Consider the following 59122-nt stretch of genomic DNA (forward strand, 5'->3'; position numbering starts at 1 on the left):
TAGGAACTCCCCTTTACTCAGCTAAGCATCTTGTCCCTGTGAGTTTCAAAGACACCCAGCAGGTAAGAGGTAGAGCTGGAACACAAACCATGCTCCAAACGCAGGCTTCTTAATGGACTCCTTTCCCACCAGTGCCAGGAGCGGTGGGTACCAAGGTTTGGAGGTCCAGGTTCTCCAATTCTCTGGAATCTTTCCTGTCTATTGAAGTGGGTGAGACTTTAACACTGGGAAGAAGAGGACAGAAGGCACTGGAAATATTTTGACTCTTTGGTAAGCAGAATCTCAAACTGGAAGATTTAGCAGCATTGCTTTGTTCCACCTTCTGGTTACTCATGGAAACTACTCTTGGCCGTGTGGTTGAGCCCTGCTGGCCAGCTGAAGAAGGTGCCACCAGATGGATGGGTCCCACATTAGCCCAGAAGTGGACTGACTCCCCAGCTCCTCTCCACCCAGGAGACTAGTCTAAACCAGTCTGGATGATGCCATGCCTCCTTGCTGGTATCTTTCAGGAAAGAGCATGTGACCCAAGGCTCTGCCCAATGAGACCTGAGGGGAAATTTGCTCTTCCCAGGAGAATCTCAGGAGGAGCCTGCCTCTCTCCTGCCTCTGGTCCAGGTCGGGACCTAATGCCTGAAGTAGACACTTGCTCCTGCGCTGGGGGTGGAAAGCACCTGAGTCCTTGATGATGCTTCTGCATCACTGGTCCATTCAGCCCAAGCCGCCTGCATATGTCTGTTTTTGAGAGATGATATTTCACATTGTTTGGGTCAGGGTTTCTGTTACTTATTGCCAAGAACACCCAGCCCGTGTCCATACTTGGACACATGCTGGGTTTTGGCTCCTGTTCAGTGCCCACTTTCTCTCGGTATCAACATTCACTTCCTGTTAAGGGAACTGCCTCACTTAGGTCTGGTCTGGTGGAACTGTTCAAGGTGTCCCTCTCTTCTGAGAGATGGGCATGTGACCCAAAAGGAGCCAGTGAGAAAGACAAACAGCTCCCAGCAGGGCAGGATCTGTGGTGGAAGAGCTCTGGGGTTATTGGTGTCTGTCTGTGCCAAGCCTGATCCCCAGCTTTCCCCTCAATCCTATGGGTGCCTCACTGCCTTGAACCAATTCCCTGTTGGCTTCAGTCAGCCTGAGCTGGGAATTCAGGCCGGGAGCTGAGGGAGAGAGAAGTCCCTGCTGGTAAGATGCGTGTCCTTAGTGTGGGGGCAGAGTTGTATACATCCCACTGCAATGTGCGGCAGCATGACGACAGGGAGCTGGGAGAAGATAACAGCCACCTGCACTGAGTGTGTACCTACTGTGCATCAAGCACTGGGGAGGACATTAAACACATCTCCTCATTTAAACTCTATACCCCACAAGGGAAGAACTCTGAGTTAGGAGTAGGTTCTGCTGTCCAAAAGATAGGTAGCTTAAACCGGAGGTTATTTCTCATGCCAAAGCATGGAGGTGCCTCTGTTCATAGAGCACCTGCATGTTCCAGCTCACTGCTCTGCCTTCCTAGGGCAGCTCTGGGGTTATTGGTGCCTGTCTTTGCCTTGGTGCCTCACGAATTTGCATTTCTGATCTGAGGACCGAGGATACATAAGAAAGGGACACTGATGCATGCCAGCCATCTCTTCAGAGCGGCTTCACGATGCTGCTGCTCCCATCCCATAAGGAGCCCTTAGTCCCAGGACACCCAGCTGCAAGGGAACATGGGAAATGCAGTCTACTCAGGGCACCCTGTGCCCAGCAAAAAAGTCAAAGGTTGTTGAAGTGGAGAGAAATCTTTAGAAAACTGCCAGTAATTCAATAAGATGAGAAAAACAAGGCTCAGAGAGGTGAAGACACCTAGCCATGAAGTGGCAAGGCAGGATGTGGACTGTCTCTGGGAGCTGTGGTCATAGTCTCACAGAGGAAAGCAGAGCCACAGGCAGCTGTGGGAGGAGGCTTTTCAAGGGAAATGCTAGTTAAGAGCTGGGTCTTCTTAGTTGCGGAAAGGGGAAAGGAGATGGCAAGAGCCAAGGTCTAGACAAAGAACATCTTTTCTCAAGATATCATCTCACAAAGTGCTCCCTGGCCACAGCTGGACTATCTCCAGCAACTAGGAGCTCACTACCTCTGAGACAGCTCTTTGTATCTGGGGAAGTTCTCTCCTGCAGAGCGTGCTGGCTATCTTTGGTACTTCTCTGCTCAGCATCTGTCCTGCTCCTGGTAACGTCAGCCTTCCCCTCATTTCAATTCGGGTGGTTTTGGAGAGGCTGACCCAACCAGGCCATGGGGCTCTGGCTGGAACTCTTAGATGAGAAGCCCTCTGCTGGGACTGCTATTTGCAGGGATGGGTGAGCCTGGACCTGCGAGGCATCCTGTGCAAAAGGCCTGGCTGGGAGTTACACCAACCCAGAGCAGAGCAGAGGCATCTGATGGAAAAATGGGGACCACATTCTGCCGATCCCCTTTGGAGCCCTGCATCCAGCCATACTCAGCGCTACCCTGGACATGTCAGTTGCCCAAACCAACTTATACTCCCTTTGTGCTACAGCCAGTTTGACTGGTCTTCCTGTCACTGTCACCTGAAAAGTGCCAACTAATAGAGGTAGAGATGTCAGGCCTTTTTCTTACTACGTAGGGGGAGTCGGGGAGTATTTGCATGTTTTATGAATACAGTAGGGCCTAGAGCAGGGTTTCTGTGATGTGGTCCATGGACCAAAAATGCACTTTCTGGGCCTCAACTTCCAAGTCAGAATCACTGGATGTGAGGTCCAGGACTCTGCATTTTTTTCTTTTTCTTAATGGCTGTACCTGCAGCATATGGAAGTTCCTGGGCCATGGACTGAATCTGAGCTGCATCTGCGACCTATGCTGCAGCTGCAGCAATGCCAGATCCTTTAACACACTGCCCTACAGCAAGAACTCTCCGGAACTCTGCATTTTTGTCAGGCACACTGGGGGGTTCTCATGACACCCAATCTGAGAGTCAACAGCTGAACTGGTTATCAGGTGACCTGGGACTGAACCCAGATCCTGCCGCCAAATTGGACATTAGATCAAGCCTCTTTAAGTTTCCAATAACAGCCAAATGGAGCCCTTCCATTGACTCGTTGTTTCACAGGTGCCCAGCACTGTGCTGTGGAAATGCTTGATGTGCACTCCTAAGTGATCCTCACAACCGCTGAAAATCTTTCAGGAAAGGAACAAAAGCTAAGAGGCTAATTGATTTTCTTTTCTTTCTTTCTTTCTTTTTTTTTTTTTTTTTTGGTCTTTTGCCTTTTGTACCTGCAACATATAGAGGTTCCCAGGCTAGGGGTCGAATCACAGCTGTAGCTGTAGGCCTGTGCCACAGCCATAGCAATGCAGGATTGGAGCCGCACAAGTGAACTACACGACAGCTCACGGCAATGCCAGATCTTTAACCCACTAAGCGAGGCCAGGGATTGAATCCCCATCCTTGTGGATACTAGTCAGGTTCGTTAACCACTGAGCCACAACAGAAACTCCCTAATTAATTTACTTTCTTAAGGTCACTCTGCTGGTGCACTTAAATCCAGTTTCTGTCGGTCCCAAAGTCTCCACTAGTAAGCACCTTGGATACAGCCTGCTCTGTCTTTAGAATGAAAATAGAACTTTTTATATGGTGGGCATATGGACTTTTTACTCATTTGAGAAAAGGTACCTTAATTCCTCCTTGCCCCCACCCCTGACCCCAGGCCCGAAATTCTCCCTCCAGTTATTGCTGAGGTTGATCCTTGTTCTCATCTTCCACTACCTGTTGCTTCCAGTGGTCTTTCCACTTCCACTCTTGCTTTCCTCCGACCTCCCCCGACCCAGTTCTGAGAGTGGTCTTCACAGAATCGAATCTCTTAAGATGATGCAGACATTCAAGTGCTATAAAAAGTCATGTCCTCACCACCAGGTTAAGGAATAAAATCTTTTTCTTGAGTCATAAAGCTCAGACGCCTTCACTGGCTTCCCCTTGCTCTTGGGATTAAAATCCTAACTGTGGCCAAGGAGACCTCTGAGCCTGGCTCGGACCCCCTCCTCTGAGCCTTGACCGCACCCCTCTACCCTTTCCTGAAACCATGCCTTGATTTCATCCCCTGCACCAGGCTCCCCACTCAGGGCTGGCATGCCCACTATTCCTACTGTGGAAACGCTATGCCTGCCATCTGGGTGAGGCAGGCACCTTACCTGTTGCAATGGCACTTCCTCAGGAAAGTCCCTCAACCCCCTGAGCAGGCAGTCCCTGGTCGTCTCCCCATGCACACCTATCCACACTGGTTAGTTCTTGGCTTAATGTCTTTCTCTCAAATCAGACTGTGAGTTCCATGAGGGCAGGACTCTTGCCTTCCCAGGGCCTGGTGCAGGTGCTGCAGTCCTGAAAGAAGGTACTAATGAGGTGCCAGCCTCTGGCAACCCCAGTAAAATATATAACATTCATTCACTTGACAAATATTTATTGAGGGCCTATTATGTACCTGGCTGACCTTTATTCTATTCAATAAACACACATCATTTGCCTTAACAGTAGCATTCTGTGCTTCTATTCCCTCATTCATCAGTAAAACGGGGATGCGGGTACCTACCTTGGGCAGGGGAAGACCGAATGAGCTAAAGCAGGGGCAGGGCTCAGTATGGTGCCTGGTACACATGGTGGGGGGCTGTGGGGGCCAACATCAGGACAGGCACTGGATTTTATATGAAACAAAACATGGGCACTGCTCAACACTGGCTGGGGCTTTTCTTGGGCCCTGGCTAGAGGGTCCACTTCCTTGAGCTGTGCCAGCTTGTGCTGGCAACGCCATTTCTTCTCTTGCACTCCCAACTTTAGGCCTGGCTGTTCATCTGGAAGGACTGCAAAAGCAACTGCTCTGAAGGTGCTCACTGTCTTTATATCAATGTGGGGGAATTCATTCCACCACTGGTTGTTAATTCTGGCTACTGAAAAAGGAAGTAGAGGGGAAATAATCACATTAAAACAATCATACAATTCAGCCCAGGCTACCTTTGGAAAGTATGCACTGGGTTGGAGCACAAAAATTTATGAAGGTTTTCTTGGGAAATCCAAATATATAGGTACTTGAATGATATAACTGTTGAGGTAATATCAACAGCTGACATTTGATAGCATTTTTGAACCTTCTGTTGAGAAGTTCCGTTGTTTTCTATCATTACACTAAAAATTGTGATGAAAAATCCAGAAGCCCACTTTGGTTGCAATTAACAGAAAACAGGAAATTTGCCTTAACAGTAACCTTCTGTGCAAGATTTTTGTACTCAGACTAGTTTTCCTCCTTGCCTGTAAAATGTAGCATTTCTAGGCTTCACACTGGCATACTACAATTTCCAGGAGCAAGAGGCCTTCTTGGCCTCCCCCCATCAAAGAATGGTCCTGGGCTTCCTTCTATTCTAATTAGACTAATCTGGGTTGTCTTTCCACTCCTGAGTAACACCCTCTGGCCAGGGAAATACCATATGCTAGGTGGCTTGGGCCAGGCTGATCATGGCTAGACCAATTTCTCTGCCAAGGAGTAGTGGGATTAATTCCAACTTCTGGTTCTATATTGCAGCAGAGGGGGAGGTGCAAGTTGGGAAGCAACTGTGCTGTCCAAAAGTTGGGGGGATTTTTAAGTGTGAGCAACAATTTCCCAAAGTAAACCTGAGAAGAAAAGGGATAACAGCCCAGGGATGTATTAAGCACTACTACTTCAGCCCGACATTCCCAACAGATCACCTGTGGGGAAGGCCCTGTTGTTTTCCCATCAAGTCCAATTTCACCCTCACAGAAATAATCCTGAACCCCAGGAAAGGTGAAGAATCTGCCTGGTACTTCTAATGTATGTTGAGAACACATCAGCCGTTCAATAAATATCTTTCTTTGAAGGAAAGAACTGAGGATGTGTTGACATGTAATCAGAAGGCACTTACAAGTCGTTGAAACCTGATGTCTGACACATCCAGACATGTACCCACTCACAAGCAGATGTGCACTCATAAGAAGGAATGATCTAGAAGAACACAGAGGAAATGCATGGCCATAGGAGATTGGGCATCTAAATGGCCCTGGCTTTCAGTTTTAACTCAGCACAGTCTTGCCACACTTCCTTATCTGCACCTGGTCTATGTGGCTGCAGGTCCATCTCCTGTGACATGGTGACTAATCAAGGGCTCAAGGGGTGAAGCAAGGGCACCTGTAACACACAGGGACACTGAGCTGAGTGTCACTGCTGTGCCAACAAGCATTTCAAACCAGTCTACTCTCAAAGGATGTTGGTGAGAGGAAGGCACTGCTCTCTTGGAAAAGCAAGTTAATTTATCAAATTATTAAAAAATGCATATACATTTACCCTTTGACTTCTTATCAACCTATCCCCAAGACACCAGGCCAGTGATGTAGGTGCAAATTACCACAGCACTACTGTGAGAGCATGCACGGGGTGGGAACCACCCCAGCATCACTGACAGAGAACTGGTTGAATAAACGGTTACATCCCCACCATGGAGGACCACAAAGCTGGACAAGTGCAGGAGGAACTCAAATACTGCCATAAAATGGTCTCCAAGAGAAACTTAGGGAGAGAAGTTATATATAACTTGCTTTGTATGTTAGACTTTGGGACCATGTAAATATTTTATCCTTACATGCAAAAGCAAGATTTAAATAAAAATAAATTTAAAGAAGTTAGGTGAAACAAAGAAACAATTTTGTTTCATTTTGGCATAATCCAACTGGAAGGAATTGTCTGAGGTGACTTTAAAGCACAGTAATCTGTGAATCCAGTAGGATTAAAATGGACTCTAAGAACTCAAGAAATCATTAAAAAAAAAACTAGTTCTCATATTGTTAATAACATTTGTATTATTATTCTGAAACTATTTATACATAATATAGGATGAAGCAAATAAATAATACTAGTGCTGGGACCTAAGATTTTCATAAAAGAGATACAAATGTAAAATCAGAGAAGTAAATTCTTAAATTTGCACTGGAAATATCAAAATGAATTAATGATTTAGTTTCCCTTAAAAAATATGTATTTCCTAGCTTTGTTCACTGAAAAGGCCAAGAAACAAAATCAGTGGCAATGAGTTCCAGCCCCAACAGTCAAGACTAAAAGCCATTTCCTACTGAAGGAATTGTGGTTCTGGAGAAATAGAGAAAAAGTTCAAAATGCACCTAGAACATCGTCAGAGCAGAAGGCAAGGAAACCCATAGTTATGTCAAAAGGACACAGGGGAAAAAAGAACACAGGGGAAACTCAGAGATGCTCTGATTGGCTAAAGTAAACTTAGAGACTGAATTCCAAAGGATTAAAACCCATGAGTTCATAATGATACTAAAACAGAGAAAAACAAAACAAATTCTGGAGTTCTCCTGTGAACTCCTGCAGTGGGTTAAGGATCTGGCATTGTCACTGCAGTGGCTCAGGTCACTGCTGTGATGCAGGTTCAATCCCTGGCCTGGAGAACTTCCACATGCTATGCATGGGTGGGGCCAAAAAAATAAAAAAGACAAACAAATTCTAATTCACTGGTCACCTTTTGAGAGGATGCTTATTTTGAAAATTGGTAAATAAAAGGAAAGAGTTAAGCACTTATCCTGACTTTCCTGTACACATTATAACTCAGGGTAATCAAATAGCAGAGGAAGGAAAGTTTCTCTGTACAGACATATTCTTGGGGACAAATGAAGAAGGAATAACAACATCAGAGTATGCGTGGTTTACAATCCTTAATGTTTTAGTATCATTATGGACTTCAGTGTGTTTGAATGCTAACTGGGTATTAGGTATGATAACAGCACTATAGTTTTGTCTAAAAAATCATCTTCTAGAGTTACAAACCAAAATCTTTATAAATATAACGGTATTTAGAACTTGCTTCAAAATGATGTTGGGGAGTTAAGTAGAAATGACACAGTTTGGCTTCAGGTTGACTGTGGAGGCTGAGTGACAACTAAATATCGGGGGTTGGGAGAGGAGGGGTGTGGCACAGTGAGGTCAGTATTCTAGTTGTTTATGTACTTGAAATTTTTTCAGAATGAAAAGTTAAAAAACCTGACCTCCCCTTTTGATGAACAATTTGACTTCATGGAATCTATTCAACAGACAGCACCTGAGTGGAGCATTTATACATCTCAATATGGGCAAGGATATATATCCAGCATTATTATAGCAGCAAACAAGGGCAAACAACCTAAAAGTCCATCCACTGGGGGCTGGTTAAATCAACTTGGGTAAAAATATACAAATAACTCTCAAAAAGAATAAGGCAGCAATGTGTACACTTAATACATGATGATTTTCAAGATTTATTATTGAGTATAAGTTAATATACTTACATAAATCAAGATGTAGAAATGTATTAAAAATTAGTATGTGAGGAAAAAAGCATCAACTTACAAATACGCAGGATTGGATTTGCTGTTTCAAAAACTGAGGCTGGAGTTCCCGTTGTGGCGCAGTGATTAATGAGCCCGACTAGGAACCATGAGGTTGCGGGTTTGATCCCTGCCCTTGCTCAGTGGGTTAAGGATCCGGCATTGCCATGAGCTGTGGTAGAGGTTGCCGACGAGGCTCAGATCCAGCGTTGCTGTGGCTCTGGTGTAGGCCAGAGGCTGCAGCTCTGATTTAACTCCTAGCCTGGGAACCTCCATATGCCAAGGGAGCGGCCCAAGAAATAGCAAAAAGAAAACAGGCTGCCGCAGGTGCAGCCCTAAAAAGACAAAAAACAAAAACAAAACAAAACAGAAAAACTGAGGCTTAGGAGACTGTTCACTGTCTATCCTTTTTTTAACCTCTAGAAAAAAAGAACTTTTTAAGCACATGCACGGCCAATATCCAATACACAAAATCAAGGAGAAAATCTAAACAAGAAGCTCTAGTGTACATGGACACAGGGGTAGCAACCCACCAACCATTGTTACAAGTGAGCTGCTGCTCCTGGCAGGCTCCCCAGGGCCCCATGTGGTCTTGTGCCCAGCCCTCACCTGGTTTTGTGGATCTGGTCCCTGATGCTTCCTTCTGGCACAACCACAGAGCTGCACGGGGGCCCAATGAGCTCATTTCTGTCTTTTGGCCCTAATTCAGAAGGCAGTGCACAACCTGCGCTTGGGGAACCAGGCTCGTTACAAAGAACAAATGTTTCCAGGTAAATATTGTCAGTTCTGTTGGCATAAAATGGGTCTCTGTGATATGATCATAATAGGGTTTTCCTCCCCATGTTTTTCTATCTTAATCCTGACTCCACACTTCTCCCTTTTCAACAAAAGGAGTATGAGTTTATTAAGTTTTTTAAAAAATTAGAATCGGGGCTGAGTTGAAAGAATGAGGTAGCTGTGTCATATGGAAGTTTACCACAATGTAAACAATGTTCCAATATCATTAGCTTCAGGAAAAAAAGAAAGGATGGAGTCAGAGATATACTCATATGTGCTGGTATATGTAGGTATATCCCTGAAAGGTACACAAAAAACCTATTTGGGGAAAGTGGCTGAGAGACCAGGGAGAATGAAAGATTTTAACATTTTAGAGTGTTTTGGAAAATGACTTTTTTTGGATGTTTTGTTTTCTTTGGCTGTACCTTCGGCACATGGAAGTTCCCAGCCCAGGGATCGATTTGAGCTGCAGCTGAGACCTACACTGCAGCTGCTGCAATGTCAGATCCTTAACCCACTACACCAGGCTGGAGATCAAACCCGCACCACCACAGAGACAACGCCAGGTCCTTCGCTTGCTGGGCCACAGTGGGAACTTCCTGGAAAATGACTTAACATTTATTCAAAGAATGAATTCATTTAAAACGTTAAAACATACTTCAAAAAAAGAGAATTAGTTTGTAATTGATTTGTTGAGGCTGTGTGTGAAACTACTTTTCCTTCAGTTTCCTGGTTGCCTTGGTGTGACTTGTAGAAACCTTGTTGATCTTGGTAGAACAGAATTTCACAACAGTGCATTTTGCAAATTCCATTTTTGGTTATCAACTATGTGATGGTAAGAGGGTAGGTATAAGAATTTTTTGTTTCATTTTACTTTAACTGTTTATATACCTTTCATTTAATGCTACCTGGTTTGGTGGCAGGAAATGGCCAAAGAATAATAGTAGTGTCTCATATTTACCACACAGCTTTTATGGGACTGGGTCTCAGTTCTTTTCATGTATTAATGTTTTAAATCTCTAGAGCAACCACTGATGTAATGCTACCAACCCTGTCTTAACCAAGAGAAACAATGAAGCAGAGAGGTTAGATGACTTTCCCAAGGTCACACAATCAGCAGCGGCAGTGAGGATTCCTGCCTAGGCCTTGGGCTGCAGAGTCCATGCTTTCACCAACTGCCCAGTAAGGCCCACAGAGGTGAACACCTCTGTCTACATAAAAACTATCCTGAGGGGTGTTCCCGTCGTGGCGCAGTGGTTGACGAATCCGACTAGGAACCATGAGGTTGCGGGTTTGATCCCTGCCCTTGCTCAGTGGGTTAACGATCCGGCGTTGCCGTGAGCTGTGGTGTAGGTTGCAGACTCGGCTCGGATCCCGCGTTGCTGTGGCTCTGGCGAAGGCCGGTGGCTACAGCTCCGATTCAACCCCTAGCCTGGGAACCTCCATATGCTGCGGGAGCGGCCCAGGAAATAGCAAAAAGACAAAAAAAAAAAAACAAAACAAAACAAAACAAAACCAAAAACAAACAAAAAAAACTATCCTGAGCAGCAGTTTGCAGAAAACCTTGTAATTTTGAGTGTTTTTCTACTTCTTTGAAACAAATGACTCCTAAAGGAATAGAAAGCTTAAATTGAATCTCATCCATCTGTATTGTTGAGAAACTATTAACAACCTCAGAAAGTTCCCTTATGGCTGGAAGACGCACGATCCTACTGCTTTTTCATCAAAATGAACACAGATGTGCTCAACATAAATGCTTAAGCTATTACCAGTGGGATCTGTTACTCTTGGCAAAGAAATCATGAGTGAGATAATTACTAACAAGAGTGCATAAATACCATTTTAAAAACATGAAATATAAAAACAAAACAAAGAGATTTAAATTCTAGGCCTGAGAATTTATTTCTCTTTGTATTTTAGAAACCCTCCCTAGAATTAAAGCAGTCATTATGAGAATGGCTACTTTCAAACCAAATGAAGTTTGAGAAAGGACCCAGGTCCACTCACTCGTTCAAACCACAAGTTACTCCCTCTAAATTATGCATTTGATGAATTTATAAATTTTTTCCTTAGAAGGATTCATGTATGCACTCACAGGTAATATCCTGCATAGAATTTCAGGGAGCCCAAAGACTTGGATCAAGTACTTCAGAGGCTGAACTGTGCAATCATGGAGTGAGGAACCTCTGTTACCTGGTACGGCTGCTCAGTTTCTTTGGCCTCTCTAAATCCTGATAGTCTTTCCACTACAGCCACTTTACTTCCTAATGTGGAATCCAAGTGTATAATAAATTCTCATAGAAGGAAAAGTGCAATCAATATGGGTCTTTAAAATAGTAGTACTGGAGTTCCCGTTGTGGCGCAGCAGAAATGAATCCAACCAGGAGCCATGAGGCTGCCGGTTCAATTCCTGGCCTTGCTCAGTGGGTTAAGGATCCAGCATTGCCGTGAGCTGTGGTGTACGCTGGTGGCTATGGCTTTGATTAGACCCCTAGCCTGGGACCCTCCATATGCTGCGGGTGCGGCCCTAAAAAAGACAAAAAAGAAAAAAAAATAGTAGTACTGCACCCACCCAGGGAACTATTTTCTACATCAAACTCCGATCTTAAAAGGATCTGCAGGTGGTAACTTCAAACAATTTAAAGTAAAAAATACTTCTCATTTTAAGTGGCATCTAGGATCAAAGGATGGAACTATTAAAGAAAAATCTGAGGGGGGGAAAAAAGCAATCTGACAGGCACCTGAGTTCTGAAGTCTCCAGGCTTAAGTAGTGGTATGTTTAAATTTACGAAAGTGTGAAGGATTTAACTTAATTAGATCACCTACTGGAACAGAAATGAGTTAAGTCTTAGACCATCGGAGGGAGAAAGATAACCAAAATGCTAAATGAAATGTAAAAACTATGTAAAAAAAAATAGGGCTGGCAGGAAAGAGATTAACAGACTGATTCCTATAACAAAGTGGAAACAGGAACTTGGAACTTGGGGAGGCAGGTGGGCACCAAGACGGCTTTGCCTTAAAGGCTTCTACAAAACCCTGGAGACTTTCCACTTCAGTTTTAATGATTCTCTGGGGGTTCTGGGGAAGGGGATAAAGCCCAGAACCTATTCAAGGCAAGGAATCTACTAGAAAGCTGCCATTTTTTAAAGGCCAACAATTGCATGACATCACTGAATTACATAGGCATTACCCATGATTCAACCTAATTATAGTAGACCCCTGATACAGCTGGGTGTATGTCATAAAAACAGAAGAAATAACCCTGCCAAGTTGAAGGAGATGGCAAAGAAGATTGCTTATCCTGGTCCTGGCACTGTGTAGAAGGGGTTTTAAAAAGCTCTTTCTTATGAATTCAGAACTAGGACCTGCGGCTTTGAGGCCTAATTTCATGACACCTGTATCATTTGAAAAATATGAAGTGAGGAATTTAAAGATTCTCTGTCATTACTGCCCTAGTCTACCCAGAGGGGAAACTCTAATCTTCTCTGGGGGAGTTCAGCTTCTATCCAGGCTGCAGAAACTCCCCACAGATAAAGATAAATGGGCAAGTAAAATGGGCAACTCCAAGTCAAGGATCACAGAACACATGGAAACAAGAACTGGTAGGAACAACAAAGAAACTCTTAAAGGTTTCAGATATTGGAATCATCAGATGAACCCTAAAATAACCATGTTTATTGTATTTAGGGAAATAAACATAAAATTAAAAAGATCAGAAGAAAGTAAATGACATCAAAGAATAACCAAGCAGATTCTGAAATCAAAACCCGAACTTGAAATAAAAATACAACAATTAAAATTAAAACTTCGGTGGATGGATTAGATAGATTAGGCATGACTGAGGAGAAAATCAGTAAATGCAGAAGACAGAGCTGAAGCTATTTTTGAGAATGCAGATCATAGGGAGAGAGATGGAAAAAAATGAGAGGATAAAGGGAAATGGAAAAATGAGGCCTAATGTACATCTTGTTATAAATCCCAAAGAAGAATGGGAAGAGCAAAGATACTAACTTCTAACACTAATAATTTAAATTTGCTAATAACCATTAGAAAAACAACAACACTAAGTTATAAAGAATCAAAAACAAACAAATAAAAACAAACAAAAAACAAAAACAAAAAAGGAGTTCCCATTGTGGAGCACCAGAAATGAATCTGACTGGGAACCATAAGGTTGCGGGTTTGATCCCTAGCCTCGATCAGTGGGTTGAGGATCTGGTGTTGCCATGAACTGCGGTATAGGTGCAGACAAGGCTCGGATCTGGCGTTGCTGTGGCTGTGGTGTGGTGTAGGCCAGCAGCTGTAGCTCTGATTAGATCCCTAGCCTGGGAACCTCCATATGCCACAGGTACAGCCCTAAAAAGCAAAATAAAAATAAAAATAAAGAATATAACCTTAAACAAACAGAAAAAAAGTGGAGGGAAAAAAAGGCTAGAAAGGAGGGGAAGTCCCTCACCACAACCCTAAAAACAGTAAAATGGGAATCGAGCATGTCAATATAGATAAATCTCTAAAAAAATAGTTGACTCATTTCCAGAAGAATACACACAGTATAATTTTCATTATATAAAGTTCGAAAATTGGCAAAACAACATATTTTTTAGGGGCACATAATAAAGAAAAAAGCAAGAAAATGATTATAAACATACATTGAAATACATTTAAATACACTCACACACACAAATACACACTCAAGAAACAAAAGTGGCACTGAGACACCCTCAGTGAAAATCTCTGGTCTCCTGCTTTCCTGACCTACTATGTCCCATAATGCAATGCTAAGAAATGAAAGCCAGCTAAGTAACTTTGAAAGTTGTGACTTGTTTGATTTTCTACCAGAAGCCTATTTAGCTAGTTAGATCTTAGACAAGGCATCACAAAATTTGAAAAGGCTCTGGTAGTAATAGGTTGATTAACATCTTACTGATGTCTACAGGCCTATAAATAGAATGAAAAACTTCTGCTTCCAACAGAGCCTTTCCAATTGTATTTATTTTACATACAATGCTTTTGATATGCTTTTATTTTGAAGGGTTCCACCTGGCAGGGAAAAAAAAAAGTTTGAACAGCGATGTTTACGAGGAATCCTTGCTTCCTGGAGTCAGGAAGAGAATGGCCACCTTTCTCAACTCAGTATAAATGCATCAATGAAATGGTGTTAACTTGAGCAAGATTATGGATTTTTAAAAGTAATGTTATAAAAACACATCACAATGAACCAAAATGTGCACCCAATAAGCAATCTGCATTGCAGCAAACCTTAGGATTGCTGGTTTTCTTTCATGTCCTTAGTACATCAGCACTGAAATATCTGATGGCCCTAGAGCGGCAAAAGGAACACAAGGCAGACCTCAAACCAATCTAAGCAAAGCTGCTGAGCAAAACCCAGCCAATCCCTAATCCCCTGCACTGGATCTGTTTATTTATGCTGTACAGCCACCCAACTAGGGGATTAAGTCTATGATCTATTATAGTCAACTCCAGCTACCTACCCATCCCTTAATCAGAAAACTTTAAAAATGACAAGGAAGATATTGGTTTGTCAATTGGTCATCATAACTTGGAAAGAAATGACTTTATTTTGGTAAATAAATGGTATAGGATTTGACTCCATTAAGGGTTCATGGAGTTGGTAAATGAGCACATCTCCAGCAAATAGCATATGAACTTCTGCCAGCCTCGGCAAGAACAACTTTTATCCCACCTGCTCTCCTGCCACACCTACCTAACTTGCCAGGGTTGTGCTGGAAAGGTCAAGTAGCCAGTCTGTCCCAGAACATAATGACTGGTTACTGTTCTCTTGTTCAACAGCCCTGAACAAATGGTGTGTGGGCTGGTCTTCTCTGGGAGACACGGTATTTGATACTGTGTTAATTGGATGGCTAGAAGAAAAAAGACATATGCATTTTTAAAGTGGCTCCTTAGTATTTTTTCTACAATTACATCAAATATACATCTTGGCTTTAAATTCAATATTTGGTTACAGCCAAATATCACTATTAGAGAACTGGTTGGTTGGGATGCAGAATGAATGAGAAATTTATCCAGAAAAAAATCTAAGTCTTGGGAGTTCCTGCTGTGGCAAAGCAGGTGAAAAATCAGACTGTAGTAGCTCAGGTTGCTGAGGGAGGTGCAGGTTCACTCCCTGGCCTGGCACAATGGGTTAAAGGATCTGGTGTTGCTGCAGCTATGGCACAGGTTGCAGCTGGGCCTTGGATTCAATCCCTGGCCCAAAAACCTCCACATGGCTACTGCCATTAAACAAAACAAAAAACCCCCAAAATCTTACAATTTATTTATCATCACAACTCTGAAACAGACGTTGGGCAAAAATGACACTTAACACCATCAGTTGCTTTACTGTTCCTGTGGTCCGTATCTACAGTATTAGCAGTAATACTAAGCAGATGCTCACTTTTTCCTTAAACTGGTGGAAGTTGTCTTGTAGCTGGCCCTACAACCAAATTGAGTACTGCATCCTAACAGTTAAGATAATGGCTTTAAAAGTAATTAAAAAGTGTTGCCACAGATTTATAGTTTGCATGCCTTATAAATTGTTAGCTCAAATATAAAATTCACCCTGAATTTATCTATGTAACAATTCATTTCTGTACTTAATTACTGCTAACTTGCTTAGGTTTTAACTTTCTGGTTACAAAATAGTGTTTGTAATTAACCGAAGTGCTTTATTGAATCCTTTAACGTACACTTCAAATAACTGATGATATACATAATTCTCACAGCTAAAATGCTTACCTGTTTTTGAAATTGCTCAGATACTTGCAATAAACCCATGTCATGCCAGTTTGAGTGACTGAAGCTGATACTATTGTGCTGATAAGATGGATAGTGGCCATCTGTGCTCAATCACATATTAATTTATGGATGCAGTAATTTTAAGTCTTCATTCTATTTCTTGGGCTGAGGCTGAAGGCATTGATAGTGCCTCTTCATTTTCACTCATCTGTGAATTTCACATACATAATCCAGCAAGTATGAACTGGCTTTTGCTTCTACCTGTACCAAGTTTTTCTATACCTTTTAGGTTTGTGTTGCCCCTGATGTAAATCTTTGGCGTCTTATAGCTGTTTAGTGAATGCTTATTGTGTGTAAACCAAGTTGTAGGCACTTTTTATGGGTTTAATTTTTGCATTGCCACCATTTTACAGATGAGGAAACCAAAGCCTGGAGCAGAGGATGTCATATTCCTCTGGTGTAGCCTGATGTGTACATCTGATTTGCAGAAATGAAAAGTGAGGAACCACCCTTGCAGACTCAAACTAGCTGAATTCCAAGTCTGAACGTTTTGGGTCTGTCTTCACAAAAGGTGGGAAATGGCATATAGAACTTGAAAGCTATCATTCCTGAAGGAGCTCTTTAATGTCTATGTATCCAGACGTTGACAAGACATTCCTTCTCTGCTCCCAAGCTGATCACCAGCTTTATCCTCTCTTCTACTGTATTCATGATACTTAGATGAGACTTTTACATTAGAGGGTCTGTTTTAAGTCACATGCTCAGTCTGCAAGCTGCCAAATTAAACCTAACATTTTTTTTTTTTTTGCCTAGGTGTATAGTGGCTTGATGAGGAATCTCAGTTCCCACAGGGATCAGGGATTGAACCTTGGCTGCAGTGGTGAGAGAAGTGAATCCTAAGCACTAGACTGAATCTTAAGCACTAGAGTACCAGAGAACTTCCAAACTTAACATTTTCCATGCAGCACCTCTTTACAATGGCTCATTTGCCTTTCTTGGGTACCATGGTGCCCACCTAGTCCTAGCTGTACGGGTGGATTTCATATCTTCATTTAACTGTTTCAACCTTTCATTGTGGGTTCATACTGGGAAACAGGTTCTCTTCCTTTTCATCAGTGTAACTCCTATGCCTTCATGGATAAGCACTTTTTGGTTCCCTGCTCCCATGTTTCATATTCCACTGATGTTACTTGAAAATTCTCTAGCCTTAAACCAAGGGGCCTGAAGAACAAAGGTGCTATGTCAGCATGTTTACTGCAGGTAGGTGTGGGCAAGCTTAATCCAGTAGATACTAATCAGTAATTTCTACAGATGGGTTTAAATTGTTTTATGTTGATGGCATCACTTGTCTTTGTGGTTTTGTAATGGTGCTGTATCATTCTGAGAGCTGACTTTATAATCACTTATAAGAAAACCAGAACTGAAAAAATTACACTGATAATTGCAACTTCATTTCCTAGTTATTTCTTTTGTATCTGCTGAAAACTTCTATAGGTTTTCTAAGTCAGTGCTCAGAAATGCTTAGCTACTCATGGCTCAGCACCAGGTCATAACAGGGCTATAAACAAAAGGCAGGTGCTACTTAGAACTCTGCCAATTGATGGGAATTCCCATCATGGAGCAGCGGAAATGAATCCGACTAGGAACCATGAGGTTGCCGGTTTGATCCCTGGCCTTGCTCAGTGGGTTAAGGATCTGGCGTTGCCGTGAGCTATGGTGTAGGTTGCAGACACAGCTTGGATCCCGTGTTGCTGTGGCTGTGGTGTAGGCTGGCGGCTCTAGCTTCGATTAGACCCCTAGCCTGGGAACCTCCATTTGCCGAGACAGCAGCCCTAGAAAAGGCAAAAAAAAAAGGGGGGGTGGGGTGGGGGGAGGGCAGGGACAAGGCGTATGTCTCAGGGCCAGGGCTTGTGGTGCAGGTGGGAGGATCCTAGAAGCTGATCCCACGCTCTTTTCCCCACAAACAAATTTGTGCGAAACAATCCTTCATGAGGAGGCCCTCTCCCAACTCCCAAGAGATACCAGTTTTGATAAGAAAGTGCTTTTCAAATGACATGCTCTCCACCCACTTTTAATACATACTTGAGAAACCAATATGCATTGGACCACTTGTGACAACTGTAACAGGAAATAACACTGTGTTCCAAACTAGGGAAAGGAAAAGAGAGCAAAAGTCTGTGTATAAAAACACCGGTGGTTGACAAAGTAATTGTAAAAGTAGCTCTTGAATTTCAGTCAAGTTCAAATGAACCAAGACAAAAAGAAAACTATGGATACAGATAATGTCACAATTCACCACATCCTATATCTCCCTAAATAGTAGGCAAGAATGGTTCAATCTCATCATTCTACTTTAGAAACTTAGTTATACCCAGGCAAGAACTTGGAGAATATGAGCATCCATATTATAATAATCCACCTTTGGAAAGAAACAAGACTGTTTGAAGAAGACAAGTCCAATTGAAACTGTGTGGTTTCCAGAGCAATTTATTAATTAAAACCTATTCGATATGCCATCAACAGTTCTTCTGCATGTACTGTGCTGATAAACTGACACTGAGAGGATTTAACAAGTTCATCATTTAATAAGTCTGAATTCATTTTCACCACATGGTATTGTACACGGTCATCTGTTGAAACAGATTTCTTTTTAACAGATCTTAGTTTAAAAAAGTCATAGACACTGTGAGTTCTGTATAAACTGGTGGATAGTAAGTTAGTTCCTTTGCTTTGACTTATAAGCCTCAACTTCACCGCAGAATAAAGAATGTAGGCCAAAGAAAGCATAATCGGTCACTCGTATAGAACAGTATTGTTTCTATAATTTGAAGCTTTCTGAATGGACGGGTTCAGGCCTGATGTAACTGTAAAAAGATTACTTAATGAATAGACTATATGGAAATTGTATAAAATGTTATTAACTTTAATCATTAATAGCTTAAACAGCACTATGTTACTAATTGCTATTCAAACTCAAAAACCTGTTTTTGAATCCCCAAAGGAGGCATGTGTATACAACCATGCTACCTTGTACTTAGGGGAGTGTCAATATATATTTCAACAGAAACTTTGGCTTTAGGAAAGAGTCACAAACATTTAAAATAATGGCTTTAATCATTATTTTAAGTATACTGTAGGGGAAAGTGTGCTTTAATTAAATATACATACCAGTGATGCTGGCAAGGTTGAAAGTTACTCCTAATGTTTATAGCTATAAAAACTAGTTTGTACAGGACAAGACAATGAGAAAAAAAGCAATCCCTTTGGAAAAAAAAAAAAATTTCACAGTGGTTTGCATCAACAGTATGCATCTTATGACAATAACATGTACAGATTGAGCACCCTAGGGCTCTCTTTAAATCCTAGAGAAAAATGAACATTTACATTATTCATGGGCTGTACTGAATTAAAAAAAGATCAAATGTACACTCACTCCCCAAGATAGGATAAACTCTCCTGGGGTGTACAGCTTTAACACCATCATTAAAAGTTGTTTGTAAAAGAACAGAGAATTAAACAAAACATTTTTCCTTGGGAGGGTCTCTCATTTGCTGTTACAACCAGCAAATACCATTCATTAAGTCAAAATGGAACTGGGGGGCCCCACAAACACTATTTGAGCAAGCTGACCAATACACATTACAGTTTTAAAAATGAAGGTTATACACTATATGTTACAAGTCCCAACTAGGCAATGTCAAAATGACATCTATTTCTTTGCTTGCTTTGTGATCATACCCCTTGGAGGTGTTACAGGTCTCGTGGCATTCGGCTTCTTTTTCTCCGCAGGCTTTAAAATCTGCAAAGATTCAAAAGACAATGCATTTTAGGAAATATATTCAACCCTAAATCTTACATTTCACTCAAATCTTTGGTTCATAAAGATTTTTGTTTAAAACCGCCTCAACAACTTTGAAAGGCCCACTGGCACATTAACACAAACTAAACTGACAAACATTTTTGGTAATAAATGCTCTGATGAACAGCTAATATGTATCATCTGGACAAATTATTTTGTTTCTAGAAAAAATGACAATTTTTAAAAGTCACACTTTTAGGTATTCCTTCTGACACAAGGGGGGAAAGTTTAGAACAGTGTTTCTCAAACCCCAAAGGGATTATGCCACAATCTCTGGGAGCTGCAACTTCTCCCTGATAGCTGATTTAAAACAAAACAACCAACTTGTTTTAATTTAGTTAACTGAAGACTGCCATATGACTTCAGTGGCTATTTTGTTTACAACTAGGCTAGCATTAAGTCATACAAGTTTAATCATAATAAATGAATGAGAAAAAGACTGAAGCAGACTTTGTGTAAATGATTCTTTTGTGCCAAGTAAAGGCCAAATGATGTCATGGTGAATCAACAGAGGTTTTACAGAAATTAGACTAGAGAAAAGTGGTGGGAGAACTGAGTAATCACACAGCACATCTGGCACAAGACAGTTAGTACTCCTTTCACAGGCAAGCAGTGATTTAATTCTGGCTGAACGTTACACTGACATTGTAGTTTTAGACTTAAAGGAGGCAGAAATAAGCATAAGGCACAAATGCATTGTGGTTTCTATTTATCTAAATCATGTAAAAACAGTTAAATTCAAAACTGGGGAAAGGTCCTACAATAATTTATTTCCTTTAAAAGGGATTTACTCATTAATAAACTAGGACAAACACAGGTAAGGGAAAATAAAAATTCATTCCACGCAACATAAATTAGTAGGCAGAAAGAATTTTTTTTTTTCCTTTTTAGGGCCACACCCATGGCATATAGAAGTTCCTCAGCTAGGGTTCAAATGGGAGCTGCAGCTGCCAGCTTACGCCACAGCTGCAGCAACATAGGATCTGAGCCTATGTGTCCTAAACCATAGCTCACCACAATGCCGGATTCCTGACCCACTGAGCAAGGTCAGGGATTGAACCCACATTCTCAAAGATGCTAGCCATACTTGCTACTGCTGAGCTACAACAGGAATTCCAAAAAACAGCATTTAAAAAAAAAAAAAATCAGCAAAATTCAGACAATAAAAGGAAACAGCATGGAAAATATCCTCTACCTGAAAAGAACACATTAGTGTTTCGTCCACACTCATCATGGCACCTGCATTGTCAAACTCTCCACAATAATTGGGCGCAGAAAACAGAGTGACCAACTGCCTCTTTGCAAAAAATTCATATCCATCTTCAACCACCTTGGAGAGAAAACGTTTTCAGTATAAGTAGGTGAGAATTTTAGGTGAGCAAAACCACTCTTCAGTTTCCCGTTGAGCCTGATATTCTGTAGGTCACTTCCAGAGACATTTTGTAAATAAGCAATACCTACCCACCAAAATCAACAAGGAGAATCTGTGCTCACACACATGCTCTTAAGTGTACATGTAAAATTCAAAATCAATACCTGATGGGCTCTACATATAAGATCCAAATCATGCTTATGGAGAAATTTTGCAACCACTTCTGCACCAAATGTGAAGGACACTCCTCTGTCATTTTCACCCCAGCCTAAGACATCTTTATCGGGGTCAGACCACAAAAGATCACAAAGAAGACCTTGATCTGGTACATCAGTTGGTCGCATAATTCGCCGAATCTGCTCCATAGATTGAAGATCTGGTGATAAACCTGTTAAATGAAAAACAAAAAAGTGAAATACACAGAACTTGAAAAAAAAGATGTTAGCACTTTTAACAGTTCCATCTGTCTACAGTGACTCTTAAAACAAAGGCTTACATGGAATCTTTGGCAATGTTTTCTTCCTTAGCTTTAGTTAAAAAAAGAAAGTGCACTAGACATGCATTATTACATGGACTAATTTGTGGGGCACACTGTGTTTAAACAGCACAAGAAAAGCTATCTCAACATACAGAGCCCTAGAAAATTAAAATCCGGTGACTTAAAAACTACTTTTCTGAACACCTTTCCAATTGATAAAATGTACATTCTAGATTTTATTATTGACCATTTGCAGTGACTGCATGCAGACACTAGGTGATGTAGCCTTCTAGGAAATCTGTGCTATTCAAGGACCCTCAAATTTATTAAACCAGCTCAGATGTAGCTATCATCTGAGTTTGAAATCACATGCCCACCTCTGCCAAAATCAGTTTAAGTATGTAAGGAGGGTAGGGATAATGGATTTATTAAAATACACTGTGTTGACTCTTTAATGGTTGTCTAATTTCTGACCACAGATGAAAAGAAATCCTCTTTGCAATTATTATAATTAATCATACATAGGACAACCACTGAGCAAAGTAACTGTTATCTAAGAAAAATTTCTGAAAAGAGGATCAAAAACACACCAAGGGAAAGTCTATCCACATTTTCAGTATTCTAGAGGATCCATGGCATAGCATATTGTTTATTTTATATTCAAAAATGCTTTCAGCGCTGTTTTCTTTTTTTCTTTTTTTTGTCTTTTGTTGTTGTTGCTGCTATTTCTTGGGCCACTCCCGCGGCATATGGAGATTCCCAGGCTAGGGGTTGAATCGGAGCTGTAGCCACCGGCCTACGCCAGAGCCACAGCAACGCGGGATCCGAGCCGCGTCTGCAACCTACACCACAGCTCACGGCAACGCCGGATTGTTAACCCACTGAGCAAGGGCAGGGACCGAACCCGCAACCTCATGGTTCTTAGTCGGATTCGTTAGCCACTGCGCCACGACGGGAACTCCCTCAGCGCTGTTTTCAAATCAAACTATTACAGAGCCTTGAACTCCCTGTAACAAGTCAATTGCTTACTCCAGACTTGTATCCAAATTATCCTGGATGTGCCAGAGTGGACCCATGGTGTAATACATTAATAAAGGAGAGTAACCTGACAGAGGAAATCATTCCAAAGACAACTTGTAAATGTAAAGTGTATGCCCTTCACATGAAAACCTTTGTGGAATTAAAACCAGCCCACATACCTCCATGACAGCAGAATATTTTCTCATCCACGATGGCTGCTATCGGTAAACAGTTAAAGCAGTCTGTGAAAGTTTTCCATAGTTTAATGTTATATCTTCTTTTACCTGTGAAAATTTGGGGATGGTTAAAAAGAGACTGGTGTTCTGTGGGTACATTATCTAAGGAAAATTCCCCCCAGGCAAGGTTCTGACTACCTTAAGTAAACAAAAACTATGCTTTTATTAAAAAAGAGAATTAGGACCTACTATGAAATCTAGTCTGTTTTGTCCAATCTCAACCCACAGGTAGGTTCCTATGTCTAAAGGCAATTAAAAGCAACTCACACACTTGCCATTATAATCCTTCTAAAGAAGCCTCTGAGAGTTAACACCCATCCCAGCTCCCACCACTGTAACTGAGCAGGGCCTTGTGGGGCTCCTGGGCACAAAAGCCTTTCTGTGTCCCCCATTTCTTGTTTTTAGAAAACGGGCCTCATTCAGCCTCCAGAGCCTCTCAAGCTCCTGGGGACAGGTTCAGACAGCTGCTAATTAGGAAAGGAAGGGGATGCAAAGACAACGAGGAACAGTCAAGAAATGACTGTACAGCCTTGGGGCAGGATCCTGGTTCCCTCTCAAGGGATATACATAACAAAGCAGGCATCTTTAGTCACCTAAGAGAAAAACTATATTCCTTGTGCTTCTTTCAAAGATGAATACCTTAAAATTGAACAGCCAAGACTATTTCCTTGTCCTCCTCCCTGGCTTAATTGTACCCTAAACACAATCACCCATAAGCTAAAGATTAAGCACCTTGGGCACAATTGCCTGTGGGTTAAAGATATTAGCACATGTTTTTCAGGAACTTTCCTAGTTTGTTCTAATCTCTGATTAATATACTATTTTGCAAGTACTATTACTCTAGGCAATAACCCAGAAGACTACTGGGTCTTCATGATAGTGCAGAGATCTCCTGATGTCAGGTTTTTTTTTTTTTTTTTTTTTTAAAGGGCCACACCCGTGGCACATGGACGTTCCCAGGCTAGGGGTCAAATCGGAGCTGCAGGCACCACAGCCACAGCAACACCCAATACTTAACCCACCGAGTGACGCCACGGAACCTGCGTCCTCCCCGATACTAGTCCGTTCATTACCTCTGAGCCATGACAGGAACTCCAGACGTCAGCTTTGATGACTACAATTCCCGCAAAGAAAGAAGAATGCATGTCTGCCCCAATCCTGATTTGTAGCTGAAAACCTGTTTTCCTCTTTTTTAACATACCTCCCCCCGCAATTCTTCCCAGTGGAGGGCACAGTCTTTAAGGAATTAGCCTGCTGTGGCCTCCTTTGCCTGGCAAAGCAATAAAAGCTCTTTTTCTCCTTCACCCCAAACTCTTATCTCCATGTTTCTATTGGCCACTGGTAGACAGAGGCGGAGTTTCAGCAACATCACCCTCAGGAAACTCCCAGTACCCCCCAGCCCTGCCCCATATTCTTGTAGGAGGCACAGTGCATACAGGGGAATACAAATTGCTTATCACAGGCACATCAGGATATGTCCCTAACACGCTACACAAACGCTTAGAAAAGATCTTATAGGGTGGTTATATTCCCCTCACTAATCCATGTACCCTGTGCGTTCTTAAGTCACTGAGTGATTCAAATTATGCATGCCGGGAGTTCCCGTCGTGGCGCAGTGGTTAACGAATCCCACTAGAAACCATGAGGTTGCGGGTTCGATCCTTGCCCTTGCTCACTGGGTTAACGATCCGGCGTTGCCGTGAGCTGTGGTGTAGGTTGCAGACGCAGCTCGGATCCCGCGTTGCTGTGGCTCTGGCGTAGGCCGGTGGCTACAGCTCCGATTCGACCCCTAGCCTGGGAACCTCCATATGCCGTGGGAGCGGCTCAAGAAATAACTAAAAAGACAAAAAATAAAATAAAATAAAATTATGCATGCCCTTATGGCACTGTTTCCACAGAATTATGTTCCGCATTAAAAACCTACTCATAAACCCTGGAAGTACATATCTATCTGAATTGGCTGGGGATGTCTCCATTGCTGGGGTGCCTTTGTCTCCTATACCCTCCACAATAAAAGATACCAAAGGTCAAAGCACAATCTTATTCCTAAACTGAGATTTGGCTCTCAGTCTCTTTTTCTCTGTATCTGGGTAAAACCCTACACCCAAGGTTCAAATTGTTCTGTATTTCTTTGCAAGGCACTAATTCTCTCTGTCCCATACTTCCTCCACTGGAGGGTTCTGGAAGCGTTAACAGAATTCCTTTGTACAAAAGCCTGAAGGGGAACCTCTGCACAAATACCACCTCTAATTTCCAATAATGATAATAAAGTAAGAACAGGGCTGGTCTGTCTTAACTCTTATTATAAAAGTGATGTGACCAAAAAAAAAAAAAAGTGATGTGGTTCTTTCTCCATTTTCTACTGAAGCCTATCTCTGAAAAACCATCCAATGGCTCTCCTGGATTTTTCCTTTGCTCAAATGCAGCATTTGCCAGTGCCGACAAATTCTCTTCCTTCTTGAGGTCTGCTTCACTCCTTGATTTCTCTGTTACACACTGCACTCAGCTTCTCCATCAAAAGATTCTTCCTCCTATTGTCTCTGAGCATCTTAACTGAGTCCTGGGCCCCTGCTTTCTCTCCTCTCTACACTTCCTCCCTAAGGTCACTTCAGACCACTAGGAGCATCTGTCTCAAGAAGGATTCCTGGATAATTGCCAAGGTCTCATCAAGCTTCCAAATCGCTGGGTTCTGAGCCAGAACCCCTAATGCAGTTTCCTATTTCTACAGACTAGACAGCTCTGGTTATAAAAAAGGGATAACAACCCACATTTTATCTAACAACAGATACCTCTCTAGGACTGCAGTCAAAAAGCTGATGGAGGGGGAAAAAAAAGGCACAGAGGGTGCTTGTTATACTTAGGAAATGAGTCTATTATGTTAAGCAGTGGTTTTAAAATTGTTCCACTGAGGAGTTCCCATGGCACAGCAGAAACGAATCCAACTAGTATCCATGAGGATACGGATTTGATCCCTGGCCTTGCTCAGTGGTTAAGGATCCAGTGCTGCCATGAGCTGTGGTGTAGATTGCAAACATCGCTCGGATCTGGCATTGCTGTGGCTGTGGCCAGCAGCTGCAGCTCCAATACGACCCCTAGCCTGGGAACCTCCACGTGCTAAGAATGCAACCTTAAAAAAAAAAAAAAAAGTTCCATGGAAATTTACATTTGAATAAAATTTCCAAATACAATAAAATTACCAATGGTTTTTTTAAAAAGTTGGCAAACTATCAACTGAAAGCCACCTATATCAAGGACACTTCTAGGCCCAAACAGACTGAGTGGCAAATTATACTTGCCTGATGGGAGAGGGGAAAGCTGGAGTACAAGGTCATTATATCAGTCTTGAGGACAAGAGCCAAAATTGACACCAATCAATGCTGACCTTCTGCATCATTAAGGCCTCTACATTAAACAGAAACCAAAAATGATGTAGCCAATACCCTCACACTAGGATCTATGTCACAACAAAGAGATCACTGGGTCTGAATAACTTTGATGAAAACATGAAAGTTTTCACTAACAGCTGTGTAAAAGGAACCACTTCTTAACCTGTTCTGAAAAGCAGCACTATACAAGTGTCCAAAACACAATATTATAAAACTTTTCTGCCTCTCATTTCACTACCTAAAGAGTAGTAACTAACTGCCTTAAGAATACTTCTCTGATAGACTCACTGTCAATATCAAATCTCTCTTTCCCAACTTAGTTGCTGAATTCTGTCAGAACCCACAGACTTCTTCTCCTTGGTAAATCCTCCCACTTCATTTTATAAGCTGGGTCTTGGGGCCAGAGATCAAATATACAGCCATGGTTGGGAGCAAGAGGGCTAAGTCTATGAATGTAACCTTTCCAGCAGTGTACTTCTAACAAACAAGCTAGCTGAATACATCTACGTGAAACTGAGATGGAAAAACATCACACCCTGAGCGACTATAGGTTATGATCACATAGTCTAGGGGAGGCCACAGTGACAGTGCTTTACTGGTCTTGTTATAATTATATTGGCAAGTGCTAGTAATTCAAATTCCTTAACTACTCCTCTCCTTGCAGCCTGAACCTTCTTCTGCCGAAAATAATGAATACAAAAAGGTAGAGGTAAGGATTAAAAAAAAAAAAAAAAAATTTAAACATTTTATATAGTTATTTAACCAGCAGCAGCACCAAAAAATCCTCCACCAGAACTGGTATGTTCAGTTTATGCCCAAGTATCTCAATTTAAGTAACTTTTTCTTAGATACAGAAAGTACTTACATTCATCATAAAATCCATAAATTCTATTGATGCTGGCACATTCGTGGTTTCCTCTGAGAAGAAAAAAATTCTCGGGATATTTGATTTTGTAAGCCAATAAAAGGCAGATAGTTTCCAATGACTGTTTTCCCCTGTCCACATAGTCCCCAAGAAACAGGTAATTGCTTTCTGGCGGGAAACCACCGTATTCAAAAAGTCGAAGCAAATCATAGTATTGCCCATGGATATCACCTAGAAGGAAGAATTTTTGTTATAGTGTCTTCATACATATAGTTCAAACCACTAAACTAATTAATTTCCAATCTTCTATAATATTTAGTTCAATTGAGCTTAATTAAAATTTTAAGTGTATGTATATATACCGAATCTCACACAAAACTAATTAAGAATTTATTTTGTGGAAAGAATTATTAATGCCTAGGGAGACCTTCTTGCCAAGTAACATGGTTTTCCTTTCAGGTTGGCTGATTATTATCCGATCTCCAACGGTTCAGTCTCCCAGCATTGTGACAGCAGCACGGCTGCATTTCTTGAGAGCCCTGGTCCTGTGTAAACAAAGTACACACCCACTACACCTATCATTGCATTTGACTTTCAACTTCTCCCTGGAGATAATGGCAAAGAGTATTGTACTTTAAAAAATCTGCATACAAACTTTATTAATATAGTCAAACATGCTAAAAGAATAACTATAGCACTTTTCAGATAGAGCTTAGTTTTTATACAGATTATCCACATCTTTCATGTAGAAACAGAACTACAAAAAAGCATCAAGGAAGGTCTATTTTTAGGCATAACCAGAGTTTCTTTAAGCTTAAATATAATTCCTATACACTCATATAGTTAGGGCCTCTTCTTAACTCTCCATTCTGTTTCATTTCTTTCCTTTCTCCTGAAATGTTTACATCCCTTGAGCGAAATAATTTTCAGAAAATCTGAAACCCATCTAAGATCAGAGGTATTTATTCTAAAGCTACAATTACTTAATTTTAGGTAGTTCCAGATTATTCATATATGCTAAATGATTCTGTTCGCTAATATAAGGTCATCCATATATCACTGACTCAGTTAGTCAATCACGTAATCAAAGGTAACTGTTAGTGTGCCAAAACTTACCACATATTTTGAGTGGTGCTTCAAGTTCGAGTAGGATAGGCTGACTGAGAAAGATCTCTCGGGACTTTAAGCACAGTCCTCTGATTTCATTCTCTTGTAGCTGGACATTCTTACCAGGTTTGGACCCTCTCACTGTAGGGGAGAAATCTCAGTTTAGTCAAGTGAAGTAAAAATAAGATTTAACATAAAAATTAAAAATATCTGCAAAGATACATTTTAAAGACAGAGGCGGGAGTTCCAGTCATGGCACAGAGGAAACATATCCGACTAGGAACCGTGAGGTTGTCAGTTTGATCCCTGGCCTTACTCAGTGGGTTGGGGATCCAGTGTTGCTGTGGCTGTGGTGGAGGCTGGCAGATGCAGCTCCAATTGGACCCCTAGCCTGGGAACCAAAAACAAAAAACAAAGACCAAAAACAAACAAACAAACAAACAAACAAAAAGAGGCAAAAAACATAGTTTAACTAGCTTTCTGGCTGGGCTTTATTTATTTTCAGTATACTTAAAAAGAACATGATTTTAATGTCTAATAGGAACTTAAAATCTTCGGATTTCAAGAGATTATTTAGCTGCATTTTCTATACCAAGATTTCTTTACAGTATCATGATCAAGGGGTCATATTCTCAGTGTATAAATTGTTAGAAAGGTCTTTTTATTGCCTACTAAAATCGGACTCCTTGTGCGCACAGCTTGAGGTCTCAGTTCTGTCTCTAAGCCACACAAATCGGCCATGTTCACCTATAGCCCCTGCCCACCAGGCCAGCTTTTTTTTTTGCCTTCCATCTTGTCTTCTCTTCTCCAGCCTCATAAATGAATTTGCATTCATACAGAAGATTTTAAGTGATCATCAGGTTACTAGGTTAGTTCTAAGAATTCCTTGTTTTAACACCTAAGATAGGAAATGCTCAGAATCTCCCCTCCCCATCAGTGTTTTTCAGAGGGCCACAGGGATCTCAAGGGCCCCAGATTTATCTATGAAAAAATTTAAGTGTTGTTTCCATTTCATTAACACACACTGTACATTTGTGGGTTATTTTCCTGTGCAATTTCTGGGCCTGCACTTGTGAATACAATCATGCAAAGGATATTGTAAATACAACAGAGCAAAGGATGTCAGCCTGTGCTTTAAAAAAGAACATATCCTAGTAATCAGAACAGATAATCAAGAAAAAGGAGAAAGAAATCATGGCACAACACCGGGTGTCTTAAACTCTTATGTGCCCACATCAGAGCACTCTGAGTTCTACTCAATGTCCAAGGGAAACACAAGATATCCTCTGGCTTTATAACAATTCATTTATTAGCACAAAGGTAGTAGTAAGAAATAAAATTGTTTTGACTGCAGTTATAACAGATTAGACAGTCACTAAATACATAATAAATAGCACTGAATTGCTAAACGTACCTTAACTTTACAATTATGAAGTGACCTGCTTATTGGCAAAATCTAGTTAAATACGGGGACTGATTATCATCAACTTGCAATCAAAGCCTTAATACCTGTTTTGTACAAAAAATTTATGAAAGCGGGTATTCTCTGAATTATAACTGAAGCAAAAACACAAAACCAGACTAAATACAGACTGCAAGGTATATATATCTTTCTACCATTAAACCCAATATAAAATGATGAGCAAAATCACAAAATTCAGATTAATTCAAGGTTGCTAATTTAAAGTTCATCAGTTTTGAAGACTTTGTTTTCAGATTACAAAATTACTTGGCCTTAAATGGGAATAAGAGCAACTGGTTCGTATCTAGCTTTACTCTGTAAACATCCAAGTAACATTTCAGAGTAATAAAAATTACAAGTAAAAAACATGATGTCTGTTAATAATTTCTTTCCATTAAAAAGGGCTGTGTCCAAGTTTGAAAAATACAATCTTAGGCAAAGCCATTCTTCAACCTGAAGAGCCAGTGAAATCCTGAATTCTCTGAAGAAACAAGTTTTAAGTAAAAATGGAATGTGGTGTAGAGGGGTGTTATTTTTTTCAATGAAAGATAAATAAGCAAAGGATGATACTTGAGAAGAATCAAACTCTTAAAACGAACAATGAACAGAAAATGTTGAGAACACGCTGGACTGGGAGCCAGAAGCCCCAAATCACCTCTCTGGACTCCAAAATATGTAAGTGAACTAAATGACTGACAGTTTTGTTCTAATCAAAATATTAAGAAACAGGAGTTCCCGTTGTGGCGAAGGGGAAACAAATCCGACAAGGAACCATGATGTTGCAGGTTCGATCCCTGGCCTCGCTCAGTGGGTTAAGGATCTGGCATTGCCGTGAGCTGTGGTGTAGGTCTCAGACACGGCTCGGATCTGGAATTGCTGTGGCTGTGGCATAGGCTGGCAGCAACAGCTCTGATTACATCCCTACATGGGGAACCTCCATACCCCGCAGGTGCGGCCCTAAAAAACAAGAAGCAGTTACAGGGAATAATAGTAAGCATAATCTTCAAGGGAAAATACAAAATGGACACATGTATAATACAATAGCAACTGAGATGTTTGTAGAACAAAAAAATTTTTTTTCCAGAGCCATAGTAATTTTTTCTCTCTAGATACACACCTGAGAGAACTCAAGGAAGACTCCCAGTGGAAAGATGGTGGGATCCCTGCTTCACTGCTCAGAAAACCCAGATCATTAGTGATTTCACCACAAGTCAGTCAGAAGCTTGGGCAGACTGCCCAGCAGGAAACTTTGGCTAGGGGCTAGATACTTCTGGTTTCAAACTGAATCTTTTTCAGCAGAGCCCCACACACTTGTAAGTGAATAGCTCACTCTCAGTCTTTTAGGAGAATATGCAATAACTGACTTACACCTATGTGGAATGCAGACTATTCTTTCAACATGTTTCTTAAATACCCTACAATTAGCTCAAGGAATAAAATAATAAAAATAGAGACTCTGTCAAAACCCCCTCCTACCAATGGGCAAATACCTGCTCATCTTGGGAGACTGTTTAGGTATCACCTCATCCTGGAAAACCACTGTCCTCAGTCTCCTATGCATCTCTTCTCCGCTCAAGCAGCCTGCTTTATGCCTCCTGACATGCTCTCACAACACCCCATCACTGCCCAGTGCACACTGTGTACCGTAATTGCCAGTTTGCTTCCACCTACTCATGTGGACCTCTTGGTAAGATGTAAACCCCAGGACCATACCACTTGCTCTGCAGTGTACACACCCATGGCCAGTACATGGTAGGTGCTCAAAATCTGAAGTATGAACAATGTCACAATAAATTCAGTACTGGTGATTTATGGCATGACAATCAGCATGCATTCCAGACTATATACTTCTGATTAGCAAAAAATAATAAAAATTATACTTATGCTTTAAAGTTACAAAGCAATAGTGTCCTCTCCCTATAGGCATTTTTCTCATAAAAGTTTCAGTTAATTCTTAAATTTCAAGTTGAAGATAATTCATCAAGTAGAAGATAAAGCTTTCAAAATGGGTCTTGGCAGTCTGAATAAACACTGTAGACATTTCTTAAAAATGGCCTATTAGAGTTCCTGCTGTGCTGCAGTGGGTTAAGAATCTGCAGTGGTTTGGGTCACTATGGAAACTGCAGGTTTCATCCCTGGCCTGGTACAGTGGGTGAAAGGACCAAGTGTTGCTGCAGCTGTGGTATAGGTCACAGTTGCAGCTCAGATTCAATCCCTGGCCCAGGAACTTCCATATGCCGAGTAGCCATTAAAGGGGGGGGGGGAGTTCCCCCTGTGGCTCAGTGGTAATGAACCTGACTAGTTTCCATGAGGTTCGATCCCTGGCCTCGCTCAGTGGGTTAAGGATCTGGCATTTCAGTAAGCTGTGGTGTAGGTCACAGACACAGCTCAGATTCTGTGTTGCTGTGGCTTTGGCAAAGGCCAGCAGCTGTAGCTCCAACTCCTAGACTGTGAATTTCCATATGCTGTGGGTGTGGCCCTAAAAAGACAGAAGGGGGAAGGTGGTTAGCCAACAGCTTAAAAATCTATTTCATTATTTTCAGTGTCCATCAAATAGATTTATTAGTTGTAGCTAACATACAGAGCACTCCCTCCCCATGTGCTGGGTACTATGCTAAGAAATTTACATTGCCATTCAGTACTCACAACAATCCATGAGGTTAGGCACTGTCACTTCTCTGTGTTACAGAATGGAAGAGGTTTAGTGATTTGGTCTAAGGTCACAGAGCTTGTAAGGAGGGCACTGGGCCCCAAGTGACTTCTAGGTCTGAAAGTGGTGCTTTCACTACTAGCTCACCCTGACAAATAAGAATTTGTTCTTCATTAACTTCTAAAGGAAAGGAAGTCTGAGAAAGCCTAATACCATATGATATCACTTGCATCTGGAATCTAATATATAGCACAAATGAACCTTTCCACGGAAAAGAAAATCATGGACATGGAGAATAGACTTGTGGTCGCTGAGAGGGAGGGAGTGGGAAGGACTGGGAGTTTGGAGTTTATGGATGCAAACTACTGCATTTGGAGTGGATAAGCAGAGATCCTGCTTTATAGCACAAGGAGTTGTATTTAGTCACTTGTGATAGAACATGATGGAGGATAATGTGAAAAAAAGAATAATGTACATATGTATGACTGGGTCATTTTGCTGTACAGTAGAATTTGACAGAAAACTAAAAAAACTAGAATGGAAAAAAAATCATACATAAAAAAATAAACAAACAAAAGGTCCCACTTTGGTCACATTAAAAAATAAATAAAGGAGGTCTTAAAGGAAAAACTACTGATACTCCAACACAGTCACTGCTCTCTAAGAAAATGTGATATGGGATACACAATCATAAGGTATCCTTACAAATAGGAAGTATTAAATAAAAACTAAATGATGAAATCTGTTCAAGATGATCAACAACCATTTTTACCACGCTTCCAATATTCAACAGAACAGTTGCTGGGCATCTACTACTTGGCAGACCCTGTGTCGGAAGCTGGGGATATCCTGTCAACAGAATAGACAAGAACCTTGTTTTTTTTCTTGAGAGGCTTATTATATTCTAGTGCAGGATGCAAAAAATAACACAAGTAAATAACTGCAGATTGTTGTGAGTGCTTTAAATGGAAAAACTATCTCTCCATAAAAATCATAAAACTAGTTCTTGTTGTGGCATAGAGGAAACAGATCTGAGTAGGACCCATGAGGATACAGGTTTGATCCCTGGCCTTACTCAGTGGGTCAGTGATCTGGTGTTGCTGTGAGCTGTGGTGCAGGCTGCCATCTGTAGCTCTGATTCTATCCCTAGCCTGGGAACTTTCATATGCTGAGGGTGCAGCTCTAAAAAGCAACATTAATAAATAAATTTAAAAAAAGTTTATTTTAGGGATAACACCTTCAGTACCATTAAAAAGATAAAGGCTCGAATATCTATTTTATTGCTTCAGCTACAAAGAAAAATGTCAGTACAGTTCTGCTCAACAAACACCAGTCAATACTTACTTCATAGTTTAAAAAATCCCAACTGTGCTCTGTGTATGATGGGAGAAACCTACACAAAAAGGATACCCAGGGTAGGAAATTCAAGGGTTGTCTCTCCATGATACCTTCCTAAGAAGTAGTTCAAACGGTACCTATCAAATTATTTCAACAGGAGTTCCCATCATGGCACAGCGGAAACAAATCCGACTAGGAACCATGAGGTTGAGGATTCGATCCCCGGCCTCACTCAGTGGGTTAAGAATCTGGCGTTGCCATGAGCTGTGGTTTAGGTCACAGAAACGGCTTGGATCCTGCTTTGCTGTGGCTGTGGCATAGGCCAGCAGCTACAGCTCTGATTCAACTGCTAGCCTGGGACTCTCCCTATGCAGCAGGTGTAGCCCTTAAAAATAAATAAATAAAATAAAATAAAATAAATTCAACAATTGCCAATGGAATTGAAAATATTCCATTTTCCAGGTGGAATGTTCCTCATAAATTCAGGTACTAGGCATTGTACGGAAATAAAATCAGTAGGCACTGTGAACATACGTAGGTTAGTCATCAATACATTAAAATAGTCAACATAGATGTTAAACACGTGACTGAAATAAAAGCATTTCTTTATCTGGCTAAAAGGGTAGCTTCAGAGGAAATGCATTATGGCTGCTACCAGAAAAGACTGTTCTGTTCCAACTTATCTGATCTATTCATCTGGCAAATCACTAACATGAACACGTGATAAAAACGTTCATGTAATTTTACTGAAAACCAATAAAAAATTAATAAAAGAATATCAGTGGTGACTATTTGTAATGCCAGTCTTTGCTCACAAAAACATTAACTTTTCTGATAGACTGGCAACAAAGCAGAGATGAAAACTATGGAAGGAAATGTAAGACTACTTTGGGATTATTTATGAGGAATAAGAAAGTATTCTTTCTGCCCCTTAACTGTTGAAAGGTCATAATAAAGGACTAGCACACCAACCAAAAAGCCTCACCTACATCATAATCAAGTTTTAAAACCTAAAATTGGCACAATCAGTATAAAAATAAAACAGAGATTTTGCTAATAAGATAATCCTATTACAGTAGGTGGTAATCTTAACAATATGCCACATCATACTAATTTCAGTGAGAATCAATAATCTCAATAACTGAAAGATTTAGGAAAATAAAACTTCAAACCATAACAAACCATAAGATTAAACTTTCCCACAAACAACTAAGTTCTTTTCTACAAAAAATATAAGCCACAAAAATGTTAATCAAGAATCTTATGGTTTCATTGCAAAGTCACCAGTAGAAGACATCTACCTTCTGGCCACCTAAATTTCTACATCACCTCTTCCCCATCTTGACTTTCCTAACTGCTGATGTTATGCTTTGGACATTTAAGGATGGCACCAATTTTCTCAAGGCAGATAATCAGGCTATATAGCTGCAAAACACCATCTACTGCTCTCAGTAAAGAACCTCAAGTTTTCTACAGTTGGAGTGAAGCCAATTTACTGAAAAAAATGTTTAACTTTGTCCATAGTCTAAACTTATCTTGATAAAAAGCACTGATTAGACTTGACAACTGACTCTACTACATTTTATGAGTGGTTTTCATTTTCATAAGCCTTAAAATCACCGCTTCACTCTCCTCTAGATGAGAGATACTAATAACCCTAGAATAGTGGAGAAATTGGAGATTTTAGATAAATCATCAAGACCACTAAATAATCTATTCTTACATGCTTTGGATACCAGGATCTGATCTTAAAACATAAAAATTTGTCCCAGAATTCTGTAAACTCCAAAGAGAGTGAATCTTTCCTTTTTCTTCTTGAGTAAGACTTTCCAGTTTCCTCATTTACAAAGAATTCCTATCAGAGTATCTCCTTCACATTTCAATCTTTAAGGTCTGTGACTGTAAATTAAGTGTAATGATCAAGTTTGTATACCATTTCCCTGCTTCAAGACCAGTAATCTGCCCCTAGTTAAGCAGATTTACTGGCACTGGGACATGCTTTTGCAGAAGAGGTTATTACAGGACTGCAGTTTTAAAGATATAAAACAGTCTCACTGACCTCTACTGCAAATGCATGGCCCAGCACCACAGTCATAACCACAGCCTGGAGGAGGAAAGGCCTGCTCCCATGGCTAACATTCACTCAAGCACAACAAAATGACATACACCATCCTGGTAGATTTTAATGTTGCCTCCTGCTACTGACAGGCAAGGGGGCACAGCAGGCGCAAGGAGAGTAATCCTTTTCATGCTGTGGTTTAGGACTGATGCAAGCTGCAGATCATGGCTCAACAGAGCTTTCTCATGTTACCTTATAGGAGAGAAGGTGGCATAAACTGACATGCAGGAGGGGAGGGAACAGCAACGGGCTCACAACACAGACTTCCTGTAAACCAGGATATTAGCAACACACAACTTTTAATATCACTGTCTTAATCAACAAAATGCCCTGTGGTAATTGATTCCAAGAAAAGCCTCCAACTGTTAAAATTATCTGATGTGTAAAGAAGAAATAATTGCAGAAGTCTCATCAGGAAAGATTACTTTTGTTTTCCTTGGTCAGCAATTTAAGAATTTTTAAAAAAATTTTTTGGCCCCATTCGTGGTATATGGAAGTTCCTGGGCCAGGGACTGAACCCGTGCCATAGCAGCAACACGGGGTACTGCAGTGACAACGCCAGATCCTCAACACAAGGGAACGCCCAAGATTTTTTTTTGCCATTATGTTTGTCCTTTACTATCTTCAGGACGGGGACCACTGCCTTTTCAACATTACAGTATAAATAGGTTTCATTTTACACCAAAAAGCAAAACAAATGGGTTGTTTTTTTACAAGTCAGAGGTCATATTTAAATCACTAAAGCAAGTCAAGCAATTGTGCAGAGGCTGGCAGTCTTGCAGTTTGACAATGGCCATCTTCAGAGCCAAGCTGCTGCTGGCCAATCAGGACGTGAAAACAACTTACAACTGCCTGCTCTGCAGGAAAAGCGCTGGCCCTCACTGCTCCCTGAACAAGATCACAAAATAAATCAGTCTCAATTTCACTTTTCTCCAACACAGTAGAACTATCGGACAAGTCGACAGCTAGTTTATTTTCCTGAACCCAAAGTTTCACCGTGCAGTTATTTAAATAAGTGAACATTAGTAATACGAAGGAGTGACAACATTAAGGTTTTATCACCTGCAAGGCAGACTTTCCAAGGTGGCTTGTAGAAGTGATGCCTCCTTAGGAAAAATTACTAAAAGTTTAGAGTAGCTGTAGTGGTTAAAATCTAAAACCAACATGGTGTTCTCTTAAATAAGACCTCACTTTTGAGTTGTCTTTTTTTTTTAGTGCTATTAGTTGAGTTACTTCTCAACTAGCCCGTAGAGTCCTCCACCTTAAAAGTGAACTAACATGTAAAAAATTCTACCAAGGTCACAAAACTCACATTCCCTCCCTTAAATACTAAAAATTTAAGTATATTTTCAGATATACTTAAAATCTTAAGTGAAAATTTTGTGAGGCATTAAAAAAAATTCACAAACTTATTATCAACATCTTCTACCTTGGATGTTATACAGATCCTCAGTGGATTATTTTTCACTGTTTCTCCATCAATTTAACATTTATGAGAAAAAAAGGAAGTCTGATGAACAGCTAGCTTACTCCCAAGGCATTAAAACACAACATATTATATTAATGTCAGTGAAAAAAAATGAAATTTAAAAAAAACCCTGGTTTTTCAAGTGCAATATTTATATAGAAACCATTAAAAAACAATTGCTCTCATTTTAGATTATCCAAGTTTATCAAGGAAAATTTCTTAGCACACTTTAAAATATATGGATATAAGACTCATGGGCAACCTAGAATTTATCTTAAAATTCTAATGTTTTGAATCCACAGATCCCCTTTCTCAATGAAATAAAGCCCACTCTTTCAGCACATGCACCCCTGGATAGATACGCATAAGTTAATTCACAACTTTTGAACCAAAAAAAACTAAGTTCTTAGTGCCAAGTGCTTTAATCTTTCTGACCCACTGCTGCCTCACATAAATCAAAGAACTGTATTAATATTTAATATTGAAAGTGTTGTTCTTATAATAAATGCCAAGTACTGAGTAAATAAGGTTTTCACCCACAAATGGCAGAAGCATTTTAGGGGTCTATTTAATGGGTTCTTCTTTTGAGAAACTAGAAAAGGAAAACACCCCACACAGATTAAGATATTTTCAGGAGTTTCATTCTAATGACTTAATCAAAAGATCTGCAAACTCTAACATCAGAGCTGACCAACTGTTCATGCTCTCGACTCCATCTCCCACAACATTTACAGCAGTATTTTAGAACTGCACAAAGGCAAAAAACAGTTAAAAACTCGGCCAAACCTACATTATCAAGAACCCGAATCAGGAAAGATTTGAATTCTTCCAAAGTTTGGAATTAAGACATCAGTATTAATAGGTGGGCTCTGGAATTTGGGGGTAGTGGGAATGATTTCACTTCAGCGTCCCTCCTTAAAATCCATACTTCATCTGTCACCCACATCAATATGAATCAACTGTCAGACACCTCACGAGTCTTAGGTCACCCAAAATTAAAGATTTATTTTAACCTCTGCTTAACCACTGGACACCTCCTTCCTTCACACACAGGCTGACTTGAATGAATTCTTGCTCCTGGATGGATGTCTGGGTTTGAAACCTGTCACCGTGTGACCTTGGTAAAGTGACTTCACTTCTCTTAGTTTCCTCTAAAAAAAATAGGAAAAAAAGAGCACCTATCTCACAAGACTGTTGGGAGAATTACATGAAATCTGTGTAAAGTGCTCCAAAAATGCCCGACACATAGTAAACACTGGCTAATATTAAGATTGTATTTATCAGATGAACGCAAAGCGCTTAAAACAGAGAATGGCACACTGGAAAGATCTAACGAAACTGTCATCGCTTTGGCTGCACGGTTCGGAGGCATGTTCAGAAAAGAGCGCGGAGACCTCTTCAAGGTAAGAACAACTTTAAAAAAGTGTTTGGGAAGAGTAGGAGATGGGATTCAACATCCTCTTGAGATTTGAACGTTCGTCACCAAGTAACAAGAAACGGGCCCGTGGACCCCAACCTCACAAAAAATAAAAATGAGAAGCAAAGAAATTAGTCCTCAAGCCCGGGAGGATCCATAGCCCCATCACATTGCTTTCCGAGAGGAGGAGTTACCAGAAAGTTCGGAACATTTCTTCTTGCAGAATGGACTGGGGCCCCCCAATCTTCTCCGAAGATTGGCCGGGTTTGCGGGGCGCATGGGGGGCACGTACCGGAAACGTGGGGGTGGGGAGCGGAGTTTTCAAATTTCACGGCCAGGAGAAAGGCTGCACCCTCGTGCAATGAATGAGCGGAGCTGGAGGGTCCGCGGATTAGGCCAAGAGCGGGACCACGGGAGGCCTCCCTCCGGCTGCAGCCCCCGGCTCGGGGGCCAACTCGTGGGGCTCACTCCCCTCGGCGCTGCAAGCCCAAGAGGCCTCCCAAATCCCCCACCCTCGCGAGTTCCCGGAGCCGCCCGCCGCCCCCTTCACCTTCCAGCAGCCGTTGGATGATGCTGTCGATGTTGAGTTTATCTATATCCGCCATCGCCTTCCCACCGCCGACCCTCCCGTAGCGGCGCCGCCACCGGCTCGCGCCCGGGATTCACGCCTCCTTTCCCACGCCACGAGCACAGAAATGGTGGTGGCGGCGGTGGCAGAAGCCGCGGCGGGTCCCCCCCAACCGCCCCGCTCCCTGCTTCCTCCTCTCTCCCTACTGGAACCACGAGAAGAACAAAATGGCCGCCGACTCCTAAGCCAGCCTTGGGCGGCGCACGAATGCGCGCGGGGGAGTGCAGCGGCCCGGCCGGGACTTCTTTATGGGACACAGGGCACGCGGGAGGGGGCGGGATCAGGGCTCGGGAAGGAGGCGGGGCCAGAGCGCGGGAAGGGGGAGGAGACAGTTGAGCACAACTGCGTTCGCGCGCGGAATCCTTCCGCCAAACGGGCTGAGCAAATAGGTCCGGTGGCGGGAGCGTGAGTTGCAAAGTCGCACGCGGGAGTTGTGGACTGGGGTGAAGATGCAGTTGTGCGCCCAAAGATTCGGCCTCCGCAGGACGCTGTTCATTGGGGCCAGATGTTTGCGGACCTGGCCATGTGAAAGCCCATGGAGGGAATCCGGGGGTGCTGGAATTTCCCCTAAACATAAATCTGGGGTAGAGGTGAAGAGGGAGAATAATAAAGAGAAGTAGGTTGACTTTCTTTGCAGTCAGATTTGCTAGGATTTGGGGGTAAGGGGAAGGCTTGATAACTAGGAAAAAAAGTCCTCTCTCAGATAAATAAAAATGTTAACAGTTACTCATTTTGAGTGGTGGAAATACAGGTATTTATATGTAGAGTTTTTTGGGGGGCGCTCTCAAACTTATATTTGGGGGGAATTTTTAAAAAAAATCTTGAAAAATTAATCATCCCTATCTTTGGATTATCTTTCTAGAATTCGGGAAGTTATATAATCATCGGAACGGTTACCCTGATTCTAGGCAGAACGAAGGTGAACGAGCATTCACCTTCAAATAAAGGGAGAATTTGCAGATTTCGCGCGTCCGAGCTCTTGGCCAGAAGAGAGCAAGTGTTTGCGGGCGGGTCCTGATTTCTGCAGAGACCCCGGGAAACTTTGGCCCTTTTCCTTCGGCTTCCCAGTCTCCCCAAGGGCATCTCTCTCCAGCACCCGCTTCCCCAACCCCCCCCCCCCCCGCCTCCCCGCCGGGGGGTGCCTGTCGCCTCTAGCTAGGTTTGAAAGCGCTTGCCTACACATCTGCTCTCTTGGGTCCTGTCCTTTTCTTTAACTGCTTTTTCATACAACGCTTCACAGTTTGCAAAGCCCTTTCCCTCACTCCCAACCCCCAAGAAATTAATTTTGTTTCTCAAGGCACGCAGGATGCGTGAATTCCCATCGAGGTGACTGCGCCCCTGGGACATCCAATCTCAGAATCATTGTGCCCCACCCTACCCTAACCCAACCGTCGGGCCTCAAGCGGATGGTGTGGCCCAGGCTCCTTGCACGTGGACCTGTGGCCTCTCTGCTGCTGGCATTGGGGCTTTGAGTTTCACAGCTCCCTCTGCCTGACTTAGCTGCTCACTCCACTTTCCCCAGTCACCAACTCACTCTAATGCTGTAGCTCTGTTTACCAGAAGATATACAGGTGTCATTTGTCAGCCTGGGGCACAGAGCCCAGGTGGTGACATTCAGAGTTGATGCCCGGTGCCTGTTGTGAACAACTGGCTGTCAAGGTCAGGGTGGCTCTCCCAGGAGTCCACAAGACTTTGGGCTCCTCCAAGGTGCATCATCACAAGGGCAATTAATTAGCTCAGGAGTATGAAAGACAGCGATTCATTCAGCAGACATATATTTATGGAGCATCTACTCTGTGCCAGGCATTGTTCTAGGTGGAGAAGCAGGGGTGAGCAAGAAAAACAAGGCTCTTCTCTCATGGAGAGTCATCTAGTAAGCCAGACAGACAATGAACAACGACTCAAAAATATCAGCTTCTGATAAATGCTTGGGGGTGGGGGGAGGCGAACAAACACTGCACTCATTTTCTTTGTATGTGCCAAAAACTATCTCATTGAATTCCCAATACACTCTTAGGAATCATGTACTATTCCTATCACACCCGTTTTACAGATGAAGTAAGTGAGACACAAGAGAGGCTAGGTTACTTACTGAAGGTCACACAGCTAGTAAGTTATAGAGCCAGGGTTGGAACTCAGGACAGTCAAGAAATCAAAGCCCTTATTCACATTTAATAAATTCCTGCTGTGATTACCCAGTACCCTGAACAACTCAGGCACACAGTAGGCACATAACCAATGTGGGATGTAATGCAATGCTCTAAACATGTCTCTATGTACAATAAGAGTGTCATAGTCTTCCATACACAAAGTAGCAGGTGTGTTAACATTTGCTGACTTCATCAAGGCTGGAGAGGACTTCAGACTGGACTGGGACATGGGCAGGGCCTCTGTCCAAACGCCATTCTCTGCTGGGCAACTCCCCTCCAGAGGCCATGCTGGGACATGTCTGAGAGAATTAGCTGGTTCCAAGCTTGAGAGTGGCATGAGCTCACAGGGTAGGGCTGAACAACTCCCAGAGAACAGCAACCAGCTCCGGAAGGAAAGAATGGACCCTCACCTGGCTTTTTTTCTGCCATTATCAATACTAAGGACCAGCAGACATTTGCTGGAAAGGCCCCTGTTCCAATAGGTGGAGTGTCACTTCTCTCTAGTTTGCCTATCTGTAAAGTGCAGGAAAGAAATTTTTTTTTTAATGACTGCACCCATGGCATATGAAAGTTCCCAGGCTAGGGATTAAATTGGAACTGCAGCTGCCGGCCTACGCCACAGCCACAGCAACATGGAATTTGAACCGTATCTGTGTCCTACACCGCAACCTGCAGCAACACCAAATCCTTAACCCACTGAGCGAGGCTAGGGATTGAAGCCAAATCCTCTTGGATACTAGTCAGGTTCTTAACCCACTAAGCCACAATGGGAACTCCAGAGAAGGGACCAAAGTGTACTTTTTGAACTGTCTTCCTTGGATCAACAGAGCTTTCTTAGGGGCCTCCTGCTGAAGATGGTGGGAAACTGAATGGATTCTGGTCCCCAAACCCTTGAGTCAACCAAGGCAGAACCATGGCACACAGTATAAACTCAATCAAAATTAACTATTAAAGGAGTTCCCATTTTGGCTCAGCAGTAACAAACCTGACTAGTATCCATGAGGACTCAGATTTGATCCCTGGCCTCGCTCAGTGGGTTAAGGATCCAGCATTGCACTGAGCTGTGGTATGCATCACAGTCACGGCTCCAATCATGCATTGCTGTGGCTGTGGTGTAAGCTGGCAGCTGCAGCTCCAATTTGACCCCTAGTCTGGAAACATCCATAGGCCGCATGTGCAGCCCTAAAATGAAAAAAATATATATATATATAAACTATTAATCACTAGTATCTGTTTTAGACATTGAGCTTCCATGTAAGATTTGAAGAGAGGCGCTGTAGCCAAAATATTTGAATACTAGTAGCATTTCTAAGGATACTGTAGCATTTGAAAGGGACTCCCAGTGCTAAAGGGACCAGGCTGATAACATAAAAGAATTAAGCCGGGTGGATAGGGACTGTGACACACTGAAGAGCACACACCCAGCTCTAGTCACTTGGGAGACTGGGGTCCGGTGTGGCCAGATTCTTTGAGTTTTCAAGAGAACTGGAGTGTGATGGGAAATGTTCCAATTTTTGAAAGTTGGTCTTGAACCCAAATTCTTTTAAAACACTGTGTGAGGTTGACAAAGTGTATTCGTAGGCTACATTTGGTCTTAGGCCAACAATTTGGAATTCTGTTGTAGAAGATTGGGGGTGAACTCTTCCCCATCTCTTCCCCCAATTTAATAAACATTGGGATTATTGGTAAATCAAAGCAGGAGTTCCCTGGTGGCTCAGCAGATTAAGGATCTGGCCTCATCTCTGCAATGGCTTGGGTTGCTGCTGCGGCGTAGGCTGCTGCTGTGGCACGGGTTTGATCCCTAGCCTGGGAAATTCCACATGCCATGGGCCCAGGCAAGAGAAAAAAAAAGAAAAGAAATAATTCAAAGAAACTTTTTTTCATGAAGTTTGCCAGCTAATATGGACTTTTCTGGATATTCTGAAGGTTTTGTACAAAGTAGGGGACCATAGTCAAAGATATGGGTGAAAGCGCTTCGACAAAGTTCACTGCTTTATTTCAATGTCCTGTGGCATTACCAGCAGACGTTGGGTTTCTATTTTGTTTTCGGCAAATGTTTATTGAGGCCTTACTCTGTGTGAGAAGCTGAGGATATAGCAGTTAGCAAAGTAGCATAGTCTCTGTCCAGTGGGAGACAGATAGAGGCAGAGTAATGTGAAGAGTTTCTTTAAATTATCTTGAATAGATAATTTCAATCATGAGTTTTGTAAGAGAATTATAAAGGTCTTGTGATCACGTAGGAGAGGGACTCTGAGGATTTGACATGTGATTCAAAATCTGAAGAATGACAAAAAGAAAGTTCTGGGAAGAACTGCAGAGGGGAAGAGTATTTTCAACAGAGGGAACAGCATGGGCGAAAGCCCTGAGCAGGAACAACCTTCCAATGTTGAAGGGATGGGAAAAAGACCAGAGTGCTGGAGTGCAGACTGAGAGGGAGAGTGTTGGGGTGTGGAGGGAGTTGAAGAAGTGGGCAAAGGCCAGATCAATCAGGGCCTTGTAAATAATTCTAGATTTACCAAGAAGTTGCAAAGAGAGTATAAAGATTTTCCATATACTTTTCACTTGGTTTCCTTTTAATGTTAACATGTCATACAACCAGAGAATTGCTCTTAATTTTTCAAGATAATTAAATCGTAAAGAATGTTGGATCGGAGTTCCCATTGCGGCTCAGCAGAAAAGAACCCAAATAGTATCCATGAGAACATGGATACTAGTTGGGTTTGCTCTGTGGGTTAAGGATACAGTGTTGCCATGAGTTGTGGTATAGTTCTCAGACATGGAATCCTACCTTGCTGTGGCTGTGGTATAGGCTGGCAGCTATAGCCCTGATTTGACACCTAGTCTGGGAACTTCCATATGCCACAGGTGCAGCCCTAAAAAGACCAAAAAAAAAAAATGTTGGACATTAAAATGTTGGATCACAAAATGTCACATAACAGCATTACCCAGAGAGTACCTTCTCCTAAATCAGATCTGATTTCATTTTTAAGGGATCCTTCTGGCTTCTGTGAGGAGAATGGACTGCAGGTGGGCAGGAATGGAAGCTCTGAGATCAGACAGGGGGCTGATGAAAAATGCCACATCACTCCTCTGAGCCTCAGTTTCCTCATCTGCAAAATGGGAATGTTATCACCTGTCTCAGAAGGTGGTTGTGAGACTGTGCCTTCCCATGTACCTGGGGAGATAAGAGTAACAATGAGGACAATGAGGTCAGTGACAATGATGATGACAATAATAATAGCAAGCATTTATTGAGTGCTTCTGTGTACCAGTTTCTGTGCCTCAGGCCCTTCATGCATAATCATGAGAGCAGATTCTTTGGCATGTTCCCAGGGACCTTCTTCAAGAAGGGGGGATTTAGATGGCCCTTTCAAAACACCCTTGCCCTCATGGAGTCCATGTTGATGTTGGGTATTTCTCTGTTTGAAAAAGCCCCAGAAATACCTCCATCTGGACTTACCCAACAGAGAAGCTAGGATGATTATCGCCTTGCTAAATTTTCCTTAGCTTCACAAAATGACTCACTCTGGGTCAGGAAAGCAGCAAGTTGTCCCAGTATCTGGAGGGTGGATGACACTGTTGTTTAGAACTAAGTCTGGCAAAAGGAGGCTAAGTTTATTATCTTTTTTCTTTTTTGTCTTTTTAGGGCCGCACCCAGCGCATATGGAGGTTCCCAGGCTAGGGGTCTAATCGGAGCAGTGACCACCGGCCTACGCCACAATCACAGCAACTCGGGATCCTTAACCCACTGAGTGAGGTGAGGGATCAAACCTGTGTCCTCCTGGATACTGATAGGTTTCATTATTGCTGAGCCATAACGAGAACACCTCTATTTTTTTTTTTTTAAATTACACTTGATTTACAATGTTCTGTCAATTTCTGCTGTACAGCAAAGTGACCCAATTATACATATACATATATTCTTTTTCTCACATTATCCTCCATCATGTTCCATCCTGAGTGATTAGATGTAGTTCCTGGCGCTGTACAGCAGGACCTCATTGCTAGGAGGCTCACTTTAGAGCAGGGGTGCTCAACCTGGGAACTGTCGCCATTTGGGGCCAGGTCATTCTTCACTGTGGGGCTGCCCTGTGCATTTAGGATGTCCAGTAGCACCCCTGACTTCTATTTACTAGTTGCCAGAAGCACACCCCCTCTCCCCAGTAGTGACATTCCAAAATGTTTCCACCGAAAATGACTCCGGGAAGATCAAAATCAGCATCCCACTCCTAGATAAGAACAACAGCTTTGCAGTATCTGAGGCCTGTGGCAAAGCAACTTTGAAGTTATTTTGTTCTTCTGTCAGTCTTAACCCTATGTGTTAAGTGCTTTGCCAGAGTAGCTCCTTGACCACTGATATTCATAGCCATCATTAATTCGGAGTTCACTATGTATGAGCCATTGACCTAACTCTTGCGTTATACAGGTCTTCCAGCTTTATTCCTACTGAATGCTTAGGGTAAGTCATTATTCTCCACATAGAGATGAGAAAACAAGGTTCAGAGAGGTGACTTGCCCAAAGGTACACAGCTAAGAAGTCACAGAGCTTGGATTTGAACCCAGATTTTTTTTTTTTTCTTTTTTGTCACCCCATGGCATATGGACTTCCTGGGCCAGGGATCAAATCAGAGCTGCAGTTGCGACTTATTCCACAGCTGTGGCAACTTCAGATCCTCAACCCACTACTGTGCCAGGCCGGAGACAGAAGCTGAGTCCCAGCGCTCCCAAGACATGGCCGATCCCTTTGTGCCACAGCAGGAACTCCTGAACCCAGATTTGTCAAACTCCAGACACCACACCTTTAGCCACCCTGCTATGCTGAGCCTCCGAAGCCAGGGGTGTTAGAAAATCATGAGAGGAAAAATATTTTATGAACAGGGAAGTGCCATTCTAGCGACAGGTAGGAGAAGCAGCATGGAGACAACTTGTTCCCGACACACAGATTGGAAGAGTCAAGTTCTAGTGCAGAGTCTGCCCATGACTCATTGTGTGGTCTTGAGAAAACCACTAACTGGACTTAACAGGTGAACAATGTTGCTAAGTCCAGCCCTGCCTTCTCGAGGTGGCACTTTGGTATCATGAAGCCACCATGCTGCAAGCTTTGCATACATGTTCTTTTAAATGTATCCTCAATAATTCTAGGAGGCACAAAGCCCACCCCCCACTTTCTGATTTGAGGTGAAATTCACATAACATAAAACTAACCATTTTATACTGTACAGTTCAGTGGAGGTTTAGTACAATCACAATGTTGTACACACATCACCTCTATCTAGTTCCAAAACATTTTCATCACCACAAAAAAAAACCCATATCTGTTAGTAGTCACTCTCTGTTCCTCCTCTTCCCAGCTCCTGGTACCACCCACCTATTTCCTATCCCTCTGTCATTGCCTATCCTAGACATTTCATAGAAGTAAATCATCCAATATATGAGCTTCTGTATCTGGCTTCTTTCACTTAGCATCATGGTTTTTGACATTCACGGAAATTGTAACCTGTGTCAGTACTTCATTCCTTTTTACAGCTAAATCATATTCCATTGTATAGTAAGATCATATTTTATCTGTTTATTGGTCGATAGACATTTGGGTTGACACAGCCCTTTTTTTTTATTTGAATGAGGGACATGAGATCCAGCAAAGTTAAATGACTTCACCAACATCACAGAGTAAATAAACAAGCTGACAGCTCTGGATTTTATTTTTTTAATTTATTTATTTTGTCTTTTTAGGGCCGCACCCATGGCATATGGAGGTTCCCAGGCTAGGGGTCTAATTGGCGCTACAGCTGCCAACCTATACCACAGTCACAGTAACCTGGGATCCGAGCTGCATGTGCGACCTACACCACAGTTCACGGCAACTCGGGATCCTTAACCAACTGAGCGAGGCCAGGGATCAAACTCACAACCTCATGGTTAGTAGTTGGGTTCGTTAACCATTGAGCCACGATGGGAAATCCGAAAACATTGTTAATGAACTATTTCGAGCTTAGAGCAAAGCTTGAGTTACCTTGTTTATACTCCCGAGTGAACAAATACTAACATTTGGCCATATTTGACTTAGCCTTGTTTTAGGTAACAAAAGAGAAGAAGCATTATGATTGATATTCCCTTTGAACCCCTTCCATCCTCCCCTCCTCCTCTCCCCTCCCCTCACACAGCAGAGTTTGCCTAAGATTGCTGTGTAGTTGATTGTGGTTTTGTGAGTTTACAACAAGGTATACATGAATTAACAATTGACAAGGAAATAATGAGGACCTTACCCCATGGGGGGCAAATGGAATGCATTTTTTTTTTGTCTTTTTGCTATTTCTTTGGGCCGCTCCTGCGGCATATGGAGGTTCCCAGGCTAGGGGTCGAATCAGAGCCGCAGCCACTGGCCTAAGCCAGAGCCACAGCAGTGCGGGATCCGAGCCGCGTCTGCAACCTACACCACAGCTCACAGCAACGCCGGATCGTTAACCCACTGAGCAAGGGCAGGGACCGAACCTGCAACCTCATGGTTCCTAATCGGATTCGTTAACCACTGCGCCACAACGGAAACTCCCTGGAATGCATTTTTATAAAGCCAGATTTATTCCATTAAAAAGGCCATCTTTGAGAATATGGCTTTCCAATTTTATTTATATTAGGTTGTCCTTCCTAAAATGAAATGGTGGTGAGAGTGACAGCTATTTTTTGTAATGTTCCATTTGGCAAAAAAAAAAAAAAAAAAAAAATCCAATAATGGGAGGATGGAAAAATAACCTGTGGCATGTTTATACAGTGATGGAAATGAATGAAACCAAGCTATATGTATCAATATGGATACATCTGGAAGCTAATATCAAGTGAACGAAAGCCAGCTGGGGATAGATTACCATATTATTTACATAAAAGTTAAAATGACAAAATATATCACATTTTAGCGCAGTGTTTTTCAAACTTTGGAGGGGGACACAGTGTGCTCTAAGAAAGATATTTTATCTCTCAATCCAGTATGCACATACACAGGTGTAAAGCTTGAACAAAAATTTCACAACATATATACCTTACTATGTGTCATACACTCTGATTATTTTTCAATCCTATCCTATCCCATCCTTATTATTAAAATGCTTTTTGTGCCCCTCTAAATTAATTTTGAAAAATACCAGTTTAGGAATATATCCCATGCAATAAAAGTATAAAAACACAGGATAAAGGAATGTATAACTTTCAGGAAGGTTTTTCCACTTAGTGAAAATATAAAGACATATTGATGAAACACTTCCTATTTAGGAGGAAAGGAGAAAGGAGGCGATTGGGGATGGGCACACAGGGGGTGAAAATTTCTTTCATGTTTTGTTTCCTGTATTGGAAAGTGGTTATGTGGGAGTTTGTTATAGTGCATTTTCTGTTTTTTTTTTTGTTTTGTTTTGTTTTGTTTTCATTTTTATGGCCGCACCTGCAGCATATGGAAGTTCCCAGGCTAGGGGTCAAATTGGAGCTGCAGCTGCCAGCTTACACCACAGCCACAGCAATGCCAGAACCCAGCCATGTCTTCGACCTATACCTCAGCTGATGGCAGCAATGCCAGATCCTTAACCCACTGACTGGGGCCAGGGATCGAACCTGCATCCTCATGAATACTGAGTCACAATGGGAACTCCTATATTGCGTTTTTAAAATTGACTATTTTGAAGTACAATTTACATACAATAAAACACACCCATTTTATTTATTTATTTATTTATTTATTTATTTATTTATTTATTTATTCATTGTCTTTTTGCCATTTCTAGGGCCGCTCCTACGGCATATGGAGGTTCCAGGCTAGGAGTCTAATTGGAGCTGTAGTGGCCGGCCTACACCACAGCCACAGCAACATGGGATCTGAGCCGAGTCTGCAACCTACACCACAGCTCACGGCAATGCCGGATCCTTAACCCACTGAGCAAGGCGAGGGGTCGAACCCGCAACCTCTTGGTTCCTAGTCAGATTTGCTAACCACTGAGCCACGACAGGAACTCCAAACACAGCCATTTTAAGTGTACAGTTCAATGAAATCAATGACCGATGAATACAGTCAGGTAACCACCTCCTTAATAGATACAGAACATTTCCATCGCCCCCCCAAAAGTTCCTCCATGACCTTTTGTAGTCAATCTCCCTCCATTCCAAACCCCAGTCCCAGACAATGACGAGTTCCTATCTGTGATTACAGATTAGAATGATCTTTTCTAGAGTTTTAGATAAATGGGATCATACAAAGGGGGTTCTTTTTTTGTCCTGTTTCTATCACTCAACACAATGTTTTTAAGATTCATACATATTGTGTCACAAATCCATTCCTGTTTATTTCTGAGTAATAGCCATAGTATGTAGAAATAATAATATATTAATTCATTCACTTGTTGGCAGGCATTTGGGTGGTTTCCAGTTTTTGGACATTTTTTTCCCATCATTTTAATGTCCAAGATTGTTTCATTAAAAAATAAATATACAATTTGAGATAGTTCCAAAATAATAAAAAGGAACCACAAAAACCAAACTAAAAGCAAATAAATATAATCTATGACACACATAACCCCACAGCATTACTCTGGCAATTTTTCTGGTGCCCTAGCCCCAAGTCAATGCTTCCTCACCCACACTACGGAAAACCACTAAAGGCTGCCAGCAGCAGAAGCTGATGAAAAGGCCACTGAGCAGAGAAACCAGTGGTCCCTAGAGCCCATCTTGGTTTCTGCTCTGACCTGGCCTTTTCTCCCAGGAAATATCGATCGCAATAAAGGGGCTGTTGGCTCAGCTTGGAAGCTTTCTGAGGATCTCAGATCTATGCGGTCAGGAATGCCCAGGCCTCCGGTTCCCTTGTTGAGGCTCTGAGCCACACATTGATGGTTTCAGGAAGTGCTTTCCACCAGCGCTTCCATCTGCCCACACACTGGCCCCCACCCAGCCCAGCAGGGAAGCTCTGTCCAGATTTCCAGGCACTCCAGAGCCAAACCAGATCAGATTCCCAGGGCCTGACATAGAGCAAATTGCCCTTTTTGCCCGTGAGTGTTCAAACATCCTCTCCTCTTCACTGGCCTGAAATTACAGCAAAGCTGTGGCTTTAGAACCAGCTGGGAAATGAGGGTAACCCTGGGGAGTGCAGAGGGCTGTGAGTGGGCTCAGAGCAGCCGGTCTGTGCTGCTGGCTGCTCCCTCTCTGGGTTTACCTCCAAGGGCCATTCTCTGTCACCTCCAAGTCTGTCCCACCAGGTACTTGCCTGTTACCTAGAGTCAAACTCCTGCTCTTTCCCCTGGGTGGTTATGCAGCCTTCGACAAGTGACATCTCTAAGCCCCAGGCTTGTAAAGTGAGGACAGTGCAGGATTAAAGGAAATAATGTATGTGGGCTGCTAAGCATGGTACCTGAAACATAATGTGGTGGATTGGAATTTCTAAAATTGGCCATGACAATATTTCTGGTCCCACTTGCTCTTCTAGAAACTTACCACTTCTCTATCGAGAGATGGAATCTCAGTTTCCCCCCCTTAAGTCTGGGGGGGACTCTCTACAGTGGAAGAGTGGCCATGTGGCTTCTGAGGCTGGGTTTCAAAAGGTAACATACACCATCCCACTCTCTCCTGGCCTGAAGTAAGTCACACAGAGAAATATAAATCCTGTGTGTTCTCACTTAACAAGCTGAAGATAAAAAAGCCCAACTCATAGAAGCAGAGAATAGAATGATGGTTGCCAGAGCTTAGGGATAAGGGTGTGGTGTGGGGGATGGGGAGATGTTGGTTTAAGGGTACCAACTCCCTGCTATAAGGTAAGATCTGGAGATCAAGGAGTTCCTGCTGGGAGCAATGGGAACAGCGGCGTCTCTTCAGTGCCAGGAGACACAGTGGGTTAAAGGCACTTATGGCAGCTACAGCATAGGTTGCAACTGTGTCTCAGATCTGATCCTTGGCCCAGGAACTCCATATGCCATAGGGCGGCCAAAAGGAAAAAACAAACAAACAAAAAATCTGGAGATCTAATGTACAGCAGGGCAACTATAATTAACAATACTGTATTACATACTTGGAAGTTGTTAAGAGAGTAGATCTTTTCTTTCTTTCTTCTTCTTCTTCTTTTTTTTTTTTTTTTTTTTTTTTGCTTTCTAGGTCCACACTTGTGGCATATGGCGGATCCCAGGCTAGGGGTTGAATTGGAGATGTAGCTGCCAGCCTATGCCACAGCCAAAGCAACATCACATCTGAGCCAAGTCTGAGACTTATGCTACAGCTCATGGCAACACCAGATCCTTAACCCACTGAGCGAGGCCAGGGATCAAACCTGCAACTTCGTGGATGCTAGTCAGATTCGTTAACCACTGAGCCACGACAGGAACTCCTAGAGAGTAGATCTTAAATGCTATCACGGTACACATACAAAATGGTAATTATGTGAGGGGGTGGAAGTTTTAACTAACCTAATGGTGGCAATAACTTTACAGTATATACATGCATCTGCCTAATCATCATGTGCACCTTGAACTTTCCTATGCTATAGGTCAATAGTATCTCCAATAAGGCTGGGGAGCAAAGGTAGTGTGCCTTCCCCCCAGCTCTCTTTCTCTTGGACATTGGCTTTGGGAACACCACGCCTGCGCCGTGAGAAAGTCAAGGCAGAGGGTCCAAGGAGGTGTTCTGGCGGCAGTCTCAGGTCAGGTCCCAGATAATAGCCAGCATCAACCATCAGACATGCAAATGAAGAGCTTTCAGAAGATTCCAGCACACAGCAGTCCTTTTAGCCCCTTTCTTTCCCCAGCCCCTTTCCTCCACTCCTGAGCAGAGATGAGCTGTTTCCACAAAGCCTTACTCAAATCACCGATTTGTGAGCTCAGTGAATGATGGCTGCTGTTTTAAGCCACTAAGTTTTGGGGATAACCAAAACACAGAAAGGCCTTGGTGTATCATGATTGCCATCTCTTTGTCATTCATACTCCATATGCTCCATTTAGAGCAAATCTGAACATACCCCCAATCCAACCCATTCAAGTTCAAGCCACCATCACCTCTGGCCTGGAGGATTTAAACTGCTTTTTTACGCTTACCTTCCTGTCCCTCTTCTCCATCCAGCAGGTGTAAACCATATCCTAGAATCAGAAATATGATAAGCCATTCTCTCCTCTGAAGCCTCCAATGGCTTCTTGTCAATTCTTATTGAACTTGGAATAAAATCTTTTTTTTCCTTTTTTTTTTTTTAGGTCCACACCCATGCTAGGGGTCAGATCGGAGCAGCTGCTGCCAGTCTACACCACCACCACAGCAGCACAGGATACAAGCCACATCTGGGACCTGGACCACAGCTCACAGCAGCACCGAGTGAGGCCTCGTTGGGTATGTTGATGGCGGAGCCACGATAGGAACTCAAGAATAAAATCTAAACCCTGATTGATGCCTACAAACAATAAAGGCCCCCCCCCTCCTTTTTTTTGCTTTTTAGGGCCGCATCTGGGGCATATGGAAGTTCCCAGGCTAGGGGTCAAATTGGAGGTATAGCTGCCACCTACACCACAACCTCAGCAATGCCAGATCTGAGACACATCTAAGACCTACACCATAGCTCATGGCAATGTTGGTCCTTAATCCAATAAACGAGGCCAGGGATCCTCATGGATACTAGTGAGGGTGATTACCACTGAGCCACAATGGGAACTTCTGAAAGGCCTTCATGTATAGTGTTTGTCAGCTCTTGGGAGTCCATATGAGCAGGTCCAAGGGACACCACAGCTGCCAAGCCCTGTATCACACCTCCAGCCTCAGACCCTCAGACTACCACCTTGCCCCTTGCAACTTGGCAGCCACTCTGGCCTCCTTGTTATGCCTCAAACACCCCAACCACATTCTCTCTCTCTTTTTTTTTTTTTTTTTGGCTTTTTAGGGCCGCACCCTTGGCTTATGGAGGTTCCCAGGCTAGGGGGCTAATCCGAGCTACAGCTGCCAGCCTACGCCGAAGCCACAGCAACTCAGGATCCGAGCTGCATCTGCGAACTACACCACAGCTCACAGCAACCCTGGATCCTTAACCCACTGAGTGAGGCCAGGGATCGAACCCACAACCTCATGGTTCCTAGTCAGATTCGTTTCCGCTGTGCCATGATGGGAACTCCCCAACCACATTCTTATCCTGAAGCTGTTCTGTGAGTAGAAATGCTTTACCCCAGATATTTGCACCCTCACTCCATTCAAGTCTCTGTTCGGCTCTCACCTTGTCAGAGAGACCTTCCCTGACAACCCTGCTTAAAATAGCCTCCTCTTCCCAACCCTTCCATACCCATTCTCCCCTTACTTTGCTCTATTTTTCTCCACGTCACTCTTCGTTATCTGCCACTGTATCATGTCTTTGTCTATTTTCTGTCTCCATGTGAGCAGGGATTTTTGTCTGCTTGGCTCATTGCTATATTCCCAGTGCCTGCAACATCCAAGATGCTCAGTGAAAATCTGTCAAATAAACAAATAATGTGAAGCTGTTGTAACAGAGAACAAACCTGACTCCATATAGCATCTATTCCTTTACCTCTAACCTTTGGGCTCCCTTACCCATGCTTAGTCATGCTGGCTCTGCACCTTTTTAAAAAAGAATGTTGCCTAAAGCCTGAAATGTACAGGAGAGCTCATTCACAAGGCTCTGATCTTTCAAAATATAATACCTTTCCATTCATATCCAGATAAAAAGTTGCAGAACAGAGAAAAACATTTGTCTTGTTGGAGGTTTATAGGAACACTGTGATCAGACCTAAGGGGACAGCTGCAAGAAAAAGGATTTGGGCACCAGGAAGTTAGCATTAACCAGTCATACCTCCTCCCCTTTTAGTATAAAGAAACCTGAATTCTAACTCCAGTAAGATGCTTCTTTGGGACACCAGTTCACCATCTTCTCAGTCTGCTAGCTTTCTGAGTAAAGTTGCTATTCCTTGTCCCAACAACTCATCTCTTGATTTATCAGCCTGAGGTGTGATGAACAGTGTGAACTTGGACTTGGTAACACTACTAATAATATAGCTGCAAATGGGGATAATAATAGTTAGGAGCAGGATTCAATGAAATGATGCAGGTAAATGCTCAACACAGCACTCTGCTCTGAGTAGGAGTACATTGTAAGGTTGCAATTTCCCACATGTCACAAGTCTGGCTTAGGAGACTGCACCTTGGACAGTTAGGAAGGGTGGCCATCTCTGTGCATCCCATATGACAGAGCAGGCCTCTGCCTGGCCCTCGAATGTTCATCACCGCAGGAAAGGAAAGCGGCCCCTAGGGCTTGGGACGCTCTCTCTGGCCTCACTGTTTACAGGCTAAGGAAGAAAGAATGAGCACCAAAGTGATCCTCAAGACTTGAAAAATCATATTTAGTTTGACAGTAGGAAGGAGGTGAAGAACAAATAGGTCCTTATTGATTTTATCTCCCAAAATTCCAAATCAGCATTGCAACCTCATCAAGAGAAAAAAAAAATTAAGGAGTTCTCTTGTGGCTCAGCAGCTCTGGTTGCTGCTGTGGTGCAATTCAATCCCTGGCCTGGGAACTTTCATGTGTTGTGAGTGCAGCCAAAAAATTAAACAATTTAAAAAATTTTTTAAAGAAATGAAAATTAAAATAAGAACCATCTCCCTTCCCCAAACCACCATCCATATTCTTCCTCTGGTTTTCTGTTGTTTTGTGGATATGTTTAAAAATAAAAACAAAGTCCTGGAGTTCCTGTAGTGGCTCAGTGGTCAACGAATCTGACCAGGAACCATGAGGTTGTGGGTTCGATCCCTGGCCTTGCTCAGTGGGTTAAGGATCTGGTGTTGCCGTGAGCTGTGGTGTAGGTTGCAGATGCGGCTCGGATCCCGCGTTGCTGTGGCTCTGGTGTAGGCCGGCGGCTACAGCTCCGAGTCGACCCCTAGCCTGGGAATGTCCATATGCCACCGGAGCGGCCCCAGAAAAGGCAAAAAGACAAATAAATAAATAAATAAATAAAAAATAAAAACAAAGTCCTGATCTTTTCATAGTTACCAAAATATTTACAGGCGAAATGACATGAGGTCTGAAATTTGCTTCCAAGTAACTTGTTTGCAAGTTGGGTCCTTTGGAAGCAGCCACCACGATGGAGAATGGGGGTGCAAGATGTGTGTACTGCTTTGAAAACAGACAATGATTTATTTATTGTTCAGTGAAAAAAAAGACAAGTTGCAGAGCAGCACATAAAACATAATCCTGTTTGTGCAAAATAAAAAAGCGCAAAGGTAGAGGACCTTTCTGGAAGGATGTGCAAGAAACTATCAACAGCTAGGAGTGAGACTGAGTGGGAGTAGGTGGCTACATTCCCTTGCTACCCTCTGCACTGCTTGAGTGTTTAAAGTATGGACACACTTTACTTATATACTAAAAGTTTCAGGCTAAAATGTTGGCCATGATTGTTAGTCTACCTTTTAAAAATATTTAGCAATCTTATATCTGTTTTTTAAGTAATGCAACTAGTACATATGCTGCTGGCTAAATTCTGTTCCCCAAAATCCATATGTTGAAGTTCCAACCCCCAGTCCCTTAATGTGGCTGAATTTGGAAATAGGATTTTTAAAGATGTAATTCAGATAAAACGAGGTCATTAGGGTGGGCCTTCACCTAATATGACCAGGGTACTTATAAGAAGAGGACATTTAGGGAGTTCCTGTTGCGGCTCAGCGGTAACGAAGCCGACCAGTAACCATGAGGATGTGGGTTCAATCCCTGGCCTTGCTCAGTGGGTTAAGGATCCGGTGTTGCCGTGAGCTGTGGTATAGGTTGCAGGTGTGGCTCAGATACGGCATTGCTGTGGCTGTGACATAGGATGGCAGCTGTGGCTCTGATTTTACCTCTAGCCTGGGAACTTCCATATGTTACACCTGTGCCCCCCCCCCAAAAAAAGGAAAAAAAAAAAGAAAAGGAGATGGCCAACAGGCACATGAAAAAATTCTCAACATCACTGCTTATCAGAGAAGTGCAAATCAAAATTGCTATGAGGTACCACCTCACACCAGTCAGAATGGCCATCATTAACAAGTCAACGAATAACAAATGCTGGAGAAAGTGTGGAGAAAAGGGTACCCTCCTTCACTGTTGGTGGGAATGTAGATTGGTACAACCGCTATGGAAAACAGTATGGCAGTACATCAGAAAATGAAATATAGAACTACCATATGACCTAGCAATCCCACTCCAGGGCATATATCTGTATGAAATTTTCATTGAAAAAGATACATACACCTGTATGTTCATTACAGAAATATTCACAATAGCCAAGACATGGAAACAACCTATATATCCATTGACAGATGAATGAATTAAGAAGACGTGGTATATACACACAATGGAATACTACTCAGCCATAAAAAAGAGCAAAATAATGCCATTTGCAGCAACATGGATGAAACTAGAGACTCTCATACTAGGTGAAGTAATTCAGAAAGAGAAAGACAAATACCATATGATATTACTTATATCTGGAATCTAATATATGGCACAAACAAACCTTTCTGCAGAAAAGAAACAAACTCATGGACTTGGAGAACAGACTTGTGGTTGCCAAGGAGGAGGGGGAGGAAGTGGGACAGACTGGAGTCTAGGGTTAGTAGAGGTAAACTATTGCATTTGGAGTAGATAAGCAATGAGATCTGCTTTATAGCACAGGGAACTATATCTAGTCACTCATGATGGAACATGATGGAAGATAATGTGAGAAAAAGAATATATATGTGTGTGACTGGGTCACTTTGCTGTAGAGCAGAAATTGACAGAACATGGTAAATCAACTATAATAGAAAAAATTAAAATCTTACCAAAAAAAAGACATTTAGGAATTCTATTGTGGGGCAGTGTGTTGGGTCACTGCTGTGGCGCAGGTTTGATCCTTGGCCTGGGAATTTCCTCATGCTGAGGGGCGTGCCCCCACCCCCACCCCCCCCAAAAAAGGACTAAGAGAAGGCACAGGGAGATGCTGGACATCTACAAACCAAGAGGAGAGACCTTAGAAGAAACCAAACTTGCTTACATCTTGATCTTGGACTTCTGGCTTCTAGAACAATAGAAATTTCTCTTGTTGAAATCATCCAGTATACAGTGCTATGTTATGGTGGCTCAAGCAAACTAATATAACACATCAAATATTTGGAAAATACAGAAATGTGGAATGGATAAAGTCATACATAATTCCTTCACCCAGCAAAACCCATAAGAGGATGACACTTCTGGCTCAGAGTGGGAAACAAGGGGCTCTGACCACTCTTCTCCCACTGGCGAAGGTATTTATGGCTGTTGCCTTCAGAAAGTTGGGAAGGATTTCACATCTAAAAAGCCTGTTCCAACCTAAGCTGGATGGCATTTGGCCTTTTAAGACTGCTGTGGGCTTTTTTTTTTTTTTTTTGTCTTTTCAAGGGCTGCTCCCTCGGCATATGGAGGTTCCCAGGCTAGGGGTCTAATTGGAGCTGTTGCCGCTGGCCTACACCAGAGCCACAGCAACACCGGATCCTTAACCCACTGAGCGAGGCCAGGGATCAAACCCTCATCCTCATGGTTCTTAGTCAGATTTGTTAACCACTGAGCCACGATGGGAACTCCGCTGTGGGCTTTTTATTACAAGGAGATGATTCCCTTAAAAGGTGCTAAAAATCCACACTGAAGAATTTGACTGTGACATGATTTAAAGCAGGAGGCCAGCAAATTTTTCCCATAAAGGACTAGATAGTAAATATTTTTGACTCTGTGGACTAAACAATCTCTGTTGCAGTAACTCAACTCTGCCATTTTAACATGAAAGCATCCTAGCCAATATGTAAATGAATGGGCGTGGCCGTGTGCCAATAAAACTTCATTTACAAAAATATGTGAGAGGCTCATGGTTTGATCTGACAATGCTTGGTTTACAGCAGTTATTTACTTTTTAATATAATTTAATATTTTAATTAGAAGCAATGATTACCTTAAGAAAGTCTCAGTTGTTGATAATACGGCCTAACCCTGATAATCTCCCTTTTTTTTTTTTTTTCCTGTCTTTTTGCTATTTCTTGGGCCGCTCCTGTGGCATATGGAGGTTCCCAGGCTAGGGGTCGAATCGGATCTGTAGCCACCGGCCTACGCCAGAGCCACAGCAACGCGGGATCCGAGCCATGTCTGCAACCTACACCACAGCTCATGGCAACGCCGGATCGTTAACCCACTGAGCAAGGGCAGGGACCGAACCCGCAACCTCATGGTTCTTAGTCGGATTCGTTAACCACTGCACCACGACGGGAACTCTGATAATTTCTTTTTAATGAAGAGAAATTAGACCTCAGGTCCAGCCTTCAGTATGAAATTATCGTGTTACAATTTATATATATATATATTTACAGTTGTCTTTTATTTATGGCAGGTGATGCTGGTTTTTCATTTATGAACATTTTCTTTTTAAAACAGATTTTAAATACAAAAATTACAAGTTGATTAGACATGTTAAATATGTAATAGTATATATTATAGAGGGTATAAAGAAATGGCAAAGATTGTGAAGAAGATTGAAAAACACTGGCCTTTGGACTACTTGGTACTCTTATTTCTTACTTTAAAATTCTATCTTTTAATTTAATTCTCTGATAAGGTATAATACATACAACTCAGTCTGTTTGGGTTGCTAGGATAAACATACCAGAGGCTGGGTGACTTATAAAAAACAAACAAG

At 42.2% G+C, this 59122-nt stretch overlaps 1 protein-coding gene across 1 annotated transcript; it reads right to left on the reverse strand.

Annotated features, from left to right (window-relative positions):
• Positions 1 to 18369: 18369 nt before the first annotated feature.
• Positions 18370 to 39507, reverse strand: PPP1CC (protein phosphatase 1 catalytic subunit gamma). The gene is made up of 8 exons (XM_047760513.1): positions 39226 to 39507; positions 28231 to 28362; positions 27115 to 27345; positions 22807 to 22911; positions 21294 to 21517; positions 20953 to 21087; positions 19637 to 19697; positions 18370 to 18762 (listed from the first exon to the last, which is right to left on the reverse strand). Exons 1-8 carry the CDS (start codon positions 39278 to 39280, stop codon positions 18692 to 18694), a joined length of 1014 nt encoding a protein of 337 aa, XP_047616469.1. The 5' UTR covers positions 39281 to 39507; the 3' UTR covers positions 18370 to 18691.
• Positions 39508 to 59122: the final 19615 nt, after the last annotated feature.

The sequence above is a fragment of the Phacochoerus africanus genome, chromosome 15 (genome assembly GCF_016906955.1).
Source record: "Phacochoerus africanus isolate WHEZ1 chromosome 15, ROS_Pafr_v1, whole genome shotgun sequence".
Taxonomy (NCBI): Eukaryota; Metazoa; Chordata; class Mammalia; order Artiodactyla; family Suidae; genus Phacochoerus; species Phacochoerus africanus.

Coding starts and splice junctions, on each gene's coding strand:
- PPP1CC (XM_047760513.1), bottom strand. CDS start 39,280: ATGGCGGATATAGATAAACTCAACATCGACAGCATCATCCAACGGCTG. Junction 21,518..22,806: donor AATATTCTGCTGTCATGGAG/GTATGTGGGCTG, acceptor TTCATTTAACAG/GTTTATCACCAGATCTTCAA. Junction 18,763..19,636: donor ACCTGTAACACCTCCAAGGG/GTATGATCACAA, acceptor ATCTTTTTACAG/TTACATCAGGCCTGAACCCG.